The sequence below is a fragment of the Nesoenas mayeri genome, assembly GCF_963082525.1.
Source record: "Nesoenas mayeri genome assembly, chromosome: 5".
Taxonomy (NCBI): Eukaryota; Metazoa; Chordata; class Aves; order Columbiformes; family Columbidae; genus Nesoenas; species Nesoenas mayeri.
The window spans coordinates 52,755,575-52,827,323 of record NC_137548.1 but is presented as its reverse complement, the minus strand read 5'-3'; the positions used below and the strand labels follow the sequence as shown (position 1 = coordinate 52,827,323).

Below are 71,749 nucleotides of genomic sequence, written 5' to 3'. Positions count from 1 at the left end.
ACCCAGGCGTTCCTGCTCCAGCAGGGGGATTGGACTAGGTGATCTTTTGAGGTCCCTTCCAATCCCAAACATACTGTGATACTGTGATACTGTGAAGTACATCCCATCAAAGAGACAAAAGAGACATTTCAAGCAGAGATGTTACAACTTTTGTTGTTTTGGTTTTTGTTTTGTTCTGTTGTATTTCTTTTATTATTATTATGCCCCTCCCAGGAATATATTTCCTGTGCTTTTTGCTGTTTGCATTGAGTCATATAGAGACCAGCGTGAGCACATATCACCTGTCACAGGGTGATGTGGAGGCTGTACCTCAGAGAAAGGACGGAGTAGTACTTAGTACTGGGAAGAAGCTCAGACCATGGAAAATAAGATGGCTAGCTGCTTTGGAGTACCCTAGTCTCACTTTTAAAATGATGGCAGAACTGCCTTTTTCCTGATGGGAGCAAGTAAGGAGGTGGCCCTGATGCCCTAGGCTTTTTGTTCAAGTAAGCGGCTGGCAGGGCAGCAGAGGACCCCTCTGCTTTGTATATCCACAGGGACCCTTGTTGCTGGGTGGAATGGGGGAAGCTTATCTGGAGCGGGTGGAAAGCAGAGCATCCCACAGCAGCGATGCTCATGCTAACCCATTTCTGTGCTGCAGAAAGAGGGCTCCCAGGGACTTAAAGGCAGCTACTCCCATGCCTGACAGAGATTTGGTGGAATTTACACCTCTCTCACCTTCCTTCTGCTCTCACCTTCCCCTTCTTTCTCTGCAAAGGGTCATCTCTGAAACAAGAGGCCTTGCTACATCTCCCTGTCAAAGTCACATACACTGACTGTCGCAGCAGTGACTTTTAATGCTCCTCAGCCTTGGGGAGGCTTTTGGTTTCAACCCATCACATGGATCAGCCAGTGGCTTACATTACGGTAAGCAGGGGCAGATGGTGAGGATGAGCATATTGCTCAGGTACAAACCGTGGCAGGACCTGATGAAGAAGATGGTGTACCAATGCTGCGGGAGACCTGCTACAGGTAATTGCTTGTAAAAAAATGCTTGTGAGATCCAGGATGAGTTTGCAGGTTTAGTAGTTAGATTAAAAATGTTCTCCCTCACAGGAGAGGAATTTGCCCCATGGCAGATCCCAGCCTCTTGCCCTGCAAGGTGCACATGCATCTGGCTATGTAAACTGTAGCTGGGTTGAGTCCTTCTTTGGAGCAGCAGCAGGGCTGGGACAAACACCTGGGCCCCTAAACTGGCACATGCTTCCCCACCGTGCCACATTGCTACAGCCTGTGCTGCCTTCCTGCTTCTATTAGTTGTGCTCCACATGCTTCTCTGCGGACCTGAATACTTTGCCTGCCCCTCTGACTCTAAAGTGAACAGGTCCTGTTTACTCTTCATTATAATAATTAATGCTATTACTTTTATTATAGGGCTACCTAGAATCTGCCTTTAAGGGATATATTAAAGGAGATGATGGCAAAACATATGGGATAGGACAGGCTCTGCTCTTTAAACTTGATAGCCAGGGCTGTACATCTTCCTGGTCTTGGGAATGTGCAGATCACGCTTCTAATTGACTGCAGGTGCCAATTTGGTAAAACACAGTTGTTGAACAAAGCTTTATGAATATGTTCCTCCTTTTGGATTCTGTTTTCCACTTCCCTGAATGAGACATAGATAAGAAGACTTTGACAATGCTTGCCTGAGATCTGTTTATTCTGGTCTCAGTGTGGTCATATGAAGAAAGCACTGCTTGGATGGAGATACTCTTATATGCAAACACATATAGCAAAAGCAGAGTGAGGGCAATGGCTATTTTTGGACCCCAGCCTTTTCTACAGCAGAACAAAGCTTCCACATCCAATAAGAGTATTTTTAGTGAGCCCTGAGTTGTGCTGGTGTTTTCTTTTTCTTTGCTCCATTGCTGGAGCCCGATTGCAGCATCTGAGCTCTTTGCTCTCCCATCAAGAAGGTAAAAGAAAGGAGCATGTGCTGGAGGCAGAGGGAGTGGAGGGTGATGATGTGGTGGGGACCTCAGGCCACCCCTCCCTGAGGAGCCGCATGTTCATCAGCTGGAGCCAATGCTATGGGGTGACCATACGTCCCCTCTCCTGGCTGTGTGACAAGGGAGCTGCATACCTCCCAGCAGGTTCTCTGCTTGTCAGAAAAGACCGTCACACTGTCTCATTCACAGCAAACTTGAAATAGTTTTCCTGTTCCTGCTTCTCCTCCTTCCCTCCCACCTGACCTCCCTGCAAGTCATGTCTCATGAAATGGGCTGTGCTTCCCCCCGTAGCTCCAACAGAAGAAATGCAAAGGGATGCAGAGAAGCAGACTGTGTCTGCCACAGCCTGGCGAGCCTGTCTATCTGCCAAAAATGACAGTGGGGTTTCCTACGATCCTTCAAGCACTTAGACTGAGACTGGGAAACACTGCTACCAGCAAGGAACAGATGTGTGTGGTGCCACAGCAGGGGCTGAGAAATGAATCTGTATCTGAGAAGAGCTCAAATGCTGCAGTGGTGACAATGGTGTGGGACAGACCGGGTACATGGTTAGAACTGACTGCTGAGATTGAAATCTAAACCCTTAATATAGCCTTGAAAACTTTGAAGCATCTTTGAAAAAAACTCCAAACTTTGAAGCCAACAGCAGCCCTGGTGGCTCTGCCAGCATCCTGGCAGAAAACGTACCTTCTTGGGTGGATGTGTCTGCCCAGCATGTTTATAAAGCACTGGCCAGTCCCACTGTGTGGACAGAGATAGCTGCTGTGGCCACATAGCCCCAGAGACAGCAGAAACCAGTAATATCCATGTTCTAGGCAAAGGTTGCTTTTTCTTGGGATCCAGAGTGTAGAAGAGTCGATTGTGAAAGTCCAGGAGCATCAACAGAGGAGAGGTAGCACTGTGCACGGCTCATAGCCATGACTGAAGTGTCCTCCAGAGTTATGCCCAGCTTGGCACTGCTCTCCTGCAGCTGGCCAAGGATAAGGTGACTGGCTTAATTGGAACAGCACTAACCAGTGTCAAACCAGCAGTGACAGCCTTACTCGGGCAGCACTTTGCTGTAACAGCCAATGGGAAGGGACTAAGTGGTGTCTGAGATGTAGACATGGGTGCCAACCTTCTAAGACCCTGAACTGTTGACTGCTGTGGCTCGGTATCTTGAAGCCACCTACCCCAAGGGAGGGGAGGAAGCCAGGTTGCCGTGGTGGGATCCATGGAGTGCTAAGAACTCCATCTTGCCTTTCAGGGTGAATGGAGGAGTCACCAGGCATCCAAGGGAGGGACTACTGTAAATCATCACCTCATAACCTTCTTGAACAACTTGTCACCTGTAAATCATCCCCTCATAACCTTCTTGAACAACTTGTCACCTGTAAATCATCCATCTTTCTGGAGGTACCATTGATCAGAAACAAAGGGAACCCAACAATGGCATGGAGTGGCCAGGGATGGAGGAGAGCAGTGGGTGAAGACCTGACTGAATTTTGTAGGAATTTTCGTTAAACTGAACTCAGGATAAAATTCCTTAGAGACTTTAAGGCAAATTATCACAAACAGAAGGTCACTGTCAACATCAGGAGACTACCATAGGATTACCAATACTTTGCATTATGTTTTAGAAGTCTGTCATTCTTGAAGTGAGAAACTCATTCACTGAGTTATTTCCCCCCCAAAAAAAATCCATTCTATAAGTGCAAGCTGTGCCCTAGGGCATTTGCAGCATCTAAATTCAAAGGAAAAAAGCATTGTCTTTATACCTTGTGGTAAACCATGAAATGCTTTGGGTGCAGGCTGATGTAGGCCTGGAGAGGGGCTTTGCAGCTGTACCCTTACACTGACAGCAAGAACACCTGCAGCCTCCAGACAGGGAGAGCAAGACCTGTCCCTAACACTGCACCGCACGTTGCTCTTTTAGCAGAGAGGTTTCTCCTTCGTTTGTTATTAGCAAGGCTGTGTGCTGCTGCTCAGGAGGGGTCTTGCCTGTGCCCTCCCTCCTCCCCAAACCTGCCTGCAGCTCCCTCCGGCCCGGGGAAGCGGCGGGGGTGTGCGGAGAGGAGGATGCCGCGGAGCCGCAGCGCCGCCCGCTGTGCTGCCGCCGAACTGCGGCCGGATGCGCCGCTCTGCCCGCCCGGCCCGGCCGGGGAGCACCGCCGAGGGACCCGCTCAGCAGGGAAAGCCTCGGGACTGCGAGTCCCGAAACGCCGGTCCGTCCCGCCCAGCTCCCCACACCTTCGCCTTCCCCAGGTGGAACAGCCTGAGCAGCAGAGCAGCAGAATCCTCTCTGCCGTGTCTGCCGTGGGGATGCCGAGGCACACGGGACACAGTTCATCAGCCGTGAGGCATACAACTGAGACGTCCCAACAGTCAGTGCCACATGGAGGCCACAAGACGATGACATCTCCCCTGTGTGCACCAGTATTTCCCTCCTGCCCGTGCCTAGTCTGTCACAAATGGTCCCCTGCCCTTGTCCAACTCTACCTGGGCAAAGCATGTGAGGTCCAGGTGCTGGCGGTGGAGCCCCAAAGCAGAGCACAGACCAATCACACAGCAACCTCAGCCTCAGAACAAGCTGGGGGTACCCTCAAAGGGAAGCAGCCCATAGGAGCAGGAAGATTTTAACAAAGGTGTCCCAACCGCTGCAATGGCACCTTCCAGCCCCTGCTCCCTCGCCTGCACCTTGCAGCCCCTCATGGTACACCGTGTTAGGAACACACTTGTTCATCACAGCCAGCTCCCTCCTGATAGTCTCAGACATGCAGAGCTTGTCCCTATCTTGCAAGGATCACATAATCTGTTTTCCATCTTAAAACACACTATACAGAAAACTACAGATCTCTCAGTATTCACCATCAGTTTATTCCCTGTCTGCAAAGTTTTAGCAGCTGCCATAGTTTTCTTTCAGAGTAGTGGTTAAAATATCAAACAGCACTGGCCAGGAAGGATGCTGTCCTCCTTTTTACTAAGTGTGCTTTGCTTTGGGCTAGTTCTTGACAGTTTTTATACTACACTACTAACTCTCCTTTCAATTTCAGCTCCTCATCTCCCTAAACAGAAAAGCTTTCAGCCTGTCATTTGGGGTACCTTAAATTAAGACTACATTATTTGAAAGGGGTTTGCCATGGGACTGCCCCAGACCAGCTCTGACGCACTGCTCCCCACAAGGTGACTGTGCAATGAAGACCTGCCCAGAGCAGCAACCTTTTCACATCTTCCTATTTTCCTGCACCACACAATTCCAGCTGCCTCTGGTGTCACTGCAAAGTGCAACCAAAAATCTATACTTCTTTAATACCATCTGCATCACCCAGGAAAGGGCTAATAGGAGAGACAGACCACTTGAAAAATTGATCGATAGACCCGCCTGATTTTGATGGTAGGTGTCTCACAAAGAGAAGCACTGTCTAAACCCCCAATTACCTTTCCTGTGCCTCTCCCTGCCTCCTGACAACCACGGTGGTTAAGCCCTCTTCAGCATCTGTAAGTGGACCACTGCCTAATAAAAGACTGCAAAATGCCAGCACATCCCTGAGCTACCTCAGGAGGTCAATATTTAATGCTGAAAAGAAATGCAGTGAAGGGAAACTGCCCCATGCCTCCAGTTACAAGGAAAATAAGGACAACAGGGAAGAAAGGAAAAATCAGGTTTAAAAAAATATGTTAAGAACAAGTGGTTTAAGACCTTTTAGAAACAGTTTCAGGTGAAGCCTGTGACCCCATTTTCACAACAGCCAGATAGTTTTTCAAAAGTTACCTAAGTGTGCATCTTTTCCATAAATCAGGTACAGATTAGTTACTTCAATACAGGTGTCTGAACTGAAGCCTTTTGAGTGGCTTGGGTTTTGACTGTGAAAAAGGGGAGTAGACAGGCTGCAAGTGCTGCCCTGCCATGGCGCACACTTGGCTTTGGAGCTGCTCCCTGCCTGCTGACATGACATGGTGCTCCAGGTGGGGCTGATGGGGAGGGAGAGATTATTCACAGTCACCCTGAAGTAAAGCAGGATCCAAATGAAAGAGTCAAAGCAAGGGAGAAAGAGAGTGAGCGAACATGCTGTCATGAGCAGATGAAGGACAGGAGGCTTCTGTGGGCTGGGACTGCACGTCCAGCTGGAATAAGCATGCTTGGCTTCCTGGAAATTCAGCAGGGGAATGAGATTTCAGGCTCCCTCATTCCCATCTCCACCCATTAAACAAATGAGTGTTTACTGGAAGAAGGAGACCTGTTCCAAGTCCCTCTTGTTTCAGGAAGACACTTCTTCCTTGCAGCCACCTCCTGGTAGAAGCGGCCATCAGTGGACAGGAGGAGAGGAGCAGACATGAGAGCTGCTGAGGTTTTGCAATCATCCTTTGGCATGTGTGTCCCCCAGGCAGAGCTCCCCTGGCATGAGGACCCACGGGAGCAGCTCTGGGTTTCTGCCTCCTGGCTCATCCCCTGGCTGACCACCAGCAGTCTGTGTTGGGGCAGAGGGAGGGCTTCAGAGGAAGGGTAGAAGACTTGAACACCAGGAATGTTTGTGACCAATTCCTTTAGTGGGTGGTGAGTCACAGTGGAGAAGGGAGCTGAGAGGATGGCTTGGAGTTCTCTTCTTCCTGAGTGCATCTCTAATTACAGTTCTTTGAGACCTAACAGAGTTTTGATATCACTGACCAAAAGGCAGGATGCTGATGGCTATGGGGCTTTATATCTGCTTTGCATACAGAATAGGCACAGTAGGTTTCTAGACAGGCTTTAGCTTCTATTTTAGGGCAAGCTGGCCCTCAGAAAGAGATTTCAGCTTCAGAACTGTCTCAAAGAATTCTCCAGGCCCCTTCTCTTCTCAAGAAAGCACAAAAATGGAATTTCTTTCAGCCATGCACATGGAGAAGGGGACAGAAATAAAACATTTCTACTGTCCTGCACAGCTGTGTGTTCTGGAGGAAAGGGATCCACTTTTCAGGTCTTGCTAACAAGAAAAGAATCCCAGAGACTGCCCTACCCATGGTCAATCTGACAGTGAGACAGGAAAATAACTGAGATATTATGAGAGCTGGTGAGGTACCTGTGGGAAACACAACCTGCTTTGTTTACTGTGTGTCGGAGGTCTGATGAGGCAACCATTATGGGAAACAAGGATGGGAGCAGCACATGGTGTCATAATTACAGAAGAGCCTTAGAAAGGATGTGAATATGACTTTTCCTACTACTATTGAACATAAATGCAGCATCTTCCTTTTCTAGGATCTCCAAAGCACCTTGCAGAGATGGACATATATCAGCCATCTTCTGAAGAGGCTCTGAAAAGAGGAGGAGACCCTTCCCTGGTGATAACATCAGCCATGTGAGCCACTGTTTCTCATCATCCACCTGTGCCAGTGACGGCTGGAGGATGGGGAGGGGAGCCTCCCATGTCATGACTCAGCATGGGGCCCAGCCTGGAGCGCTGAGTCACGCTGCGACACTGCCAGCAGAGACAACAGGACACCAGGCATGTCACAAGCAGCCGGTCACCCCTGCCCATGCTTGCTTGGCCCCACCATTGCTCTGTCTCCATGGCTCACAGGCATCGGGGACCTGATGGCACTGAGCAAGGAGCCCTGCGGGTGATCCGGTAGCAACTCTGACATGCCATGGCAATTAGAAGAGGTGCCATATTATTAGCAAGAGCACAAAGTGGACCTTACATGAAGATTTTCCCATTAAACTGAAAAGTGCATCAATCAGTTAAAAGTTCGAGGGAGAGTCTTTTTTATTTTTTATTTTTTTTTCATTTTAAAGGTTTTACAGGTGGGCTTTTCAAGAGGATCTTTTTCAAGAGCTACTATTTTTTTTTTTTTTAAATTTTTATTTCCTATTCTCTCAATTTATGATGGAGGTGCTTTGGTGGAGCAGCTTCAACGGGGCTGGATCCAGCTGGGTCTACCAGGACACCCAGAGCCTTCCATGCAAAACTGCTTTCCAGGCACTTGGCCACCAGAATGTGCTGCTCCATAGGATTATTCCCCAACAGGGGCAGAACTTGGCATTTTCACTTGCTGAGGTTTCCTTCTGACCACTTCTCCAGCCTACCAAGGTCTCCCTAAAGGACACCATGATCATCTGGCCATCAAGTGTATCACAGATTGTCTGGGGAATGGAGGCTAGTCTCAATTCAGGTCTAACTTTTAAGCTCTTCCTGGGCATGAGGGGGCTCCATGGCCCTTTTTGGGGCTATAGAAGTGACTAAGGCCAAAAGACTATTGGGAATTAAAAGCAAGGTGTTTTCCATTTTGGGGCATAGACTTCTCTGATTTAGAATATCAAAACACATTCTCACCTGACCAGACTGAAACATGCTGTGAGACCTGCTTGCACAGAAGGCCTTTCAAACAGATCTGGATCAAGGGGAGATGATAATTTGGAAAAAAGAAGAAGGTAGGAAGGATGGTCTAAAAATAACTGGTCTCACTCTGGCACCCAAGCCGCCATTGTTGCTCTGTGCCTAAATTGCACTGCTTTCACCATGCTTTGGTGACTACCTGCTGCTCTCTAGGAGAGAGAATAGCACCAGGAGAGTAGATCTTGCACACAGCCAGTGCACAAACATATGCTGCTGCTGGCTCCCCAGGTTGTACTGGAAGAGAAGAGCATGCTCTTTTTCTGGAGTTTTATTCTCAAAGAGCAAAATGGTGAGCAGTGTTGGATTTCAGCCTTGGGACTCCACTGCCAGGGAGCTGCAATTGCCATGGGGACATCCCAGGGGTGGAAACCGGTGCCCTGAGTCATAGAGGACCAGGAGATGGAGATGAAGACCAGCTTTTCTGCCCATTCGATGTCTGGCATCATCTGTATTGCTCCTGCCCTGGATGATTTCCACGAGCCTACGGGCTGCCACATGAAGAAAGTCTGGCACTGGGTCGGGGGGGTGATGAGAGTGGGATGATGACCTAAAACAGACAACAGGGCCACACCAGCTCTGCACCATTTTCTCATTTAAGATGCCTGAATGTGCTGGCCTTCCCCAGCAAGGATGTAGTCCAAACAGCACTGTCTCTGATCAAACAGGGGATTAACAGCGGCCTTCTCCAGGCTGAAAAGCAGCCCTGCGTCACAGGGAACAACAGGCAGCTGCCTCCTCCACGCCCGCCTTGTGCTGCTTATCGTCCGGGCAGCGGGAGCATCTCCATTTAGGGATGTGTTTGCTTTGCCTGACTGCGGCAGTGTGATAGGGGCTGTGGTGAGACATGGGGACTCCCGCTGCCAGTGTCAGTTCTACAGACGACTGTGCACACAGGTAGACCCTCACTCCCACCCCAAACCTCCACCAGGTCCAGCTCATAGCCATTTGCCCACCTTCTCCCTGCTTTCAAACATGTCTGCAGTCCTTAAATTTATCCAGTCCACCCCACCCTAACCTTCACCACAAGGCATGAGAGAGCCCCCTTACAACCCCCTAACCCTCCCATCTCTTTGAAAAGCACAGAAAAATGCTCAGATTTTGGTCAGTCATTTGCAACACCTTGGTGCCAGGGTGAGAAGCTGGTCCTGCATGCAGGGCTGGGATTGCATCGCCTCCTTGGCTGCCTCTCACCTCATCCTCAGCAATTTCTGAGCCAATTTCAGCGATAAATGTCTGGCTAATGGCAGGGCACTGGAAGGGCTGATCTGGCTCAGTGCGTGCCATAATGACAGGTTATCAGGCACATCGATTCCACTCCAATTTCTGAGCACTGGTGAGGGGGCTGCAGCATCTCACAGCCCTCAGGGACTGAGCCCCACGGCAGCCTCCTAGAGCCTGTGTGCCCCGGGGCTGCCCTGGTGCATCCTTCAGGGCATGGAGGGCTTGCTCAGGATGACCCAAGGCTTGGGGCTGGATGTCTGGTGTTCTCATGAGGGGGACTGACTGTATTTTGGGTGCTCTTTTGCAGCACTGTGATGGGGGTCTGACAAGGCATTACTTACTTGTAGTGCTGTCCCTCCACTCTCAGATATTAATAGTTTCAGAACTGATGGCAAGCTGTGATTAGTGCATGTTCCCCTCCCAGAGATGCCACACTTGTGTTTCTTGGGGATCAAAAAGTGCCCTGAGCATTCTTTAGGTTTCCTTTGTGGAGATGCATCCCTACTAAATAAAATCTATTTTTGTATACAGAAAACTACTCTGAGACAGAATGTGTGAGGACCTGGAGGGATAAGTCAGCTACAGATGTACTGAAGCCCATAGGATAAGTCCTTTTACACCCAAAGAAGTAAAGCTCCTGCTGAAGCAATATTTGGAAAAGATGACAATCCAGGGAAAGATTTTAATTTTTTTTAAGTATCATGGGACCCTTTGTTCATTTCAGACATGTCAAACGACTGACTTGGGAAGAGGAGATTTGGCCACAGTCCTGAAGACCAGTGCATCTGTAACAGCCAAGCAAACTGTAGGAAAGTGTTAAACTAACCTTCTGTCATCCCATTATCAGAAAGAAAATAATAAAAAAGGAGATAATCCTTGTTTAAATATCACAAGCGGCAGCTGAGTCAGTGGGAGCTTTAGACTGGAAATGTCAGGGAGGAATTTAGATTTTCAGAGCAGTTGCCGCTCTGCAATTATCATAAGTCACTTACAAGGACCCCTTGTCTCCCATTGCCCTCAACCACGCATCTCCGGGGGGGTTAGGGGGGGGGGGGGTGGGGAGCAGAGACAGAACACATGGCCCTACCGGGGACAGATAAGGGAAACCAAACACCATCCCACTAAAGGCACAAGGCAAATCCCTTCAGGCTACGGCCAGGCTCCTGCCACTGTCTGTGTAGGTGGAGAGGAAGAGGGCAGTGAGCTGGGGGAAGGCAAAGCCGCGGGAGAGGCAGGGAATCAATATGAGAAAGAGGAGATCACTGAAGAAAATTGTACGCTGGCTCCCCCCAGAAAGGCAGTTATTTGCTTCTGGTGATGTTCTGGGGGTAGGAATGAGAAGAACAATGAAGATCTGGGGGGTTTTTAGTCTCTTGTCTTCTGTGGTGCTTTGCCTCCTGTACCAGCACGTCTCGTTGCCATATAGCACGTCCCTGATGTAAATTAAATAAGTGAAAGTACTATTAATTCTCCTGAGTCAGGCACTACATGCACCACCAGGGGAAGGGGGAAGGATGAGCACTCACAACACATAATTTCCACCATATGAACTGATGTATGTAGAGACACGCATTTTCCCAGCTGGTACACGTGAGAGGGCTAAAGACTTCCTGTGGAGGGATGGTGTTTTCTTACCTATGTTTTCTCACTAAAAATGTCAGGTTTCCTAGGCCAGTGCAAGGTAGAAGGACCTCAGCCGTGCTGTACTGGTGGGAATTGGTAGGGGTCTAACCTGTCTTCTTGGCTTGGGACAGCAGGTGCCCATGCTCCGGCTTGCACTTGGTGGCAATGGGTCATCACAACCATATCTCCTCCTGTGCAGCATGTGGGCTGTGCCATCCCCATTACTCTTAACCTGTCTTGTCTCTGTGTCTGGTAGACACAATCTTAAGGTAGCCATTCTGGTTAGGATGCTTCAAGCAAAGTGCAACATGGCTTTCCTGATGCCTACCGGGCTTGCTCATCATCACTATTAAAAATATATGTCCTACTGCCGACTTGAACTTTTCTTCTTTGCCTAACTTTCAGCTACTGATTTTTTTTTTTTCTCTTCTCCACCAGATTAAGGGGTCTGTATGTGTATCATATCACTGGGAGAATAGGAAATGTAATCTCGTAGACCCTGTTTTTCCATCATGTCATCTCAGTAGCTTAATGGGAGTATTACTCAAGTCAGTATAGATCTCAGACTTTGTTCTTTCTTTACTTTCCATAACTGTGGATCAATAAAACACTGTTGATACACCTTGAAGATCCAGAAGAGAAGCACAGAGCTTTGATGAGTCATCCTCTTAAGCCTGCTGGGTGGAATGAACCTTGCCATGGTTGATACACTTACATTCCTTTGATACACATCCTCTAAAAAGGAGAGGAAAATATTTTCTTGTGCACCTTCCTATGTATTTACTTGATAACTACCTGTTAGAAATAACAGATGAGACCCTGAGCAGATATGAATCAATAGGAAAACATTGACTTCACTGTGAAATGCTGGTGACAATTTCCAATACAAAAGTGGTTGTGTCTCCATAATAGATCTCATCCATTTGATGCTGAATGCAAAACGTCTTTCTGCCTATAAACAGGACAATGAATAAACATTTGTATGAAGTCAATATGGTGACATTTTCATAGGTCTGAGGCCCTTTGTGTGACTCCTAATGCTAAAATCACATCAGACCTTTTGTTTGACAGGCAGATGGTTTTTATCCTCAGGTGCCTGAGGAGAGAGGGAGCTGAATGGGTAAGAAGTCAGTGATTTTCTGTTCATGCAGAGGTAGCACTGAGCTGCATTTCCGTGGTCCACCTTGCTGACCTGGAGCTGCCATTAAGGAAGATGAAAAAGAGGGTAAGAGGAAGGGCAAAGAGATATATCCACGTCAAAGAACTGACATGTTCATGGAAAAGGAGAGTGTTGGGCAAACACTGACAAAGAACTACTGGAACATTCTTGGCTTCTTTAAGCATCATTTGCTTTTACAGCTAGAGCAGCGAGGGGCTGGGTGACAGGAAACTGAAGGAAAAACAACACTCAGGGGAATGGCCCAAGAGCAGATGTGGGGTCCAGACCCATCCCAGCCACACTGTGCAGCCTTGCAGTGCAGGTCCTAACAGTCACAGGGGACTGGTGTCAACGTCTCAAAGTCCCTTCTGGTCCCATGCCATCAGCTTCAATCACGCTAAACCACACCAATGCACAGTGAAGTGTTCCCAATCCTTCCGAAAGAGTGACAGGAACTCGTTTTGGATCCCTCACCACAGCTTGTCTTTCTCCATTCTGATGCTGTCATGGGTTAGATAAATCATGTCTTACTCCATGGTGTGGGTGGATGAGCAAGAGGGTTAAACACACCAGGCCAGGACACCATGGTCACTAGCGAAGTGTCCCCAAACCCACTTTCAAGAATGACTTAATACAGTAGAACTGGGACTTACTGAACTTGGCAATAAGATGGGAACATGCCCTCGACCTTCTCTTTTCATCCAGAGAAAGAACTGGAGGATCCAGGCCACAGCAAACCTCTAGTGCTGGGACTTCCAACGATATGGAGGAAAAATAGTCAGCATCATGAGCGCCTTTTCCACATATTTTGAGCAATGCAAATACCTAATGGGCAATCAGAGGACAGGCAAGAGGACTGAAGGGAGGTAAATGCCTAATATTTCCATCGAGTTCTCCATTGATTGCCCACTATTAACTGTTTATTTGCAGCTGAAGGTTACAGCTACTACCAGTTTCGAGGTAGAAGGTAGGAAAGGAAGGCAGCGAGTTAAATGACTTGCCCATGGCTATGTGCTGAGCGGTCAGAAAGGCAGCCCTGTGTTTTCTGCACTGGTTATCAGCAATAGGATTAGTGCTGGACATTTGGTTTTTCTCGCCCTAGTGTTTTTAGGCAGTTGTTTACCTGGACAACCTTTATTTTTTATTTATTTTCCCAGAAAGGTGAATTCACTGTAAAATTCAATGTTCAAAAATTCTCTGCCAGATTTCCATATGTTAATTACTATTTCTGGAGGGTTTTTCTCCCTTCTGTAGGAGTTCCAAGACTCCTTTTCAAACTTTCCTCTCAAAAGGGCCTTATTTATTTATTTATTTTAAAGAAAGCTGACTTCAGGAACTGGAACTAAATTATTGGGTAAGAAAGACATAAATTAAAATCACGAGGACTGATAGTGCAGGAGGAGACCTATTGCAATACATGTAGGCTACCTTTCTGCATGAAGGTGATGTTCCCTGATGACCTTGTTAAAGAAGTTGTCTACAAGGTGAAATACAGTGATTCATAGGTGTCAGCAATTAGTTTTACAACCCCACAAGATAGCACGCTCTGAGAGACGGTGCATTTCATTCCGCCACCCTCTTCTGACTGTCTGCTTGCTGCCTGCATTTCCAAAGAGAAAATTGCTCCTAAGTGCTTCCTCATTGATCCGAGACAAGATGGTTGTTTCGGATTCTGCAGTGGTGGGTGAATCATCAATACAATATTTCTGAATTTTCACTTGCCTGTTTCATGTCCATTTGGTGACAGAGAGAAGGATTGCCGCTGCATTCATTTGTGAAAACTCAGGGCTAAATTCTCAGTTCCTGGTGAGAGGCTGATTTTTTTATTCCATCCAAGCAGCTCCCTTTCCCTCTGAATACCCTTTCTCCAAACCATTCACTATTTTGCTAGAAATCAGGTTATTTAGCTCTGAAAAATTGATTGCTGTAAAAACTTCCCAGAATTGCCTTTTCATTGTTGACCAACAAGAGGAGATTTTATGGATTTTGAGGCAAAATTTGAGAAGCACAATAACTGAATGTGGAGACGAAAACAGAGTTGTGAGACCAACCAGCCCCCCGCTTCAAAATGTGGGGTTGGAGGTCATTTTTTGTGTGCAATTGATAGGAATATTCTCAGTTTTAGCTAAAAGCTGACCTGGCCTTCTGAAATGTGAAATCTCAGACACAGAGGTTTGCATTTAGTTGCTGAAGGTGTTGGCCTTGACCCTTAAGTCATTGGCTTCATCTGCGGAGCACACCTGTCAGGGTACGCTACACTGTGAAAATATACTGACACATACCAGGCAAAAAGCCACTGCTGGAGGTTGCACAGCTCTGGTCCATCTTCTCTAGGAAAGTGTATCTTCTGCCACCTTTTAATTTTTTTTTTTTTTTTTTTTTTTTTAACATAGCCACGTTTTTTGATTTTGCCTTGAGATTTACCCACTGGCTGGAAGAACAACCCCTGCACTGGAGATCTTCATGTCTCAATGGTCACCTCTGCAGCAGGGGAGTGGAGGGCCAGAACTCCATGTCTGACCTGTCCACCAGAACAGGTCTGAAGCTGCTAAACCTGATCTGATCTGGCAGAGCTTTTCTCCCAGGGTGGCAGGAAACGTGTCACAGCCCACCGTCTCCTAGGCTCATCAGTTGTGAGGGAGTGTGAGCATGGAAGCCAGTGGTTCTAGATAATAGGAAATAGGAGGTTGCAAATTTGAGAGGGAGATGTGAATTTTAATTTTTTTTTTTTCCTCCTGCTGCTGCCGCAGTCCTAGGGAGGCTGCAATGATGTGGAGGCCTGAGGTGTCATTATGGGTTATTAAACTTCTTTGTGGCACTTGGGGATGTTGAATGGAACTGCGAAGAGAGAAGAGAAAAATACATGTCTTGATGGAGCTGACTAGCCACCCCCTGTAATTGCTTCATTTGGCAGACTGTAATTATTCAGGCTGTGAAGGGGAAGAGGGAAAGAGAGCAGGTGGGTGGGAGAAAGAGCAACAAGGGGGCCTGAGCACTCCACACAGCCATCAGGATTGCTTTGGTTGTGATGGGAGATAGCAGCTTGCCATCACATTGCTGTACACTGTTCCTTTCTTTGGCCCTTGGTGGGGCACTCTCACAGCACAAACCCTGTCCTTTTGGCTCCCTGGGCCACTAGAGACACTCTCACTGGGCTGAGATTTAACTGCCTTTTGCCACTGATTGATTCACACTGGGACTTGTATCAAGACCACAGGCTGTTGCATGGAGATCTCTTCCTCTCCCACAATGAAGGATGTTATTTTGGCACATGGGGTTTTCCTCTTGATACCTGTACCCGAGGTTCTCAGGAATGGTGATTATTGCAAAAAATGCTTGAAGATGCACAATATGACCATATGAATTCAGCCAAAGACGACATCTTTTTTTTTTTTTTTTCTCTGCACTACCAATCCTGCAACCAGTGGCGGGTGAAATGAGTCTCCTGAGGACCAGCAACGCTCTGCACCTGAATGCCATTTCTGGATCCTTTTTTGGTCTGCTTTACCCTCGAGGTGGGCACAGTCAGAGCTGCGCAGTTTGTGGGCTTTTCTGTCAGGGGACTAGTGCACTAAGCAATATCCAATAGTGTTTGCTGCTTCTGCTTTATGTCAGATTAATCCCTTAAAACACACAGCTGGATACACATGGCACCTGCACGCATTCAAGGATGGTCATGTGTTTGGAGTGTGAGAAACAAAGCAGTGATGAAGACCTATCCATCTGTTATATTTCCTTCATAAGGCTTCCTAAAGGCTCCTCTTCCTCATTAGCAAATCTGGTGGTTAGTCAAACATGACAAAAGCTGATACAAGCCTGGCCTGGTTTAAACAAACTCTCTCCTAGAAGTCAAAGAATCATAGAATAATTTTGGTTGGAAAAGACTCTCAAGATCATCGAGTCCAATTGTTAACCTAACACTGTAACTAAACCATGTCCCTAAGAACCTTATCTACACATCTTTTAAACACCTCCAAGGACGGTGACTCAACCACTTCCCTGGGCAGCCTGTTCCAATACCCCACAGCCCTTTCCATGAAGAATTTTTTCCTAATATCCAACCTGAACCTTCCCTGGTGCAACTTGAGGCCATTTCCTCTCATCCTATCACTTGCTACTTGGGAGAAGAGACCAACACCCTCCATGCTACAACCTCCTTTCAGATAGTTGTAGACAGCAATAAGGACTCCCCTGAGTCTCCTTTTGTCCAGGCTAAACAGCCCCAGTTCCCTCAGCTGCTTCTTCTAAGACTTGTGCTCAAGACCCTTCACCAGCTTTCTTGCCCTTCTCTGAACTCCCTCCAGCACCTCTATGTCTCTTGTAGTGAGGGGCCCAAAACAGAACACTATTTGAGGTGCAGCCTCATCAGCACCAAGTACAGTGGAACAATTGCTTCTCTAGTTCTGCTGGCCACACTATTCCTGATACAAGCCAGGATGCTGTTGGCCATTTTGTCCACCTGGGCACACTGATGCCTCATGTTCAGCTGGCTGTTAACCAGCACCCCAAGGTCCTTTTCTGCTGGGCAGCTTTCCAGCCACTTTACAGCTCTTCCCTGAGCTTGTAGCATTGCAAGTTGTTGTGACTCAAATGCAGGACATGGCATATCATGCCCGATATCAGCAGAAATTAGGCATGGACCAAGACAGGTGGCTTATAGAAATGGAGAGACACAAAGAGATGGAAATGTCCACGCTGTCTCCAAAAAAGTTAGACTTTACCTGGAAAGTATACAGGTGAAAGATGTCTGGAGCTTTGCACCAGACCATCTTGGAAAAAGCAATGCCTTTCTTCTTGCATCTATGCTGATAACACTGCTCTGAACAATGTCTATCTGCTGCCCACCTTCCAGCCCAACAGGAAAACCTGCTGCCACATGCTTTCTCTCATATAACCCCTGTCAGCTCCTCCATGACAGGAGAACCAACCTGATTTTCCTACTCTTATCAGAGAAAGTCTTACAATCACTCATGGCAATCTGGAAGTTTTGCCCTTGGTTGCATGGAAAGCAGGACTTCACTTTGGGTACATGGACCCTCCATGCTAGAGAGTGTTTCCATACCATGCAGGACTCTCATCACCATGCAGGGATGGAGGGTGACATATTAGGAGGGAGACATATTAGGAGGGATTAAAGAAGAAAAGAGTTGTATGTCTAATTTATCATCCATATAAAGAAGAGGGATTAAAAATCAAGGGCTTTGGGATGAAATAACTAAGTAGAAAAACTGATGAGCTTAAATAAAGTGCTGGATTTCACAAGGAAAGACACAATACACAATGAGACAAAAGAAAACCAGAAAAGTATATTTTAAAAAATCCAATCTATTTGTACAATAGTCTCAAAAACTTGTTATCAGTGCTTTTTAAAGCCACTATTTGTCTGAAGAACCTTCACAAGTGATCTCTGAATATGCTACAGCCTGGAGGAAGGCCGAGTGACTTGCTCCGTTCCCATATTTATTAAATACCAATTTTCTCAATTCTTTACATGAACTGACATTTTAAGGCTATCCTTTCAGCAAATTGATTACAAATTTGGAAAACTAGAACTTGCTTTGATGGGTGATTTTAGGTTTATCATCCCTGGCAAATTCTATTCTAAAGAGACTTCTAAATTAAATCAGTTACCAAAAATAAAAGGTCTATCAAAATGTTTTCTCTTTCTGATTTTAAGGTGAGAAAACAGGATGAAGGAAAAGACACTAAATTAAGTATTTTGAAATTCAGTTTTGTCTTAAAAGTAAACTGAAAACATAAAAAAAAAGAGCTGAAATCCCATATTCTACGTGCTGTTTTAAAGGTAGTGCAATGCAGAAGAGTTCATCCAGAATTAAATGTTTATTTGATAAAAATATTCAAATCCTACCCAAGGCAGTTTTTCTTTCACAAATGGAATACCAATGAAGCTGGCCAAGTCTTGGTAAGGCTTTTCATTGAAAACACTCCAATTGTAACACTGGTAAAGTCTCAGAATGGTTTTATTTAAACATTTCTTGAGTACTTAGCCTAACCATGGTTTTCTGCCCTTAACACCTTTGCAGCTTAATGCTAGACTATCTAACACCACATCCCAGCTTGTCCAGCTACCGTGGTCCACTTCAGCCAGTGGCACCAAATAATCAGCTGTAGGATTGTGCTAATTCGTGTCCCCCAACCAGGAGGTGACCGAGCCTGCAGTGCCGCTTCCTGCCCAGCTGCTGGGCAGTGGGGATGACTCAGGACCTGCCTCCAAAATATTTTCCAAGGAGATCCTACGACACCAGGCAGCATTCCCCTCCATCAGTTTGATGGGGTTTATTTTGTATTTCGAGCATCCATGGCTTAGCAGAGGCAAAACAGAAGGTTTAGGAGACTCAAAGGGGATTAGAGATGAGATTAAAGCAAAAGCAAGTGCTGTTCTCAGCATGAGAAGTGGTACCTTGCAGCCATATGCAATGGCTGGGGAGAGAGGAGATCCGATGGCTGGCTAGCTCCTTCCCCTGGTTTCCATTGAGCTGAAGAGCAGCGTATCCTTGACACCTGTAGTAAGAGAAGCTACTCCACCTGAGTTTAAGTTATTTTTGGCTCACTACTGGACCAAATCTTAAGCTGCTGCCAGCTGCTCACTCCAGCTACAACTTCTACAAATCTTTAGCCACTTAGGGCTTCCCAAGGTGCCTTGGTGGGACTGGAAGTGTTGATCATGCTGTCGGCTCCCTAGTATTCACAGGAGACGGTAAACATCAAGAAGCTTTGCAGCTTTGAGAAGGTCAATGTAATGTTGATCCCCCAGGGCTCTTGGCACTGCAAAAATCATCAGCACACTGACACAAGCTCAGCTGTCCCACCATGGGAAAGATGAGCACCCATGTTAATCAGGTGTCTTCAGCAGGCATCTTCCAGAGCAACGCTGCAGTTGGCAAGGTTGTGGGTGTGCTCTCTGGCAACAGACCATTGAAACGTCACTGGCCTCCTCACCACAGGGATTTGTGCCGGATGGTGGCCTGCTCCCAGCATGGTTGGTGGTGGCTCACACAAAGCAGGACCATGCATTCCCACAGCATTTATTTGTGGTGGCAAAGCTGCTGCAACTCCCCCAGGAGGTAAAGACCACTTTTGCTCGCAGCAAAACAGAGTCCCAGGATGGGTCCTGAGCTATCGCTGACTGTTATAGCCACAATGGTCCTTGGACATTTGATATCTATTAAGGAAGCTTCTTTTCCCTAGGTTTCCTGATGCAGCGACTCAAGCTTGGATTCCAGAAATTCTTCTTAAATAATTTATTTGCAAGATACAGCGTAGAGCAGCTTGAGCAGGTTGCCTCCAGAAGAGGGACTCCCAGCCAAAACCCCTTGGGCAATTATACCCTTACAATATAAGCTTCCTACCTCTTGTACATCAATTCAGGCCAGTGGTAAAGTTAGAGTCTGAGGTCTCTCTGTTCATCATTGGATCTCTTCATTTCTTATCTCTGTGGGTAGTGGTCTTCTTATTGACCAGACTAGACATCAAAGTCCTGACCTTCAGTTATTATTTTGCACTTGCAGCTGGGGAGAAAAATAAGTTATTGGCAATAAACAAAACATTCTTCTATTTGTCATCTTCTTTTGAGACACGTTGTTCTGCTCTTTTGCTTATCTCCAGGGACGCAGTTCTCACCAGTGATCAAAAGCTCCCCTTATCTAGTAGTTTGACCTGACTCTGAGGCCATTTTGCTTAACGAGGGAGAAAGATCAGAAGTTCACTGCTTGCACTCTAAGCAAACTTACTTGTGCTAAGTGAATTCTATATAAGCAGTTTCTAAACAAGTTCCATGAGAAGTAGCATACTAAGTAATTCAATACGCTGAGGCAGTGTCTTAGGAATTACTGTAAGAGGAGCGAAGCCATTGGGAAGGCAGGATTGAGAGGATTTTTGCCCATTCTTTTTCTCTAAAGTGTTTTTCATCTCTGAGGACTAAAGGGGCCCAATTCTGCTGTCAGGGTTACATGCTCAAGCCAAGACATCAGGCTGTGGGAGAGTGCCGAAATGCTCAGTGTCTGCAGGGGCCAGGCTTTGGGAGGTGAGCACATGAGAAAAGCATCCAGTTCTACAGCTGCCTTGGGGGAATCGGTGTTATTTTCCTATCCATTTACTGTCTCAATGACAAGGCAAACAAGGGGGGAAAAAAGGGCTAGAGAGGGCTCTTCCTTCCTTTTATTTGGTCCTTTCACAAATCAAAATCCTTTCTTATACCTCCCAAACTGGAAAAGCAAATGTATTGGACAGAAACATAGCACAAGAATGAATTCCACCAAGAAGAAGGGAGGGAAAAAAAATAGAGTAGAAATCTTTTGGGCGCAGGCAAACAGGTGGGGGGGAATGTCTGATTTGCAAAGGCAGGGTGTCTGCAATCTTTGTAGTGATTAGATTTAATGGGACAGAAACGTTTCTCTCCTTCACGTCCCCTCCTCCTCTCAGCCCGAGGGGGAGAAAGGAGGGAGGTGGTGATGAGGAGGTGGCGGGGGGAGAGAAGATTTGAAAGAGTCTTTGACGTCAGCCCTGCCCTATAAAAAGCTGGCAAGAAGCTGGAAAGCGGAGATCAGAGCTCGTGGAAGAGCAAAGATGCCAACCCCGAACATCTCCACCTCTGCAGCCAAAGGCTTCCGCAGGGCGGTGTCAGAGCTGGACTCCAAGCAAGCTGAGGCCATCATGGTAAGACAAAGCTACTCCGCTTCTTTCCCTTCTCTTCCAAAAACTGCAGCCTCTCCTGTAGCTATACGCAGAGACAGGGAGGGATAGATGGACCAACACTGCCTTTGTGGGAGATTCCCCAGATGGGCACCTCTAGGCTGGCAAAGAGAAATTACCTGAACAGTTCTCTCTACACAGTGGTACATGTGAAATGCAAACTTATAGGTAGATTAAAGCTTGAACTAATGCAACATCCCGCTGCTGGCAACAAAAAGCAAGGTAAATAACCTGTAGTATACCTAAGGCAGAACTAACAAGGAATCCCCAGTGTGAAAGGGAATTTGAAAACCTTAATGCTCTCCTGATTTCAAGGCAAAAAACTCCAGAGATTTCACCTGTTCCAGCATAATGAATAAGTGTATCTGTTATTTCAGACAACGTGCGAGGCACAGGCAGTTTAATCAGTTTGTTCACTGCTGCTGTGTCCGCAGTTTCACTCTCTCTCAGCACATCCCGCTCTCATTTCTGTTCCCAGCCTTGCCTGGTGTGTTCTCAGCCCTGGGTTTAGCTTGGGGAGTGCTTCTACGCACACCAGGTCTGTATGTGGCAGGGAAGGGCAAGGAAAACTTCCTGTTGAGCTGACAAGTGTCTTTAGAAAGCCAAGTTTGGCCAACCCATTGGACTGGCTGTAGGGACAGGGACATTTCACCTCCTAACCCAAATGCCAGGACAGGCAGGAGAAACCTGGAGACTCCTGGCATGGGACAGTCCTGTGGGTAAGGAATGTGGCCAGGCTGTGGATGGCCCTGCAGGATCCAGAGCAGCCCGTGGCAGTGAGTGCAGCAGGAGGGGACCCCTCAGGATGCTCAGCAGGTGGAAACCTGGGAATCAAGCTGGGTTAGGGAGCAGATGTGCTTGGCAGATGTCTGTAAGGTGACTCCAACAGGGCAGTTATACAGCTCCCTGTTTCCCTCCCCTACACACACTGCCTTTTTCACCCACTCTCCTCTTAACCCTGTGTGGTGCTCTGATTCAGTAAAATCAGCCACTACATAGGCAGCAAGAGGTGTTTTGTAGAGTGGAGTGTGCTGGAAGGGAACAGAAACATTTAGGAAACAAGGAAGTAAGCTTGCTTTCTCTCATAAATGCAGATGAAGAAAGGCTTCCCTCTCACACTCCTTTTTATTCTAACAAAAAAATGAACACTCAAGCGGTTCTTGAAAACCTAGTATATTCCAGGCTGCTCATCAAATTGATACTTGAGACGCTTGTTGCTGTCTGGAGAAGGGACGAGTGCTTGGTTATTACACATTCTGGAGTGCTGCTTTGTGTTTGATGGGAAATGGACCACTGAACAAAGGGACTAAATGATTTTGGGTTCACCAGGTGTGCTGGCAGCAGTGTGGCAGCCTGCTTGGGGTGAGCAGCTCATCCAGCCTGGGGCAGACATAAAACCTCAGCCTGTCTCTGCATCCCTTCTTTGAACGGAAGTTCTCATAAAAAAAATAATAATTTAAAAAAAGCCCTAGCCCTGTTAGGATCACTCTGAAAGCAGGCTCCACAAATTGCTTTGCCCTTTACTCTCACCTAGCACAGAAACTCTCCACAATCCCATCACTTATTTTACTGGCTTGTACGAGGCAAGAGGCATGACTCTGCATTTGTATGTGACAGTGCGTGTTCCTGGTATGACCACGAGCAATTGGCCACCCAGTCTCTGCCCACCACCACAGCAGTTCTGGCAGGTCTGAGGTGTTCTGAAGTGTTCTCTTGCCATTGACCCTGGGTACCAGCACCCCACTGCAGGGGAAACTGTCCAAACTGTGGGGAAAAAATGTCCTTTGTATTCTCAGAACTCATCTACACCAGCAGGTATTTTACAAGTCAGCTGGGCCAGCCAAACGCCAAACTCACACTGCAGAAAATTATTTTGTTATTCAGTTTTTCTGCTGCTAATAGTTTTTAAAAGGCACCCCGAGACTACGACTGGGGCAAGGTTTGGTTACAGAGCACACAAACAGAGCCAGGCAGGAGATGGCAGCTGGAGACAAACCAGCAGGAAGGAGCACCTAGGGAAGCAGGGGTGGGTCATTACTGTCCCCACACTGCAGGGAGGGAAATAGTCTTTATGGTCCTTCCTGCTTACTGCACATCATGAGCTAGGAAAAAAAAAGCCAAAATACTTTAACTCAGAACACAGTACTTTTAATGACACTACTCAGGCTGGGCACTCTGAGCTGCAGCAAATTCAAAAAAGGAAAAACAAACTAACACTTCTTAAGAGGTGAGTGACTGTATCAGAATCAGGCCCTGGTTAGGCAAATAAATACTTTGCAAAATTGAATTAAAGTTTACACTGTAACTAAATATACACTCAGGGAATTAGTCTTCAAGACAATTCGGAAATACCATGTAACGGCACCTTCCAAAGAAAGGAAGGCATCTGTCATGGGAGATCATTTTGGTTAGTTTATATCCCAGATTCCTAATTTCCAGCAAAAGGAGGTAAAACCCTGATGAGCGTAAATGTGAGGGGCAGAGGAGAGGACGATGAGATGGGGAGCGCATAGGCAGGCAGGCAGGCAGGCAGACCCCTCCCAGCTCCCTTCTCCCAAGCAAAATTCACCCTTTTATTTATCTATCTATCTATCTATCTATCTATCTATCTATTAGATTTACCCACCCAAAACATGCCAGCGTGGAACTAAACAGCTTCCAGGACCCCTTGACAGGGACCAAAATCCGCTTCTCCTGCCTGCCAGGGGTCACCCAGTCCTAGCTAACAGGTCTGACTTGTTGGAACTGATGCTCCCAGTGCAGCTTTCCAGTCATATCAGTCTACATCCTATTTAGACTCCCCTATTCAGATTTTAACCTGATTTGTAGCTTAAACACGGGTGTCTAATTTCCATCCTCTCCACCCTAGAAGTAAAATCCTGCTGCACCTCTGCGCCTTGGGACACACTGTGGTAAAACATCCTTGGCTAACACACTACCTGGCTTGGGACCATTGCAGAGCCCCGTTACCATGGCTAGCACAAGGCTGTTTGCCCTACTTATTGCAGGCACTTTAAAGTAAACACCAGCTTAGTTTCAAACACAGTAGCAATATAAAACACACGCTTAGAGCTGAGCAGATGCTCACAAGCTTGTAAAAGTTATGGCTGAGGATACTTATTAGATGTCTTCCTCTTAGGGCATGAATACTTTCAGTTTAGACAAGCAGCCATATGTGCTTATTTGTTAGAAGGAGTTTTTCTGTGCCACAAGGAATAAAGGGGTTGAGGATCAGCAAATACAATTTCAGAAGGGCGTCTTTATTAAAAAACAACTGTATAGAAATGTGTGGGCTGGCACCTAAACATGCAGTATTTCTCAGGCTGCATTTAAAATGTCAGCTTTACACCACTAAAGTGTCCGAGAGGATTTTCACAGGAAACATTAGTTACTGATGGTAGGCTTTCAAAATCAGAGAGAAAATGGGCTTAGTATTCAAGCAGGCTTTTTGAAAGGAAAACATTATCCAAATTTTCACAAGGTAGGGAAGATATTTTCCAAATATTTTCAGTGTAATCAGAGGGAAAACTTTGGCTTGTCTCCCTCTGTATGCAGATGCTAGATGGCTTTATATGCTGCTCCTTCCTTGGTAAAATGTTTCTTTTACCAAGTTCTGAGAGTTTGTCATGTAGTTTGGGCATTGAACACCAAAAATGGGAAACAGCTGAGCTACCTCTAAATGGAAACCTGGTTGTAAAAAGACCAGGAACAAATAAGTTAGTATATGAGCTATTTGTATAACAAAAGAAACAGTAGTGATGGAAATAGCTTGTAGCTCACTATAAATACAAACAAGTGACCTAACATGATCCCAGGCACAGTGTTGCAGCATTTTAGGTGCAATTCGAAGTAACAGAAACCTGCAGGAGTTTCTTGGGACAAAACAAACCCATAGATTGGTTGGAGGAGTTTATTTTTTGGTGTATATGGATGTGGTTCCAATTACACTTCAATGGGCAAGCATCAACTTAATGTCAGAAGAAAATGTCACGTTGGATACTGGAAGAAGTTTAGCTAAGCTGCCCTGCTAATATACCTGCAAACGGTTAATGTTTCTGGGCCTGACCACAGCTGTGGGCTTCAGCTGTCCCTCATAGTGTATCTTTTCTCAGATGTTAATCTAATGCCTCTTCTCTTGAGTTCAGCAGACATTGAAAACTGTGTAAGATTGTTCCTCATTTTTATTTTTTGAAGGATATTGAAAACTGTTGCTAGGGAAAGTGAGGGGTGAAGCCCACTCTCTTATCATGCTACAATAATATTTTACACAGATTTTTCCTAAACATGAACATTTCTAAAAGTTCAATTCTTAAGCCTCAGTACTCATTACCAGATGTTCCTCTACAAAGCCAGGCAAGTCAGACCAACCTTCCTTTCTCTGCTGAGGCACATTTGTCACACCTCACCCAGCTACCAGTGTTGCCTCTGATCTCCCCTACAGCTCTATCAGAAGTGTTATTTATTTCTGTTCTGCCTTCAGTCTCCGCGGTTCATTGGTAGACGCCAAAGCCTCATTGAAGATGCCAGGAAGGAAAGAGAGGCTGCAGCTGCAGCTGCAGCCTCTGATGCCACAGAGTCTACGGAGACCATTGTTTTTGAGGAGAAGGATGGGAGAGCCATGCTGAACCTCTTCTTCATGCTCAAAGGAACCAAGACTTCACCACTATCCCGTGCATTTAAAGTATTTGAGGTGAGTACCCAAACTGTTGTATTGCAATCAAGGAATACACTACACATTTCCTGGCTGTTCTGTAAGAAATATCACTTCAGTCAGCTAAAGAAGACCCAGACTAGGTCTGGCTACTGCCAATTATCGTTTAATTGTCTGATGTCCCCACAGTCATGCCTTACTTGTGCCCCGGTGTGGCCTCACTTTCCATCACTAGGAATGCATCATGTCTCTGTCTGGTAGGGCTGTTAAGCTCTGGGTTTAACTTCACTTAATTACTGGAGCCAACCACACAGTTTCACACCCACAATCCACATCCTTGTGGCTTGTACAATGCTCTGACAGTTCCTGCTACTGCTCAGCACTTCAACTTGATGTGCAGGGCTCTGATCCCATATTCAAAACATACCATGTGCCCTTTGTGGCTAAAGACCAAACCTGCCCTGCTTGTGGGTCAAGGCTTTGGCAGTCTCTGAATGGTATTGCCACAGTTATTTGCTCAAAGGGTTACAGGAACAACTTTCACTCTGGGTGTAAAACCTACATAATGATTTCAAAATTAGCTTCCTACTTAAGGGATGAGTTTGATTCACATGTTAACGGTTCTGTTGGTTCCCCCCCGAGATGCAACCTGTATATGGTTTTAGTATCAAGGAAAACTGGTAACTAATTGAGAATTTTCCCCTGAGCCAGCAATATAACGTTGCATTATCTAGGATCTCATTACCATGAATGGAAAGACTGAGATAAGCGCTGACTATTTAAACAGTAATCAAAATATGACAACTTGCATTTATGTAGTATATTTTCATCCAGAAGGATTCAAAAGTGCTTTGCAAACTGAGGTTCTGAGCCATGTTTTATCTACAGCAGTTTAATTTCATTGACTTCAGTGGGGAGAGGACAATTTGTTCCTGTTAATCAGTCACATGGATTGTGAGGGGCCCCTGGAGGTCTCTAGTCCAACCTCCTGTTCAGAGCAGATCCAGTCACAGCAGGTTGCTCGGGGACATGTCTGTTGCATGCTGAAAATCACCAAGCTTGAGATCCCACAGTCTCCTTGAACCCCTTGAGCAGTGTTTGACAGCATACGTTATAAAAAGATTTTATCTGTTTGGTTTTTGTTTGGTTGTTTGTTGTTTTTTTTTTTTTTTTTCTTTTCCCAATGTTCTTGCTTCCAGCTTGAGCCCATTGCCTCTTGTTTCCCACTGTATACTTTTGAGACAAATCTCTGTGTTGTTTACATCCTCCCACCAGTACTAGTAGACAGTGACTCAATCTTCCCTACCCCTTCACTTCTTAAGGCTGAAACAATCCAATTTCCTCAGTCTTTCATCATATAACATTATGCTCTGGCCCCATGAGCATCTTGGCAGCCATCCATTATAACTGCTACAACGCATCAATATCTTTCTTCTATGGGACATGGTACTCCAGATGTGGTCTCTGTCATCCCAGATAGAGAGGAGGATTCACTTCCCTTGACCTGTTGTCTGCAGTCTTGCTACTACAATTAAGTATGTGGTTGGCCTTTCTCATCACAAGGGCATGCTGCTAGCTCACATATTAATACACATGATAATTATAGAACACCTTCCCCATGAAATGCCACCACTTGTGGGGTGAAAACAGATCACCAGAAACACTGTACAGCAAACCCACTGCCTAACAGCTGTAAACACATAAAAAGTGTGTTTTGGTGATAAGTATTTACCTGAAAATGTAGGCATTCTAGCTATTCATCACCCAAGTAGTGCTATCTCTGCTAATCTTATGAAAAGTGTTCAAGACCTTCAGCAATTACAAAATCATAGAATCATAGAATGTCCTAAGTTGGAAGGGGCCCACAAGAATCATCGAGTCCAACTCCTGTCCCTGTATATGACAACTCCATAGTTCATACCATTTGTCTGAGGGTGTTGTCCAGTCTCTTCTTGAACATTGTCAGGCTTGGGGCTGTGACACCTCCCTGGGGAGCCTGTTTCAGTGCTCCACCACACTTTGGGTGAAATTACAAAATATCTTGCATCTTCTCTAGGAGGACTGTTGCAAGAAAAGCTGTTTTCTGGGAAACATATTGTTCTTGTATCAAAACTGAAAGAATCCCAAAGACAAGCTTGTCAGACAAAAGCCTTAGCATTGCCATGGTTGAGGTCTCCTTCCTAAAAGTGCACAGCTGCCAGATAAGGCATGAAAAATCCATCAGTGTAACATTTCAGATGCAATACACTGCTTAGCGGGTATGAAATATTGAAATGTAGGCTCTTGTACTTGGTATATTTTCTGTTACACTGCATTTAGAGTCTATAATCTAAACAATTTCTAAAACATCAAGCAAGAAACAAGGGCAGCTTATATTCAAATATTATTTTGTTCTTCCTGGAGCAATTTACTTACTTCATCAAGATCTCTTCTGGTAAAAAAAAAAAAAAAAAATAAAAAAAAAGGGCTCTTTGAGCTTGTCACAGAGAGGGCTCTAAATATAATAAAAAGACAAGCATGTCAAGCCACAGCAGAGGAAGATTCATTTCCCAGATCCCTCTGGCAATGCAGGTACAAGATATGAAAGCAGACGGGCATAATGACATTTGCCTCATCATGAACCAGGCTGCAGGGAAGCTGGTTTCCCTCTGCTATATGTGTTTCATGCAGCCAAAGCATAGGTAATGCAATCACAGCTGACAGATTAATGCAAAGGCATTGATTGTTGAGGCGACAATGTAATAGAGAAATTGGTAGGTACATTCAAAAACACAGGCCTAAATTTAATTTACCTGTGGCGTCGCATCTGTTCCTTCTTCTCTTTTTTGCCTCCAATTAACAAAAGAAATCATGTCCCTTCCTCTACCAAAGATCTCACAGATACATTGGGAAGGTTGGGTTGCCGCCCAGGGATTTGTGCTTGTACTGCCAGTTTTCACTGAGAAAATATCCACAAATCTACTAGGGCCCTTTGGAAGACTATAGACTCCATCTTGTCTCCTTCTTATTATTTGGGGATGGTCAATTCTAATAATGGTCCTGAATGATCCCAGCTCTGATAGCGATCCCCAAATTGCCGTCGAGCCCCGCCAGTTCAGCACCGCGGCCAGCGCCGCCTGCCCGTGCCCGCGCAGCGCCCACCCCTGCACGTTACCGCCCCGCCCCATAACCCCAAACCAGCCCCAAAACGCCTTCACCTCAACTGAGAGATGGATGGAAAGGGGGTCATGGGAGGTGGTGTTTTGCCACATCAGTTTCCCCGCTTGATACGATCTTCTTTGCCACTGTGGAAGTCTTCTGTTGATAGTTGTTGGCCAGTCTCACTGGTTGTCTGTGCAAGAAGGAAAAACAGTGAAATTAAGGAGAAGTGTGTTTATCCCAAGGGAGGGGAAGTAGAAGAAAAATACAAAGGGCTGTCCCTCCCAAATGTATCCATATGGGCACCTTTGGGAAGTACCGGCAGGTGTTTCAAGTATTGTTTAATGTTTTTGTTCTCCTTTTCCATGTCCTAAAAGACATTTGAAGCCAAAATTCACCACCTGGAGACCAGGCTTAGCCGAAAGCCCCGTGAAGGGACTGCTGAACTGGAGTACTTTGTGCGCTGTGAAGTACACAGCTCTGACCTCAATACTTTCATTAGCTCCATCAAGAGGGTAGCAGAAGATGTGAGGACCACTAAGGAAGACAAATGTAAGTAACTTAGAAGCTGTTACAGTTTTGTGGACAGGCTGAGCTGTAGAGACAGGGTGGAGATTTTGTTATTCCCAGAAAAGCGGAAGGGCTACCATGTACTGAATTTGAGCAAATCAGAAAAGAGTGCCTCTGGGACACCTGAATCCTGAAAGGCACTTCCCTCCTTGCCCATTTCTCAACTGACTGCAGAGTCCATAGACAGTTCTTCTGTCACCAGATTGAAAAAATAGAAATAGATGATGAAATTTCATGTTTTGTTCACACCTGTCCCAGAGTTTTCCATGCCTACTACTGTTTTTTATTATAAATGTAAAGTAGTTTCCTAACTATGTGTCAGGAACCCTGTACAGATCTACCACTAAATTACAAGACACCCCCCATGCCATCCTGTTCATAAGACAGGTGATTCTTACTGTAAAATATCCCTAGAGATCTGCAGCAACTACTCTATGATCAGCTGGACCTCTGGATTTGTTTTTAATGTGAAGTCTGGAATCTTCAAGTAAAATTCAATTTTCATCTTATTGTTTACATTTTTCGCAAAATACTCTGCTGACAGATAGGCAGGGAAGTAATGAAATGGAGATCATGGCATTAGACCTGACTCGAGGATAGGAGTGCTGAGAGTGTGGGACTACTTCCCAGAAGGAACAGCTGTGTCCTGTGATACTGTGTGTGTGCATTTGGTACACCAGGTCAGATGTATGTTATTCAAGCTCACTACTCAGCAGGGGATGCTCCATCTTCACTTCCGCAGCTAGTTTTTATCTTTCTCTTTCCCCACAGTTCACTGGTTTCCCAGAAAAATCTGTGAATTGGACAAGTGCCACCATTTGGTCACCAAGTTTGACCCTGACTTGGATCTGGATCACCCGGTGAGTTAGTCTGTGTGGCCACATACTCACGTGGGAGTCCTGAGCCTTCCCTCAGAAGCAGACACCTGGAGAACACCTATTATTTCAGCTGATCAGGGAACTATAGTGCAGTCACCACCAGGAAAGAAGTTCCTCCAGCCAGTGATGAACTTTGTTGGGTGACAAGTTTTAGTAACTGAATAAAAATCTTGTCTCTGTTCCTGTTTGTCATCACAGGGCTACTCTGACCAAGTATATCGCCAGAGAAGGAAATCAATAGCAGAAATTGCTTTTCACTATAAGCAGTAAGTCTCTTTCCTAACATCCATGTGGGGATAATGCCATGCCAATGCAACCTGTTGGGAACTCATTGTGCTACTTACATGAGACGTCTTTTACATTTTGTCTCCCCATTCAGCCTTGCCAGCTCTTTTTGTGTGCCTCTTCTCTCTATGTATTTGGGTTTCTTGTTAACTAAAAAATGTCTCTGGTCATTAATTCGTACATTGATAAAACCTGAATAAACTTCCTGCATAACAAAAGCCACACATAATTCCATGAGATGTCCAACTTCATTTTGAATTGTAACATCTTAGGATGACATCTAATCCCGACTTCAGTGTTTCAAGTACTGAAAAAGCTACCACATGCCCAGAAAACTTGTTCCAGTGGTTCATTATCCTGCCTGTGAAAAAATGTAGCATTTATTTCTAAACTGAACTTTGTTAGCTTTGGCTTTCACCCAATAGATCACACATGCCTTTCATCTATTAGATTGAATTCTGCTATCAGACTTTCATTTTTTGTTTTGTTTTGTTTATGAAGGTATTTATAGACTGAATTGTTCACCTCCTAACTCTCTCTGATAAATTAAATAGATTCCAGTAATGGTCTCATCATTGTCTTATATAGATTTAAGACTATCTCTTGTACTCCCACTTAATACTTCTGTTCTGATATATGCAGTAATAGCACTCAGCCTCTTCACTACAACATCAAATTGAACTCTAGTATTCAGTCTGGTTTGTAAAATATTTCCTAGATACTATTCAGTAATACTGCCTTTCACCATAGCATCTCTCTCTCCGAGCAGGACTTTAAATGTAGATTTTTGTAGTGAGACATATGAAAGCAGGCTATGGAAATTATATGGGTCACCTTCTTGAGCTACTCCTGGAACTAGGGTGATCCCAGAATGGCTTTCTGCTTTATTAGGTTCCATGTTCTTTGCAGATTTGAAGCCCAGGATATAGACATTGATGTTTTTATCCTGTACTAATACTAAATGCACAGAAAGTCACTATGTCAGCAGGGGAGTCCTGAGGGACACAGGAAAAAATACTCTCCTAAGATGATGCACCCATTTAAGATGTCTTCTCTCACATCTCATCTGCAAATTGGCATTTATGAGCCCCTGTGTAGCATCCCTTCAGGCTGTTAATGGAAAAAGAACTATGCTTTATTGCTGTAATATGTGAATATCTTATTTGTTCAAATACAGAACAGAAAGATTCAGGAAAAAGAATTGCTAATTATGATGCAGAAAAGGCAGAAGTGTCAGTCTTATTTAATTCCCACTTACAACAGCATTAAGATTTTCTGTCTTTGTGCCCTTAGTCTTACTGACAATATATTTTCCTGCAGTTCAAATGTATTTAGTTTTCCTTATTCGCTGCTTTTATTTCCCTGCCACTGATTCAGTCTTGAAGCCATCAGACCCTTGAAGTTCAGGCACATGAAATTACTTTTTTTTCACACAAAGTTTCTTTTCTTTTTCCAGTGAAAACTTTAATTTTTATTTTTTTTTTTTAGTGTTATGCCTACTAAGCATAACTCATCTAAGTTCATCCCTTATTCACTTATAACCTCTTGCTAGACTAATGCTTTTTTCTGTGTTTATGTGTTTGTTGCACCTGTACAACTGACCCAATACTAAAGATTTGTCTCTCCTCTCACCCCCCTGTTTGGTTTTAAGAAGAGCGACTGACATGCAGAGTTTCTCCAAAGTGCTTCCTTCTCAAAGGGAAGAGGAGCCTGGCTTGTGCTCTGCTGCTGTCAGTAATGGTGCCTTTGCCTTGCAGTGGGGACCCAATCCCTCATGTGGAGTACACGGCAGAGGAGCTTGCTACCTGGTGAGCACTGATTTAATCTGTGACACGTATTTGCTTCACCACTAGAAGCTGGTAATCAAAACCTAAACAGTTAGGATGTGACCTCTTGAAAAATGTATCAGCAGTGCAAACATCCCACTTAATGTCTTGTTACAAAAAGCAGTAACTCAATGCATGGTGTTTTCTGGTAGCAACTGCATTCAGGAGATAAGTTCAAACACAAGGTGAGAATTTTGGGGTTGTCTTATGCAGGGACAGGAGTTGGACTTGTTGATTCTTGTGGGTCCTTTCCAACTCAGGACATTTCTAGTCTAGTCTAGTCTAGTCTAGTCTACATCCAAAACAGTGATGCTCTGTCTCTTCCACTCTTGGGGTTGCACCAAGAGCACTTTCACGCTGCATCCCCCAGGAGTTTCCTGCAAAGGATCCTCCCCAGAGAGTGAGGTAGATAAATTGGAGTCCTGCCTCTCCAAGAGCACCTGGCTTAGTAGCAGCCTCCAAAGGGCAGTTATCATAGCTGCAGAAAGAAGTATGAGGCCCATGGTGAATATCTGGAGGGTACCTTGCTGTCCCCACTCATGAAAACACTTACTTTGAACATGTTTATTTCCAGCAGTATTGCTGCAGGAGTGTCTCTGAAAACAAGGCCGGCCAGCTTATATGAGCTGAGTGCACAGGCTCCTAAACAAGGCCATCTCCTGGTTATGTTGACTGTCTTCATAGTACAACTTCAGGAGGTAACCTACAGGGAATATTTTAATACCAGTTAATACATTTTATACAACCTTCTGACCTTCAAGGTCAAAAATAGTTCTGTGCAGATACAGCTGCTGACTTTGCAGGCTCATTTTAATGTGTGTCTGTATGTTTACATATCAACACACACAGACATAGACTTAGTGGTGGAGAAAGGACAAGAAATCTAGAGGTTTGATAGTGTATAACCAGAGGACAGGAGAGGACTAAACACAACAAACCACTGAGTGTCTGCCATCTCTTGTCCTGAAGGAAGGAGGTGTATAGCACCCTGAAGACTCTATACCCCACCCACGCCTGCAAGGAGTACCTCGAAGCTTTCAGCCTACTGGAGAAATTCTGTGGCTACAATGAGAACAACATCCCTCAGCTGGAAGAGGTCTCCCGCTTCCTAAAAGGTGGGTACAAGCCTGAAGCACCCCGGCCCACGTTCTCCCAGGGCTCCAGCATGGTGGTGGCAGCTAGAGCCAAGAAAACTGAACCTGAAGGAAGAGTGTGTGGGCAGACACCTGGGAGGAGAGCTGCTGGAGGCTTGTGTATTGCCCACAGAGGACAGGAGTAGACCCTAGGCAGTGGAGACTGCAGCTAAACACAGTGGGCTGCAACTGAAGGTCAAAGCCACAGTCAAATGATCCCACTGGGCATCTAAAGAACAGATACTGCTCCCTAGCAGGAGCAGAAAGACTAGGCCTGACACACCAGAAACCTTTTAGTTTCTAGCACTGATGTTTTTGCTCTCTGTGCGGGGAACACGGGGCACCAGCATAGCCCCTGCAGAGATGATCTGTGCTGTTTCAGAGAGGACTGGCTTCCAGCTCCGGCCAGTGGCTGGTTTGCTGTCAGCGCGGGACTTCCTCGCCAGCCTGGCCTTCCGTGTCTTCCAGTGCACGCAGTACATCCGCCATGCGTCCTCACCCATGCACTCTCCCGAGCCGTGAGTATCACCCAGCCCCAGTCACCTCCGCTGCCTGGGCATCTCACCTGGCCAGCAACTAACCTTCTCCCTAATGGGCAAACTCTGTCTGCTGCTGACTGCGTTCTCCACCTTTCCCCTGGGCATTGGCAGGGACTGCTGTCACGAGCTGCTGGGGCACATCCCAATGCTGGCTGACAAGACGTTTGCCCAGTTCTCTCAGGTAAGGGCGAAGAGCATGAGGTGGGAACCCAAGCCAACCACAGTCTCACCACCTAAGCATTTATTGTTCTAGGATGTATTTATATTAAAAACAATATTGAGGAGACCTAGTGATTGACTGAGAATATAGAGTAAAAATATCAGGCTCTGCAGCAAAACAGTTTTAGTCTAAGCACGATGAATCCTCAGCAGATGCATGGCAGTGCAGGGCAACAATATGTGTTGTCTCAAGGCAGTAAGACAGAGGCCCTCAGACCAAATCTATCCTGACATTCACTCCTTCCCTTCTCTTCCCAGGACATTGGGCTGGCATCTCTGGGAGCAACTGATGAAGAAATCGAGAAACTTGCAACTGTAAGTTTTCCTCTCTGTTGGGTGGGGTCTTCAACCCCTCCAGCAGCATCTCTGTGGTATCGGGGGGACTAATCCAGCCTAGTCTCCCCAGATCCGCAGGCTCAGAGCACCTACCTGAGCAGCCCCAGCCCTGCTTTCATGGTGATTGTGCAGAGCATAGTTAAACAGAGGAGCTCACTTGCACATAAACCTAATTTTCTCAGGCACTAGAGTATCATGAAGTATCGTATTTCTAGCAACAGCACTGCTGGGACTCTTTGGGAAGGGATTAAATGACATCCACTTCCTTTGGCTCTCCCTTTGCAAGGTGACCCATCCTGCTCCAAGGGCACTGAATGGCAGCCTATGCAATGGCCAGGTGTGCAGGGGACCAGCCTGGGGACTCAGTTTCTGTCTCTTCCTGGCATGGCAGCAATTTAGTTTAGCACTTTGCTGTGGCAGTGATGGGTACAGGGTAAGGCAAGAGAACAATGTGCCAGGCACCCGCTCATTTAAACAAGCCTAGACCCTGGCTGCTATGCAAGTGCTCAGAAGTGACAGGGAGATGAAGAGGTGAAGCTGTGTTCCCTATGCATTTTTTTTTTCTCCTTTCACAGCTTTACTGGTTTACAGTGGAGTTTGGACTCTGCAGACAGAATGGGATAATCAAAGCCTATGGAGCTGGGCTTCTGTCTTCATATGGGGAGCTAATAGTAAGTCCCAGCATAATTTGCCTTTCTCTCTGCTCTAGATCCTGTGTAGCAAACACCTTCCTCCTCCGCAAAGATCCAATGACTTTACCTGATCTGTTCTTCATCTCTGTCTATCACATACATGCTCTATGATCCTCTTAATTTTATTCTGGCATTTTTCTGCTGTGTCCATAGCACTCCCTGTCAGATGAACCAGAGGTGAGGGACTTCGACCCTGATGCTGCTGCTGTTCAGCCCTACCAGGACCAGAACTACCAGTCTGTGTATTTTGTGTCTGAGAGCTTCAGTGATGCAAAAAATAAACTGAGGTAGGACTGGGTTGTGAGGGAGATCCAAAGAAAAGGAAATGAAGCTATAATATATTGAAGTGGGGCTTGGCACCATGGCTGCTTTCAGTTCAAGGTCTCAGAAGTACTCTGAAAACTGTTGTCAGGTCTGTCCAAGTAAAGTGATTCTCCAGCTCCCACAGGGTCCAGCCTCCGCCCCTCGGATTTGCCCCAGAATCCCCCAAAATATCCTAGACTCAAGGGCTTGGGTGTGGAGGAGTGGGATGGAGGCACTTGTGGAGAAAAGACTGAGGGAGAAAGATAAATCTAGCTTGTCTCCTTAGTTCTCATAGGAAGGAGTTACAGATTATCTTCAGTTCCCTGGTGATGTCAAGCAACAAACTTGAGGGCTGGTGGTCCAGAAATTGGAGACCCAAAGCACTCACCAGGATCCTCTCTATTTCCTTGATGCGGAAGGGCCAAATGATTCAGGTCAGGTACTGGCTGTCCCTCACAAGAACACCGACCAGCATGTGTCCTAAAACACAAACTTCTGCATCATGTGAAAGTTGGCTCTGTGGGTGAAAGTTTTAGGACAGGGTTGAAGAGCTGCTCGAAATGGTGGCATTTAGGGTGCAGAGAGACATTTGACTTTATGAGCAGCTGCTGGGCAACTTACCCATTTATCATTCAACTAGCAAAAAAATCCATAGCATCATTAGTAGCTCATACACAAACAAAAAAATATTTGCTTGGTGTGAATAGTTTTAACCATGGGGAAAAAAAAAAAAAAGGAACATTTGTTTCCTAGGCTGGTTAACTTGGACTAGCAGAACTCAGACAGCATCCCACCACGGTAACTGAGTTTCCCTATCCCATGGGACTGCAAATAGAATGGAGAGAGGCAATTCTACCCATGGACATCTATTCAGAAGAGAATTGTCTTGGACAATATTCAGAATTGCCCAAAGAAGGAAAGCTCAGTCCTTTAACATTTGACCAACAGAGGAAAACTTTGCCTATACCATTTTGTCTTAGCATAGGAAAGGGGTAGGATGAAACGAAGTATTACACAATGTATATGACTTTGCATTTCCTGCAAATGGGGTAATTCATATAAATAATGTGGTGAGGACTGCTATATTTCAATTTCTGCTTTTATTACCCCACTTGCACCATTCGTACAACTCAGAGTCCAGCTGCTCAAAAGCAAGCACCTGGAGAGCCTGTCCTCTCACACACACTAGGCTGCTTTAAAAAAACCCACAACTGTTGCCTCATGAGTCATTTCCTTGCATTTAAAAAGGAAAAAAATATACCACACACACATCCAAGATTAGGCTAGAGGGTTTTGACAGTGACAAGCACTGGAAATGATCCTCTTTAAAGAGCTCAGAGACCACACAGATGTTACTTAGTAGTGAAAACATTAAAACATCTATATTTTTTTCATTACTGGCAGCTGCCACCATAGACCTGTTTGTCAGTGTTACCTCTCAAGAAAAGCCTCTTTTCCCAGAAATAAAACTTTGAGCACACTCTCAGTGCCCTTTCAGGCACTCATGTCATACTTAAATGCTTCAAAAAGGTGTCAGGTGAAGACACCCGTGTTGGAGGGCAGGTTTCTAACCATTAGAAGATGTGCTGTGAGTCATCACTGTGGCTGATGGCATTAAATAAGCGAGGTGTGCTGGACCTTGCCTGGTAGAACTGAGATAAGCCACGTATTTTAGGAGGTGGACAGAAAACCCCTCTGTTTGCAGGTTTGATTTTTTGTTTGTTTGTTTTTGTTTTTGTTTTGTTGTGTTTTGTTTGTTTCCCCTGCAAGCATGGCAGCTCCCTGCAAGCACAAGCCTGCGGCTTTGGCCATGTTGCCTCTAGGCCCTGTCTGGTATTTTCCTCCAAATCCTGGCGATCCAGGACTAGGCTTCTCCGCGGCTTTCAGTAGCAGCCAGAGGAGCATCTCCCCGAGAATGGGATGCTCTTCCGCGAGCCCTGCACCCGAGCAGACCCGCGGTAGCCACAAGAGGGTACCCTAAGCTAAGCAATTCAGGAGTGAAGGGGTGAAGCCTCAGCAGAGGTGAGAAGAATGCCTGTTGCTAGTGCTGTTTGTCTGTTTATTTGCCCAGGCCTTTCCAGCAAAACACTATAGCCATGAGCACCTACATCTAGATTCCCAGGTTCATATTTACATAGCCACTAAACCCTACTTTGTCGAGTGTACAAATCTTAGTGTTGGAGGTGAACATGAGCAGCTTTGGAGAAATCTTACCCTTGATTTATTTTTACTTGACCATGCACTTCTCCATTAGAAAGACAGCAGCAAGGTCTTGCTTTTGAGAGGTCTCAGGTAAAGTCAGGTTCATCACTGAGATCTAGACTCTAGTCGACTTTGGGTCCAGTAGTGCAACTTTGCTCAAGCACATAGCTCTGGTGATGTTATTTCCATCCTTTTTCCCAGGCCTGAGCTGCAGTCTGTCAAATCTATTCTTAATATGGCTTGCAGCTAGTTCTCCCCTCCCCAAGCAGAGATTAGTCAATAAATGAATGTCAGAAAGGATTTAGGAATATAATGCTATAATACCATGGGCTTTCCCTGCAATTAGCTTCTAAATCTCCTTGGCATTTTCAAAAAAGCAAAACATAAATTAAAGTAGAGGATGCCTGGTGATGGCCACAGAGGTGACCAGTACAGTGCATCCTCCAATTCGATGCAAGCCCATGTGTTCAGCTCACAGAAACCTGCAATCAGACACATGGTCTTCCTTGCTGAACAGGAGAGATCTCAACTACTGCTATAGGTCTGGAAAGGTGGGAAAGCAGAGCTTTTGTGCTAACCTAGAAACTGCCTAGAGAAGGCATTAACTCATTGTGACCTGGGTAAGTAGTGATGGGCAGGAGGGAGACTCAGGACTCCTCTCTTGTACCAAGCCCTCTCACCCCTCTCCTTGCAGGAACTACGCGGCACACATCAAGCGGCCCTTCTCGGTGAAATACGAGCCCTACACCCACAGCATTGAGCTCCTGGACAGCCCTCAGACGATCTGTCACTCCCTGGAGAGTGTAAGGGATGAGCTTCACTCGCTGATTAACGCGCTCAATGTTATCAGTTAATAGGAGAACTGGGGTCTTTCTTTCCTCTCTTCCCTCACAGCCCCCAAACCACCTGCTCTGCCCTCACCTAGTTCCAAGCTGATAACTCCTACCTGTCTTCTCCAAACATTTACACTGCTGCCTGTCACCCCGTGACCCCAGCAGCTTCCCAGTTTTGTAAGTACGGCCAGCTCAGAGGAGAGCAGAGTGATGGACCCAACGCCTGATGACTTTTTGGGTAGCTTTTCTACTGACTGCTGGAAGAGGCTTAGCACAGACCAAAAGCATGGCCAGGCTACAAATTTGAAGTCAAGAGCTTTCATCTAACAAAAAAAAAAAACCTAAAAAAACCCCCAAAACAACAACAAACAAACAAACCAAACAAACAAAAAAAAAAAAAGAAAAGAGAAAAATCTCTATTTTGCCATTCAAGAGCATATATTCACCTGTATTTATAGCCCCAAAGCAACTCCTATAGCAACTTAATGAGGGACCGTCAGAACCCACTATCTCCTGCGTCTTGCAGCCTTGTATATTTTGGAAATGCAGAGCTGCTCCAGAAGCCTGCACCAACCCTATGAGGTTTAAAATTTAATCTCCCAGCCTCCCCTCGGGTCTCACACAAGGGGATGCTTAGGCATGAACCCCTGAGCTGCACCACCCTACCAGGCTGTAATAAGCATTGTAGCTTCCCTGAACCTCTAAATTAACCTAAGCCAGGAGTTGCCTGTCTGGCTTAGAGCAGCCCTGATCTACTTGTATCCTCCCCAGTACAAGCACCACAGAGCCAGCCCTGGCCACCCTGAACCAGAGCATGGGCACTGCCTTCAACCCCTTGTTTAAAAGCTCCCACAGCAGGGAGTGCTCAAGAGCCCCGCTGCCATCCTTCACAGCAGATACCAGTCATAGCTGTCGATGTTCCTGCATGCTGGTGGCCCTGGGCAGCTTCGGCAGCCTCTTGGTGTCCTGAGTTTATTGGTTATTGCAGAATGAGTGGGGCCCTTGGTGTCTCTGCCAGTTTTTAGGGAGGGATTCACGTGCTTTCACTTTTTCAGTCTATTATACAGGTACAGCATTGTCTTGCTCTTAGATATCTCTGTATCACTGTCACCTGATGTAGCTCAGGTGTGTGACTAATGCTGTTGCTGGCCGTTTCTGAGGAAGGTAAGATATGGTTAGGATGCTCAAACCCAGTTTCATCCAGCTTTCACTGTAGATATTAATGGCTCAATCTGATGCAAAGTTCTCAGTTTTCCTCCCCCTGCTTTTGCCCTTCTTATCTTCTTGTAGGCTGTCTCATAACTTAGCGGTTTGCTAAGAAGTTTGGCCCAAGGTTATGCAGCTGTGCAGTATCAGAGCTGGGCTTAGGATGAGTGGAGGCAGCTAAACAGCTGTGGGGGACTGCAAAGGGGAGAATTAAACATAGTTGTTTGCATGATCAGTTATAACATTTCTGTGTAGACTTTTACCATCCTTATCCATTATATATGATTTTTATAATTTCCTCTTTAAAGAAATGCAAGGCTTAGCTGTTAAGTTTTGGCTATTAGGTGTAAGTACCTTCCAATACTTATGTATACCATCGCTCTCCAATGTTACTTCTACTGTAGTTGAGTCATAATAGTGTACAATCCATTATGCTTTATCCCTTTTCAGACCTTTACACACATATGCTTAACCCCTAGTTCTCTCAAATTTTAACTACTTAGCTACTGACAGCACTTAGTCTCCCCCCCTGCTTTAATCCCTCCTTTCCGTTTCCTTTCTTACTTGATCCCCCTCCAAAATTCCTCCTAAATTGCTTAAAAGACCATTACGGAAATCAGCAGTTCAACACTAGGGCTAACTGCTTCTCCTCAAGTTGTTCCTCCTCAGAGGACTGTCCTGTAAGTGAATAAAAATACTAAGTTCATTCAGTTATTGTAATTTTAGAGCACTTTTTCCAAAGCTCCAGCTATGATTTCCCAATCTGGGTGGATCCAGATCTTGACAGTAACTCTCAAAGCTCCCTTAAGAGCTGTAACAATTTTTAATTCGGGGTCTTAAATTATTACAATTAGATTAGGCAGCTGGGGTAAGCTATGCAAGATTAAAGCAGGTTAGGTCATAGGTTAGGTATCCAGCCCTGAAAATCTGATTGGTGACTCCAGTAGAACAGGCTACAATAAAGAAAATAAACAGGTAAGATGTAGCAATGAAGCCTGTGTAGTTAATGCACAGCTTATGGCCTTGTTAGCAATGACAATGCCATGTTACTGGCTTGCGCATGGCTGTTTGTCCTCTCCTTTGGTATTCTCCAGCTCCTGTGTTACAACCCATGAGCGCAGCAAGAATGCTGCAAAGCCTGCAGTGACACCAGGCTCCTCATCAGGACCGAGCAGGGAGTCTGTGTGGAGGCCTTTGCTTTCTGGTCTGGCTCCAAACCCATAAAGGTCTGAAGGTGGTCACCTCTAGTTCTCCAAAGCACTTCACAGTCATTATCTGTCTTGTTAAATGTCTAAAATTGATGCAATTTAGAAAAAGACCAAAGTCATCAATATGGGGCGAAAAGCCAAGTTAAAAATCCTTGCAACTGCAGGAGCCCTTAGCTCCTCCGCCTTGCCTCAGAATTTGCATTGCTGCTCTGTGACTCTGTCAGCTGTTGCTTGTTCGAGGAGCTGTAGTGAAATCTGTTGCCCTACAAAAATAGTAAATAAGCAAAACTCAAAGCCTAAACCAGCCCTGTTGGTATGCAAGCATATAAACAGATCTACTGCAGCCAGGCAGGAGGTGAGCAGCACACAGGCTGCATCCCCTTGCTTCCCAGTGACGAGGTGGTGCTGGGCATGCTGGGGGTGCAGGGGCTCAGGCTGAACAGGCACCCAAGGTTTCTCTTTGGGATATTTTTTGTGTCCGTGATGGTGGCCAGAATTTTTAGGCCCATTAGGGGGACATCCAAGAAACATGAACCCGTTTGTATTTACTGCTCCCGCATCCATTTAATATCTTAGAAGATTTATCCCATTAGTAACATAATAGTTCCCCTTCCATTTTATCTCCAAGGCTTGCTCCTTTCTATCTAGTTTCAAATACGGTACTTGGCCGCTTATATCATAAGCCATATATGAATTGAATTCTTCCTATCTCATTTTACTTACTTTTCCTCATTTTGCTGCTTCTACCTAAACTTTGTTTTCTTCTTTATCCTGACATAAAATTGTAGGGTCTTGGACACAGGGCCACCAATAAATGAGCTATCAAAAAAAGTGTGGTAGGATTGTAAGCCAATCCTTATTCTGTCACTGCTTCTTGAAGCTACTAATATCAAGGTTAACTTTTCAGCCCATCACTTTGGGTATTTTCCTACAATTGTCTTTAGTCTATTTTTAATAGTCTGACTCATTTCTTTCTATCAGTCTGGAGGATTGCAGGTGATGGTGTATCTGCAGCCCTTGTTTAATCCCCAGGTTACTCATTAAGTTTCGAGCTACTTCACTTACAAGCCTCCTGCTCTTCATCTCATCCTATCTCAGCTGCTGTTCCATACCTATGGCCAGTTTTCTTTAACAGAGTTTTTACAGTTTCAGGGGCTGTATTCCTACCAGAATGATCCCTTTGCAGTATTTGCTGAGGTCCTTGATTTAGCCAATGCACTAGAGTTGGCAGCTTTCTTTTACTAGTACACTTTTGCATCATTGCACATCTTATGAAGTTTTTATTCATGTTCTCTATTTCTTGCTTCATTTGGGGCCAAATAGAAATTCTTTGCACTCTTTTCAATGTGCCCTGTACTCCTTTATGTAACTTATTATGACAGTCTGAAATAATTTGTTCTCATTCAGCTGGCCAAAATATCCATCCCATCTTCTCTTTTAGCTGATTCCTGGTTGAAGCTGCAGTAAACAAACTCTTAGTCAATTAATCTACTTGCTCACTACACTGTTTCTCAGTATTACTTTCAGTCTTCCCATGTACTTTAACATCTTTTACATATATTTTATTCTCACTGTCCCTCTAAGCTTGTAAAATAAACCTTTTTTCTTCATGGGAATCCCTTTATGTGCTTGGCATTGCCTTTCTCCATATCACACATCCAGTATTTTATTCTATTATCAGCATAGTAGCTATCTGCAGAGAGATACTGTGTAGAGGGGTCTGTCTTTTACTGACAGCCTGTAAACTGCTTGGCATGATCCATTCTCTGGTTTTCTTACTATTTGTTCTGTCATTCCACTAATAGCAGTATCTTGGATTATTTTTCCTCCTTGTTCAAATCTAGCACTCCCATAAATGCACAATGTCTTTGGTTTATTACTGGTTTCATTTAAAAGGATATCCACATTAATATCCATTTCTTCTTTTTGTGCTCAAGAGCAGAGTATGAGTAGACTGCGGTGTAAGTGGACTATCCAGGGGCAAAGCCTTGAAGACCATCACTGCCTCTAACCAGCCTGTCTCATGACCAGGGAAATTTTGGTCTAGCCCCCTGAGAGGGGAGGACTCATATCCTATTGGTATTCATTTTCCTTCACTGTTTTTCTGTAACAGTACTGCTTCTACAGAATCAGCTCATGTTGAAATTCTTACTACAAATAATTTTCCTTTGACAGGGAATTTTAGTGCAGGAGCTCTTCAAGCAGCTTCTTTCACATTAGATAAAGCATTGTCTTGCTCTTTGCTCCAGCTCCCTTCCTGATTCTTTTTCTGTCATTTCCATAATGCTCTGCTGGTACTAGCAAAGATGAATACACTGCCATAAGATACTAGCATGGTTATAGATATACCGCCATAAGAAATTAAATCCTCCCAGCACTCTTCAGAGGTGGGACTGATTAGCTGGAGTATTTATTTCACAGAAAGCTTAACCTTCCAACATCTATCCATCTTCTTTTTTTCAGCAGTTCCAATTCCCAAGCAGTTAACCTGGGATTGTGTTAATTGTACCATATTCAAATTGACTTTAAATCCCATTTGGTCTATTAATTTTAAAACTCAGATACTTCTTACTTGTACCTCTTCTTCTGTAGCTGTCCCTCAAATACCATCCACATAAGATAATTTCTTTTCTTTGTCACCTGGATATCATAATTCAAACACTTTCCTACTTCAAGCATGTGCAGCAGGGCAGGTGCTCGACCCTGTGGGATGCAAGTAAAAGTATATTGTTTGTCTCTTAATGTGAAAGCGACTCTGTAGATTGCTTCTTCTCCTGCATTTTGCCATATGTGAGTTTGCTGTGAATCGTGGGGGTGCATTGTGTCGCTAGCTCTCCTAATTCACCCACTGTCCAAGGAGCCTGACTCGGCCTTGGGGCTGCCAGGACAATGGAGATGCCTGTGGTTCCTTGGCAGTGGGTGTGTTGGTACACGGTGTCATGTCCTGCTGACATTCAAGAAGCTCCCCATCAGTTCATTAAAGAGTGTCCATCTTCCTCAAGCTTATGGAGTGATGTTAGTGCTGCCAATTTCATCCTTGTCTTACTGTTCTCCTGGGCAATTTGATTAAATGCCCATGATAGCATGATTAAATGTTCATTAAGGAGGTGCCCAACATGCAGTGAATAAAAGCTGGTGGTGCACACGCTCTAATCAATTTATGGCTTAATTCCCATTTAATTAAAAATTTGGAGCAGTTTCTCTAAGTCTTACACTCCACTGTACTGCTGTACTTTCTTTCGGTGGCTTCATATCTGCAGCTACCTGACTTGGGGTAATTTTTTTTTCTCTTTAACAGCTATAGCAGGTTGATCTGTCATACCTCTCTGCCCTGGGATGGCACTTGTAGACTTTGTGGGATAAGCTGCTATTCTCAACTTCTCTTCCGATTTGCCCATATCATCCTTGAAATCATCTTCCTCTGGTGGCTCCCAATCCAGTTCTCTGCACCACTTCCTGCAGCTACAGACATTATTTTTAATTTTTGCATCCCAATCTGCTTTCACAAGTGTCTAATTTTAGCTATGCATTTATTATGATCAGGTCCCTTTTGAGCTCTCCCTTTCTCCAGGGTGAACCATTGCACTATATGTGTTAATCCCTCTCCTTACTTCTGCAGTTTTTCATTCTCTTTTTCTAAATTCATCTGATTCTCTAACTGCCATTGCTCCTCCTTATTGCCTTTTTGGGCCACTAGATGGTATTCCTTTTCTAAAGACAAACTTATTTTGAGTCACTCTTAAAACACAATTTTCCCATTGAAGCAGTTGATATTCTGATGTTGCATTGGTTCTATTGGCATGGGTTATTGCTGCATCTCATACCAGTCCCACTAATAGAGGTGATGTATTCTCAAGTCTCCTTTCATCTGCTCTCCCATATTGAGGAACACTAGGTCTCTATCACCCGTCGGCTTCCTGTGGGCTGGCAAGGCGCCAGCCCCTGCTGTAATCTACAATATAGTTGGGATTTCCCGTAGCCCTCCAGTATTCCTGTTTTTAGACTTTTTCCTGAGTATTTTTAGATTTTTACATGCTTTAAATTTAATCTTAAGGTATCCCTTAAGTAATTGTGCACAAGGCTGGCCAGATTTGTAGAGCTGCCTTGAACAAGATTGTTCAGAGGAAAAGACTTAGAGAATCTACCCAGTCACACCTTCCACCAAAAGATGTTATAAATTCCCTTTTCCTGACCATGGAGAAGATTTGTAGGATTATGTGCCTAGCTAGACCTAAGCACAAGCTCATGTCTTTTGAGTGGGTCATAGGAGCCTTTTCATCAGACCTCACCAAACGTGGCTGCAAGATGTATAAAAAGTGACCTGGAGAAAGCCAAAGTGATGGGTCAGCCCAGGTTAAACCCTCCTGTAGATGGAGCATGGGCTGGTGAGGGAGAAGGAAAGGAGAAAAGCCTTCCTTGGAGCTAGGCCCTGCCATACCCTCTGGTATCTGCGTGTCCCGGTGCCTCGCTGAGTCGTCTCTTGTTGTCGCTGCTGCTGCCGTGGGTGGATCTGTCTGTGTGTCTCTCTGTGTAAAGAAAAATGAAACAGAATTATTTTTCATTTTGAAATTGTGCTGCTGCTGACACTATATTAAGAATAAAAAATATATATTTCTGGTCTAGCATCCTGAGTTTGGCTCTTGCATCCTTCTGCTGTCCAGATTCAAGCTGACCGTCTTGCCTTCAGGCAGCACACAAAATGCAACCCTGGGCCCATTATGGCAGGAGATCTGTAACTTGGGCTCATGCAAATTGTTGACTTGGAGGTGTAGAACTGTCCCTTGTTTGCAGATGAGCTGATCTAAGCCTTTCTTTCCCAGGATATTACCAATTGCACAATTAGGCATGGAGCAGTAGTTGGGAGGTCTCTTCTAAATAGTAACACACCAGGGGGCCTGCCTTTGCTACGTGCTTTCTCTCCCAGCATTTCACACTACTTCTGTTCAGTTCCAGTAATGCTGGCTGTGTAGGAATGCCAGCATATGCACTGGTGCCTGCTAATGTAGTCTGGTTTGCATGTAACCAGGCTATGCAACCCCAATCCTAAATGTGTTGAAGACCCTTCTAAGAGTAATTAAGGGTGGGTCCTGCTTGCTTAAGCATAGAGACTACTTTAGATGACCTAAGGCATCTGCTGCAACCATGTGGGAGTGAGATACAGGATGCCCAGGAACTGGAATGCATCCCTGGAGATCAGAAGAGATGCCCAAGGCCACATAAGTGTTTCCTGCTCTAGAGTTTTCCTTATGTTTACGGAAACTAAATCCAGTAATTCTGAAAGCTTGGCTTTTACGTGAAAGCCAGACTCTTTCTGTGGTTAAATCCCTTCCCGAATCATGGACAGAGGTGGATTAATTTATTGCTGGCACAGGTCTGGACCATGCATCCAGGCACCCCAGCACTGTCTGAGAGGAAGTTTCCTAATTTAGGACTTGTAAGGATACCCTGTATCTTCACAGTGCTCGTTAAAGTGTTACAGCTGTAATGAATTCATCTTCATTACACACTTGGGAGGTAGAGGAGTACTCTTGTCCCTGTAAAAGGCTGACGGATAAAAGGAGGCACAGAATAAGAGAGACTCAGACCAGACACAGAGCCTGAAAAGTAATTACATGCCTAAACAGCTTTGGGAAGAAGTGTCTAAGTGGCAGATCTGGGGCTTGAACCTCTGTCAGCCCCCTCAGGACCAAATCTTTCTGTATTGTGATGGTATGGATCAGAAGAACTCAATTATTTACAAATCCTATAGCCACAGGTATCTGCGCACACACGCACTGCGCCCCCCAGAGACGGGAATTGATTCAGATACGGCTGCAGCTGACCTGAGCTGTCATTTGTGCTGCCAATCTAGCTCAAATCAGACTTTTTTTTCTTTTCCGCCAGGGACCAGAAAAGGTACTCCACTTTCCACTGCAAAGAATTTGTTTTCAGTTTTCCTACACTTGCTCATTACGATGTTTGGGAAAATGCTACATTTTCTAGGGGAAAGATGATCTTTTGACACTTTCCTGGCACAGCTGCAAGCAGAAAGTATCTGAAGTATCTTGAGAAGTGATCATTTTTTTTTTATTTTTTTTTTTACTGAATAGAGAGGTTTGCAAAGATTAGGTAAATTATTTAAAACCCTATGTGACTGCACCACAGATGTGCTATCATAGCCTTGCAGCACTCCCATTGTGCAGCTGGTACTGTTGGCAGTGGGAGGTCAATAAAATGATCACTTGGGGATTAGATATTTTTCAGACTTGCAAGTACTGTGGTTCAAATGAACAGGGATTTCTTCGTGTCTCTGTTAACAAATTCACTTTGCCCATCTTGTACCTGGTGTATATCACCCAGGAGCAGCTGGAGCACATGCGTATGTTCACATTTGCACTGCAAGCTTCCCAAACCCACATATGTCCCAACAGCAATGGGACCCACCCAGACTCCTCAGGCATCCCCCACATCCCATCCTCCAGAAGAGGAGACCTAAATTTCCCCAAATACAAATTGCTCTCCAGCTCCAAACAGCCACTATCACATGTTTCTATATGTGATGTTCAGAGGTTCAGCTCGGGATGGAGCAACTGTTTTTGAAACTCATGTGAAACACAGGTTTGAATTAGACCTGAAACACAGTGATGCAAGACTGGACAGGCTCAGTGGTGAGCTCCAGCGCCTGATGGGGTCAAGGCCCATCCTCATTCATTTTCCTGGAGAGATAATGATGCAAAATCCTTTTTTCTCTCCTGACATTAGTTCTACTTGGTCTCTTTGCGATTATTTTCTCTGGGCACAGCAGGGTGAATTGATCCAGAAAATATTTGCAGGGATGGTGGAGGATTAAGTATCTCACACAGATAGTTAGATGCAACAGTTGTTACCCAGGACAGTGGACAGAAAAACAGGGTGGGTTAAGGGAGTTGTTCATTTTCTTTGCACTAAGGTCAGCCTTAAATAACTCTCTCACCTCCCTCAGAGGCTGAGACAAGATAATAAGGACAAAAATGTCAAAGCAAAGCACGGGGCCCCTCTATTTACAGCAAAGGCCAAATCGCTAACGAACAGATTGGAGCTTGCTTTCTAAACACCGATAAGCGGCAACTTTGAATTAGGAGCCCCAGTTCCTCTGTTGCTGTAAATCAGCCTGACCCCAACTGCCCGCGGCACCCCAGTGCCTCCCCCTGGCCCGGGGCTCCCCAGCAGGAGGAGGGGGCTGCAGTGGCGGGCTTACCCCTCCCAACCCCTGGAGATCCCTGTGCCTGGCTCCAAACACACCCCTGCCTCCCGCTTCCCAGCCCCCTAACACTAACAAGCCTTATCGGTAGGATTTACACCTCCTTGTCTAGAAACCCATAGGCAAGTTTGCAGACCAGTTACCGGTGTGCATCCAAATCCTTAAAGTAGCTTTAAGTGCTCAAAATAATCCACTTACCTGGTGACAATTAATGATATCAGACCCGGGAATCCCCATGCCCTGGCAGGGGAGATCAGAGCACTCTACAGTGGGGTCCGTCTGACTGCGAGCAGGGAGGGAGTCAGCCCTTCTGCAAATCCTTGGCACCTCCTGGCCCTAGCAGAGCATCTCGGGAGTAAGGAATAGCTGGTGCAGCTGGTGATAACCCCAGAGAGGTGGATGCCTGGGGGCAGCCACTGCTCATGAGAGCAATGGTGAGTTTGGTCTTATTTGCTGCCGGATGCTGTGTTAGGAAAGGTCCATTGGTGCAGACCTGTGCCGGTCAGCAAAAAACAGTTCCCATGTGGATCGTGTTGTGGGAGTGAGGGGAAAGGGGGAAGAAATCACAGCTTCTGTTTTGAGCCCCAACTCAGATGGACGCATCTGAAGTGCTAAAGCATCCTGCAAAGGCAAAGGAGTGAGTGGCACCTCCAGATGGCAAGCCACATCTCCCAGATAAAAGTGGAGCCTTAGGGCAGCAGCATCAGGGCAACTTTACCCAAAAATTCCAAGAGCACCTGAATAGCAAAATGTGCTTTTAAAGTAAAGATTATTCAAGAAAATGGGGTCTCAAAGCTTTGTATTTAAACTTGGCAGAAGGTGTCGTGTGAGAATGAGTACGTTGTTCTTCAATGTGCTCTCACAGTATTACTTGCAGCCCCTGATTTTATCATCAGGGAAACTGTGGCAGATGTTCATGGTGCACCCACAGGTACAGAAATGAGCAGTAGCAGAAAACACAGAAGCATGTGACATGATCATTTATTTTAAATCCATAAGACCACATTACAGCAGGGGACAAATCCAGTCTGAGCCAGCTGATTATAGCACCCATCACTTTCTGCTGTGTTTGCTGCTCTCTCGTGGCCTGCCCATGCTTTCCAGCATCATGGTCAAGGACCAGGTCTTCTTCTTCTCTATTTTCCCAAAGGCTTCTCCAGGTCATCCATGCCTTTGCTTTCCAAGTGGTGCCTGTGATGCCACCTGCTGTGGAATACATGCTGATGGAATCATGAAACTTTAGTGCCTACAGTTGTGGACACTGGAGAAAACTTGCTTGTGGACTCCATGGCCCCTCTCATGGTTGTTTCCTGATGACCAGGTCAAGATCCTCTTTGGTTCTTATAATGGACTTCCATGACCTGAAGAAGGATAGGTGTGGTATCAGTGCTGAAAATGTGTATTTTTGGATTGGTGCTGACCAGGCTATTTTTCCAGCACTTCTCCACTCTGTGAAAGCTATTTGTTACTTCTGTTGTTCGTTACTTGTCCTCTAGCAGGGCATCATCACCTCTTCTAATGTTTCTCTATCTATGACAAGGATTACTTTTGGGCCATTAATAGCCACAGATTTAATCTTCTTCTCATTGATAAACAAACTAATTGTTCTGCTGCATCTGCTAATAGCTGTGTCTAGGAACTATTAGTAGCTCTTAGGTGCTATTTTCTCCTCTACCTTCTCAAAAAAAAATGTGGCCAGTAATATTTAAATGGGGTTAAAAGAAGCATACCTGTTTTTTCCATCTATATTTATAACCTTGCATATGCTTTTCCCAAGGTGGATGGGAAAGGTTTTGAGAGCTTTAATCTAGAGATCATTCCATTTGGTCTGTTTTGCTCGGGTAGCTGTACTTGTGTAGATGATTGAGCCTGCAGAGACCAGGGGGGGTTGAGCAAGGTGCAGCCAAACCAATTTGCAGGTACCATGGTCCCTGGTGATCTGGGCTGGCCAAAGGTCAGCATTTCCCTGCCAAGAGGCCTGATGTGCTCAGGAGGGGCGGCCAAGGGGTCTGAGTCTCAGTAGGTCATTTTCAGAGCCCCAGCACACCTGGGAAACTCCCTTTTCCTCTAATGAAAGCTGCTGGAGTTGTTCCCTGGAGCATCTTCTACCAGTGAGCTGCATCTTCAGAGGTGCAAATGTACTCATAACCCTCTCCACTCTTAGCAGCTAACCCAAAGGTAACAGAAACAAATGGTTCAGATCTTGTTGGTTACAATGGGCTTTGGGTTACACCGGGCTTTAGGTTACACCGGGCTTTGGGTTACATTTTATGAATGTCCCTGGCTTGGAAGAGCCTGGAAAATTGTGAAATCTGTGGTCTGTCAGAAACATCTCCCTTGAGCCTGGTGTCCAGTGGGCCAATGGAGGTGTCTCACATGCTCTGCACCCAGACGGCCACCTGGATTAGTTTATGGAAGCACCTGAGATTACTTGTATCCCAGTGAGTGGCCCCCTTCTCTGCTTGCACAATGTCCCTTTTGAAGCAAGGGCATCTCTCACTGTGTGCTCCAGATAACCTGCAGAGCCTCGCCCTTTGCTATAGCAGCTCCCTCTCCACCCCCTCTTGAGCACACGGGGCTGCCCCACCTGCCCTATGTATCTCTGCAGGTATCGCAGGATTTGGTTGCAAGCGTGCATATGATTAAGCACCCTCCTCTGTGCCGAGTCCACCTTCCCATCCTTCATCTCATGCTGCTGGCAGGATGGTCGCACACTGCCACTCCAGGGATGCTTGGACACATCAGCAGGAGCACAGCTGCTGGAAACCACATGGAGACAAGAAGCACAGAGGATGCCGGCTTCCCCACTCTGCACCACACAACCAGCTGCTGCAGCACTCCGCACAGGGAGCAGAGCAAAGACTGCAGTGGGCAACCGCTGTGCCCCAGAGGGTCCCTTTGTCCCGTGCCAAGTGAAAAGCTACACCTCTGTAGCTCAAACAGCCCATGTATTTGAATGCATTACCTCCACTGCACATCTCCAGCTACCAGTGGCCACACTGGGGCAGGTCCCAGGGGCTGGCCACCCCCAAAAGCTGCTCTTTGGGGTGTAGACGCCTCTGGGTGCTTCAAGGCTGTGTTTTGGCAGGCTGCTGGCACAGCACAGGGGTGCATTGGCAGGCAGCACCTCCTCAGGAGCTATTTGTTTCACAGGCTCCTGGACTTGCCCTCGAGGGAAATGGAGGCGTACCGTCCCTGCTGTGGTGCTCTCTGCTCTGCTTTATGGGCAACACACACCTGGGGACGGGCAGAGCAGCCCCAGCAGTGGCTGCCGAGTGTAAGAACAGCAGCGAAGATGCGGGTGGCATTTCAGGGTCCCCAGGTGCTCTCCAAGAACTCACTCACCTCCAGATCTGACCTTTGCTGTCAGTAAAACTTGCACAAACTTGTAATTGTTAACTAGTTCTCCCATAGCAGGCTTGTTATTTTTTCAGGACAGGTTTGAAAATGCTAGACATCTATGGTAGTAAAGACTTTATTGTGCTGGCGATGGACTGTAAAACTTGATTACATGACACTAGGGATTGCCTAAACCTTGTTCCTACTTACGCAACTGCTCGGAGTTAAGGGGATGTGATCAAGGGAGGTGGCTTCGGGTCACATCCAGAGGTAGTTTAGCACCAACAGCAGGAGCCAGAAGCAGCCCACTCCCACTCAGACACTCTCACCCTTTGGCCAAGGGACCAATGTGGACCTGAGGAGTTGTGGGGTTCACGAGAGGCACGCGTAACTGAAACGATGGATGAGTGTTTAGCCCATCACTGCCTAGTCACATGAAAATCATGGGGAAGCACAACCTGGAAAGAGTGAGCTGAGATTTTTCTGTAGAAAAAGCTTTAGTGTCGAGAAACAGGCTCCCCTGTTGTCCCCCTCTCTCAGTTCACTGCTGACATGGGAGTTTTCCCTCTAAGACAAAACTTTCCATAGTTTATATCCATTTTATATCACTGCTAGCATTTTTCATATTCCAAAGGACCATTTATGGTAAGAAAATACAGTTTCCAATAAATAATCAAAGGGATCATATTTTGGAAGGGGGAAAAAAAATCATAGTGGGAAACTTTTGCAAAAAAAAAAATGGTCTGTGCTTAACTTTGAGCCAACATGATATCTTTTTTCCTTCCAATAAATCTTCTGGCTTATTTCTGCACCCAAACTATGGCGAGCCAAGAGGTATTCCTAAAAGCTCGGGTACAGTTAGCCCTTCCCCTCTGGGGCTGCAGAAATACTATGAGCTGTTTTCAGGATTTGGTTAGCCAAGAATAAGAGAAGAAACAGACTAATAACATGGCACTTCCAATGCAAAATAAAATATATGTTTTTTTCTACATCACTGGGGTAAGCCCCAGGAAAGGAGAAAGCCCACCAGGGAAGCTACACAAAAGGAAGAAGACAATGGATAGAGGAAGCCTCTTCACGAAGTCCCCCATCAACAAAACGTGAATTCAGGTGAGCTTCGGTACCATTCAAAAGTGCAAGAAATAAACTCCTAAATGGCAAATCTTAGTGTGTGCGATTAACCTGCGGAACACCCTGCTCTGGATGTTCTGGAGCCTTTCCCAGGTGACCACTGAACTGAGGTCCATCAGGCCACATGCAGTGTGGTAATTGCAGGAAAATGACGACTAAGGAGATCTGTAGGGTAATTTGGCAAGTTGTCCCCTCCATGTGAGATGCTGGGTGGGAGATTCCTGCTCTGGAGGAAGTGTGAGTAGCACAAGGCTTCTGCACCTGGTTTTGACAGCCTGCCAGGTTTTATCCTGTGTAGCTGCTAATTTCCTATTTTCTAATGGTAGAAAGAAGGTCTGAGTAAGTGAATTCCCTCTACTCATATCTTGCTGAAACCTGAGAGCTTTTAATGAGTATACCACTAGGTCATTCAAGTACATCCCATATCTTTTTTGAGGGGAAGTGAGGCAGAGATAGTGTTACACATTGTGCAGAGATGCTATTAACTGTAGTTGAGCATCACAACTTGGATTTGTTAGCAGGAGGCCAAAAGAACCACATGGCAGGGGATGTAACTGATAACCTTGTCTCACATCTATTTGAGCAAATGAGTCCCATCCCCATACACTCATCAGAGATTTAGCGCTTTTCACGAGCCTTTTTGCAGTCGCATTCATTTAGCAAACATATGATACTTCACATTTTAAGCCATGACAGGGGCATGTGAGATTTCCTAACTCCTGGATGCTGATGGATGAAATTGCTTTGGCTACTTAAGGAATCGAGGGTCTGGTTTGAGTCTCAAGGTATTCTGAAGATTTTGGTGAACTTTTTCTGATATACTATGTATGGACAACCAGGCTTATTCTAAGTTAAACAAGCAGCAGAGTTCAAACAGATGAAAATGCCTTCCTTTCTGTGGTGCAGAGAACTTGTAGAGAACTTGTAGTCTCAAAGTTTAGAGCAATGGGAACCTTGAAGACCATCCCACCCCCAGCATTTAAAATGGGCCTTTCCAGGGAGGAAAAAAAAAAAGTATACTTTAACCAGAAAAGAAGGTATATGTGTGCTATTGGTGACAGAAATGTTGAGCACAGAGGTATCAAAAAATGTGGTAATGTTGTGAGAGAGCGTTAGACCAGTTGCCAAAATCAGACCCATGAAAGCCAGTGGATCACTCCTGCCCATTGACTCCTATTAAGAGCAAATTTACCAGCCAGAATGGAGATAATCAACTATCTCCTGGTTTTCACTGGGATTTACCAGAAACATTTCTTGGTGTTGAAGACAAAATTTTGGGCAGAGCCCCAAAGAGAAGAGGTGCACAGAGCTCTCACCTGCAAACTGCAGAGACGGAGTCTCTGCTTTTTTTTAATCCCAAACAAGAATTTGAAAGGGCACCTGGAAGATGAAGGAAGGGGCCTGCCTTTCAGTGGGCAAAAGCAGAAAGGCTCATTTTTTCCTATACAAAATTTCAAATGCTCTAAGTCTGGCCCCATGCTGAGCTAAAACAACAACCCAAGGTCTCCTGCAAAATGCAGATGTTATTCCTCCCCCCGGCTCAAGCTGAGAACACATGTTTCTCTTGCCATGTACCGCATGGCCAGGGAGTGGGGCAGCAGGTAGCCTCAGCACAATAATGTGTTTTCCTTCCTCGAACACCTGACAGTAGCATGGTCTCACCGACAACTTGGTCCCATCACTGCATACTTTCCAAGGTGATATTAATCAAGCAGATCAACATGTTTGCCTTGCCTTTAATTTTACTTTTTAGAAACAGCTGTTGAGCTACCTCAATGCCAGCACTGCCTATTGCCAGCATTAGTGTAATTAGTAATCATTGCAGCTGTAATAGCACCATTATCTCCTGCTAAAAGGGTCACTGATGGCTTAGGACAGAGCTTCAGGGAAGCAAAAACAGATTGGATGAAATGAGATGGAAACTGCAAACTGTTGCTTCTATCTTAACTTGCATAAAGACCTGTGGATGCTATGTAGAGGGAAATTAATGTGCACAAACAGCAAAATTTTGGCTAGAGCATCATTGAGGAGGTGGGACTTGTGCTAGCTCTTATGTCACTTGGGCTAATGTAGACCATATAAATACGGGAAAGAGAGAATGGGGATATTACTACCAACCAAACAGCCTTCATCACTCAGAGCACACTTCTCTCCATCTCTTGCTGCCACTTCTTTGGGTAAGTCTAATTGCCACCATTCAGCTTCTACCTGTTTTGCAGAGCTGTTTTCTTAAGTTGATGTAGTTGGTGGTGATAAGTGCTGGCTTGCTGGTTCAAGAAAATAAGGTCTCTTCAGGTCTTTGAGCATATTGTGCTGGGTTTTGGGTCATCATCACAAATAACAGGCCCTTCTGATGTGGAAGAGAGGGCTTTTCCTCTGAAGGTGTCTGCTGATCTCAGCTCTCCTCGGCACGTATGCTACAAGGCTCAGTGGGATGGTGCTTCCAGTCTAGTTTAGCCTTTTGGGGGAAGACAGCAGGGGATGTGAACATGTGGATGGAGATGAGCTTCTGGTTATCATTATTAGTCATTTACTGTGACTTGTAAAGCCTGATACAGAAAGATGCCCTTCAGTCTCAAGCTAGGGCATCTTTGGCAGGTCTATCTGCTACTTTGGTATCATCTTCATGCCAAAGGAGCTGAAGGATGTAAGATGCTTGATGACAACCTATTTCTCCCTCCTAGTCTTCCTTGTGTCTTCTCTGTCTCTTAACCCTAGGCCTCACCCTGCTCAGCATGGCTCTCTGGATCCGATCGCTGCCTCTCATGGCCCTGCTCGCTCTTTCTGGCCCTGGGACCAGCCATGCAGCTGCCAACCAGCACCTCTGTGGCTCCCACTTGGTGGAGGCTCTCTACTTGGTGTGTGGAGATCGGGGCTTCTTCTACTCCCCCAAAGCACGACGGGACATTGAGCAGCCTCTAGGTAAGTCAGGCTGACTGTGAACGCAGTTGTATGCCATGTGATGAAAAATGCAGCAACCACCTATCTTTGACAGTGACACCACAAATGCCCTTGCTGGGGGATGCCAGGGATACCTTTAACTTAACAACAGCATCACATTGCTGATGAAAAGCTCTGCAAGTTAAAAAGGCAGATGTAAGGGCAGGCAGGGAAAGAGGATTGGTGAGGCAAAAGGAATTGTCCCTGAAAGCTCAAACTTGTCTATTTCTTTGTGTGGCCATTATGCTGCCCTGGGAGCTTTTGGAGAAAATAGAGGTAGAAGGAACCCAGGAAGCCTCCTGGCCCAAGACAGGATGGGTTGTCCCAATCCTATTCCTGACCCACCCTTGTCTAGTATGTTCAGTAAAACCTTCTGTGAGAAAGCTGCTTCTGCCTTCTGAAACTGCTTGTTCCCATGCTTAACTGACCTTCTTCTTGAGTGTTTCCTCTTGATACCTAACCTGAACATTTCTTGCTGTAAATTATTTCTTTTCTACTCCATAGTGGACATTGGGAAGTGTCTACTCCTTTCTTCTTTATGGCCACTTTTCAAAATATTTGAAAACTGCTCCCGTGTCTAGTTTTAGCCTTTTCTCAGCCAAATTCCCTCTACAACCCCACACTAACTTCTTAGGTCAAGTTTTCTAGATGTCTGTCTATTCAAATTGCATTTGGTCCACATCCTTATGGACTGGTGATGCCTGGACAATTGCACAGGACCCCAGCTGAGGTCTTGCCAGTGCTGAGTGAACAAACTGGAAGAATGATATTGCATGTTTTGTAAACCATGTTTCCGTTTACACAGGTGGTTTGCCTGTTTCAAAGCAGCACTGAAATGTTGATTGATAGTGGTCACTGCCTCCCTTGGACACTTTGGCCATCTCTCAGGTGGATCAGCAGTCCCTGAAGGACCTCTGTCACAGTCAAACCCTGATTCTGGATGTGCAGCACAGTCTCCCTGACTACCTTTAGCACCTTTCTAATTTCTTACTGAACAGTCTCCCATCTTTTCAGTGTTTCTATAGTTTCAAAGGTAATTTTTAGTGCTAATCTTGCCCTTCAAGAAGCTTGCAGCACCCACAGCTTTGTATTATCTCTTATTTCATGGTGGTGAAATGCTGTTTGAGCTGCTTTCATTCCCCTTCTTAGGACTTCTGGACTGCTGACAAGTGCAAGAGCCAGGAGGCAGGAGGAGATGACAGCCCTGCCTACACACGCTGTGGTGCTGGTTCACTGCCCCTGGTCCAGCACTTTCTGTCTGCATGGCAATGCAGGTGGCATAAGGCAGTCCAGAGAGCTGCCCTTCAACATGGTGTTTGCATCTAGATGGGGACAGGACCTGTAATGCTCCAGCTATAATGTGAGGAGATGGGTACCTGCAGCTCCTCTCAGCTTTGGCCCCTCTAAGAACCCAGGAAGCACATTCTCTCTTCTGTCTTCCAAGCTAGAATAGATGTAGAAGAGATCTCTGCTGAATTCCAGCCTTTTCAATCCTCTTGTTTTAAGAAGGACCATTGCTTATCTTCTCCTGACTACAATACACCTCTCCCACCATTTCTTTCCCCATCACACACTGGTTTAATTTGTATCTGATTCCTGCTCTTGCATATGTAACCATCCTGTGAAATAGTCTTAGAGGTCTTTGGAAGGTGAAGCAAGGTAATGTCATAGCAGAGGGTTTGCCATGATTTGTTTCGAATAGCCAGTTGGGCTGTTAGTTGCTCCTTTCTCTGATTATTTGTTTCTGAAGACCACCACAAATGGTTTGGAAGTTTCATTAGTCAAATTCTCTAAATACTATGTGGAGAATTTTGTTGGGGCCAAACAGTTCAAAAGTGTCTGAGGGTCTTCTGCTTCATTTTCCACTTCATTTTCCAGGATTTTTGCCTGAGCCAACCACCTCTTGGTCACACAAGCAGGTTGTGTTTACAGTCTGCTCACAGTTGGCTTGAAGGATGAAGGAAAGTAAATCACAAAATATTGACTAGCTATTTCCTCTTCTACTTAATGTTGGACTAAATATTTCCTAAATTTTCCTCCTAGCACACTAGCATAATTTCTTGTTACTCTTGTGCCTCATTCATTGTGTCATGCTTTGGGGGCTTGGGGATTTTGCATCTTGTGCTGTACTTTTGTATTGCCCTAGAAACCACATCTCATTCGCCCTTTCCAAGCATTTTCTTTTTGTTGTTAGGAGCTCTTTCCTTCTTCCAGGAAAAATCACCAGTTTATTTGCTATTTTCTATGTCTTAATTGGGCAACTAAAACCCAAACAGTTCTGTCCTCAAGTTTCCAAGTTCCAAGCAGCAAATGAGACACTCTGAGTTTTGTCTGTGTCTGAATACCCCAATTCACTGTTCCTTCTAAAAACTTGTCCCCAGCTATGAACAGGAGCAGGCTGTTCAGGACCAGCTGGGAAATGCATCTAGCCCCAGGACTGGACCTTCCTTGCAGTTCCATGAGTGCTCCAGTTGTTTGCCCAGGCTTTTAGAAGAGGAGTAACTGTCTGAGGGTGGCTGCAGTCCCAAGTAACTCATCTCTGGAGCAGATCAGCCTGTTTTATCTCTTACTTGCCAGCTGCTCAACCCTGGGGAGGGTGTAGGGTTTCTCTTCTTCTCCATACCTTCCTCAATAAAGCGCCTGTATCTCTTTGACCCTCACACTGCTAATATCCACTCAGTTTTGCTCCTTCTGTGCACCACAGCATTGTTTTGGGAGAGAAAACAGAGTATGAAAGTGCTACAGACAGCATCAACCTGGGGAAACATTTGAAACTTCCTCCCCATTTTCCAGCCAACTCTGGCTTAAAATTCCGGTGTCTGCAAAGGGGGTGTCTGCAGGGCTCAACAGCCAGGGCTGATACTGTGTGATGTCCCACAGCTTATCTTTTTCTTCCTTGGCAGTGAGTGGTCCCTTGCACGGTGAGATAGGAGAGCTGCCCTTCCAGCAGGAGGAGTTCGAGAAAGTGAAGCGAGGGATCGTTGAGCAATGCTGCCACAACACCTGCTCCCTCTACCAACTGGAAAACTACTGTAACTAGTGGCCAGGCCACCAGCGGGGAGTTCATCAGCCATGGGTAGAAACATGCACTTAATGCTAATGCACCTTCAAAGAAACTGAATAAATGTCGTAGATCTGTTTGAAGGACTGTGCTGGTTCATGTGTCCATGGATTGAGGAGGGGGCACTGGTATTTGCTTTAGGCTGTTGCCATCCATGCTCAGGTAAGGCAGTTTTAAAAGGTCCTGGAGCCACCCATCACTTCACACTATTCTTCTGCCATCCAAATGAGCTCCCTGGGAGGGAGGAGGGGGATTAAGCAGCACTGAAGTGGGTACACAGAGCACCCAGTACCCCCAGGGGACAAGGAGGAGAGGGCAGAGAGGTTTGAATGGGAGTTCCCTTTCTAGGGAAATGTTACAGGGGAACATCTGTGGCAATGTCATGCTGATCAGCTTCTTGCAGTTCACAGTCCAAATATAGCATCTGGGAGATGAAAATTCCTCAGCTGCATAATGGAAACTGTTCAGATTAAGCAAAGAATTAAGTCACCTATTAATTGTACCTAGAAAAATCAGGGATGACCGCCATGGCCAATTTAGAAAGGGTGTCCAGTTCCCCCTTCGGCTTGTGGGTGGCCCAGGCAGAGTCCCTGCTGTGGGACATGCTTGTTATTCACAAGTATTTGACAAGTCACATGCAGAAAGCAGATTTAATCCAAAATGAGTTTTGAGTCTATTGGCCAAGAACTGGGCATTTCAGGGCATCATAGCTGTTCCTGCTGCTGCAAATCTCTTTCAAGTATCTGGCCCCCAAATTGCTGCCTTCTGGGTGGAAAAACTGACATGCCAATGCCAGCTGGCTGGGGTGGCAAAGAGTGTGGGGAAGAGTCATGTCCCCTCGGCCAAGGTCCTCCTGTGCCAGTGCAGGAGGTCCCCATGGGATGGGCACAGCGTGGCAGATGTGGCAGCAGTGGCTGGGGCCGCATTTTGCTGGTGGCACATTTGGAAAGCAGCCTGAGAGGAGGCTGTGGTTTTAACAGCTTCCTTTCCCAAATCAGACCTGACTGCCTCTGTCGGAGCCATGCAGATGGAAGCTGCCATCTCATCCCTGCCAGGATGCATTGCTCCCGCTCCTATCGTGAGCACAAAACTGGCAAAACCACTGCAAACTGAAAGGCTGGAAGAGCAGCCAGAGGAGCTGCTGAGAAGACACAGCCATAAAACAGAAAATCAGAAAGCACCAGTGATTCCCTGGGGTGACCCCCACACAGGCTTCCCTTGATACATCCAAGAACCCATTGCAGGGCCCCCTCCTGCAGCTGTGGCTGACTAGATCTGCTATGCTGGTGCTGCTCCTCTCGACCACCCTCCATTCCTCTCTGTTGTCCTTTCTTCTGGGCCCCACTGAATATTCCCAACAGCAGTGCTCACAGCTGTGACAGGCAGGCTTGGGCCCAAATATTGTGGCTGTGGAAGCATGGCAAGACATTTGCTGTTTCTGAGTTACTTGGCTCCCACCAGACCTCCCACCAGATGCAGTCGTTTCTGAAGGGGACTCCCTAGAAACAATTCTCCTAGTTTTCCTGGTGCCCATGAGATCAGGGCTGATGTTACTGCAGTAAAAGCAGCAGAGTTATTCCTCATGGTAAGGCCACCATCATATTCAGGCACACAACCGAGTTCTGGCAATCCCATAAATCCATTCAACCCAAGGAGATGGCACTCTGTTTCCAAAGGCAGAGTTTCGTGTCTGCTTCCATGGTCTGGAGGGAAAGCTCATCAAAGAGAAGTGATCCCCTTCACAGCTTAAAACCAAAGATTTGTTGGAGTCACCTGGACTTGTCCTGCATCACCTAGGACTGAGATCCTACACTTAGCATCAGGGATCCATGGAAAGCAAGTTAGCAGAGAGGTTCTCCTGAGACAAGACTCAGATTTTCTAGTGCAAATGTGAGACTTCCATCTGTACCTATCCGACAAAATTGTACAGATCTGTTGATGGGAAAAGTTGGAAGTGTGAATACTGGAAGAGAAGGAGGTGGTATAGGAGGAGCCTTGAGTTCCTGATTGCAAGACTGGTACTAGCACTTCTCCAAGTGCTGAAGAGTGGTGGTGGAGAGAGCTAGAAGAAAAGAGATGTAGCCAAGTCTGTGGAGATACCTCTGGCTTCTCTAGGAACGGGGCACACAGGTCATGCCAAGGACAAGTGCAGACCGGAGTGGTCTAGAGTCCTCATTTGTAGTATCAGAGCTGCATCTTTCATTATAGGGATAGCCTACACATGTTCAGCATCAACCGGATAAGCAGTCACTGCAATGTCAAGTGTCTGGAACAGAGCATGGTGGTTCCTGTGTCCACCCCAGAGCTGTTTATCTGCTGGCACTCCTGCTCTAGCAGCAATGCTCGGGTGAGGACAGCTCTTTGGAGATGCCCAGCTCATTTCCTGCTCTCTGCCATTGTTTGGTTTGCTTGTTTGTTTGTTTGCTTTTTCTGAATGCTCTCAATTAGGACTGGTTGGGAAACTGCAAATGCCACGTTTTTGCTGGAAAATGTTGATTCATCAAAATCAGCACTTCCCACAGGACCAGACTGGTTTTAGCAAGGCAACATGAAGGGACATGGGTGGTTCAGGTGCTCCTTCTGTAGGCATCAGGGCAGGGATTTCATCCTCTGTGCCCAGTTGCCCAAGACCGCATGCTAACCACCAAGCTCTGGGCTACCCTGAGGTGGACTCATCTCCTTCTGCTGAAAAATTCCAGGAGGTTTCAGCAAACACAAAGTGGGAATTGTTTTGAAATCTTAAGATGCGGCAGGACAATCCTCTCCTATCCAGCTCAAGATGCAGCGCGATATTTTCTTGCCAGCTTTGGTTGCCAGGTGGGACAGGGGTCTGGACACACCAGGGGCACAGCTGGTGATTAGTTTGGGCTGGAGCAGAAGACGGAAGGGTGAGGGGCAGAAAGGGGCCATGATGGACATTCCTCACTATTCCCCTGACTTTGTGCTTCCTGGGAAAAGGAGTCAGCAGGTCCCTTGTTGGGGAAGGGAAAAGAAGGGAGTGGGGATGACATGGGGTCAGGGAGGAAGGGATGGCCACATGTCTGCTTTAGGGACCCAGGCAGTCTGAGCTCTCTGCAGAGCACATGCAGCTGCCCTTGCTCCCTTCCTCCCCAAAGCAAGAGCTGTCCCAGAGGTGTACGGTATATCGGCATATGGTGATCTACTCCACTCTGCGGGAGGTGCAGGAGAAAATACTGCATCAATTTAAAAGCTGTAGAAAACCAAAAAAAAAAGACCCTTATGAATACACTTTGCTTTCCAGGACTGAAAATAACACAAAGGGCCAGCTCTTCACTTATAAAAGCTGCAGCAAGGTGAAGGCCAAAGGAGAACAAAGGTACTTTTTACCCTTTTTCCTGAGACTCCAGGGAAGAAAGCCTGAAGGTAACCCTGTGTGGAACACACAGCTCCTTGGCTTGCAAAAGTGATGCTGCCAGCTCACTGACCCTGTGCTGTGACAGGTCACGAAGCTTTAGCCACTTACCCCACTCAAGCCTGATGATGGGCAAGAGCCCGAAGTGTCCTTAACTGTAGTCCAGGATGAAATTTCTTTATAAAGCCTCCCTCAAGACCCTGTGCCCTTGCCTAAGCCATTCCCTGCTCTCAGATGTTCTTAGGAGATGCCGGATTTTATGAATTCCTGCAGGAGAAGTGACTCAGGTCCAGAGAATGCTACATCCATTGACCTCCCTTCTTGCTCCTTCTCCTGTTGGGCTTTGCATTGTGGTCATTGGGAAGTAAATGCATCCAGCCCCCTTTATTCTGACTCAGCAGTTGCTTTGAAGTGATTTCTGTGGTAGCGGTGGGGCATAACGCCCAACTAAAATATCTTGGCTCTGCTACTCTTGCAACAAACTTCCAAAGGTCTTATGCTAGCGGTGGAGGGCAATTTGAAGAGAATGCAAATAAAGGCTTCAGTTCATTCATGCTGCTTGAATAGAGAATTGAAACTGAGCCACAGAGGGGATTGCAAGACAAACTCTTTGGGCTGCTGAGTTGTTAACACTGCCTAGAAAAGAAAGGACCAAAGTTGCCCGTTTCCCAAGTGCGTGAAGCCTTCCTCAAAAGGGCTCCACTCCAGTTTTGAGGAAAGGGGAGTGACGCACACCGAAATGGGAATGGAGAGGAGCCGCTGCCGGGCACTGACCAGTGGGGACCCCGGTGGCCGGGTGACAGACCACATCCTCCGGGTTGCTGGATGGGCTGCACTGCGCCAGCTTATCTGGAGAGGAAGGGAAGCTGCCACTTTCCCAGAGCTAATCCAACTGTATTATTTCCTTTTCCAGGAAGCCACAGATATAAGAACTCTGCCTATTATCCTGTGCACTCACAGATTCACTTTATATAAGGAATAGCCAGACTATACTCTGGGATTTTCTTTAACCATCTTATCAGTTTTTTAGGAAATTTTAAACCTGCTTTAGCCTCTCTCATCTGCAGCATAATTTCTTAATTAACTGACTTGCAGAGGTGACTGGAGTTGGAAAGCATGAACATAGTACATTCAGTGTTAACATCCCAAATTCCCTCTGATTTAGAGTGACCTCATCAAAGACACCTATTTTGAACAAAAAATAGACTTTCTTCCTTCTCCTTTCACCCTGGGCAGGAAGAAAGGTTTAAGTCAGGCTATAAATTGATCTGGAAAGTCATTGCCAGTACATTGTCTCTGAGTGAATTATTCCTGTGTGCCACAGGGAGGGAGGAGGTTGTTTTTTTCCAAGCCCAATGGCAGGCTGGCTCTTGCATCCCCACAGTCCTGTTGGGCAGAGCAGGCAGGAGCAGATCTGGGACAATCACAGGAAGAGAAGCAAGCCCGTAGGAGTGCACAAGGAAATGATCTGAGCCTAAATCCTTTCCCTATATCCCCAACTGGCTTCAGAAATGGCAGTGGGAGGTAGACAAACCATTTGAGTTCCTCCAACCTCCTTTCTTTTGCTGAAAGAGCTGGCCAAAATATGGCTTTTTTCCCTCCCTGGTAAATGCCAGGATTTCAAGGACACATGTCTGCTTTAGGGACCCAGGCAGTCTGAGCTCTCTGCAGAGCACATGCAGCTGCCCTTGCTCCCTTCCTCCCCAAAGGTTGCTCACACTGAAACTTCCCGTACAATGTTTTCAGATTTTGGAAGAAAATGGATAACAGAAATAAATTTGGTTTTTGATTTCCTTGATTTTGTTGTTGTTTGGGCATCATAATGCTGCATTTTGCTGGTGGAGGTGTTTTACAGAAGTGCCAACTTCTGAAATGTAACTTTTTGTCAGAAAATAATGCTGCTTCCTCTTTTCTAATCAGAAAACGGAAAATCAAATATAAATGACACCACCCACCCTACATTGACAATAAACCATTCTGTGGAAGTTTCAGTGGAAAAAATTTCTAGCCTTTTTTCCTCTTATCAGAAACCTCCTCCACTTTGGAGCCTGGGATCCAGCAGGGTCCACAAACTGCAGACATGACTGCAGACTCCTGACTGCAGACATGCCTGCTGGCAGATCTTGCACACCCGAGTTTCCAGCTTTTCCTACCCGGTATGGGAATGTTTGGGGCGATTTTTAAAACTTATCCCCAATTATTGCTGTCTTTGCTCCTGAGCTTCCACTGATTTCAGTGGTAAGAGAAAAAATCACATTGAAACAACTCAAGACCTGACCCATGACTAGTAAAAACAGCTCCTTTGCTCCTGCAAGATCATTGACCTCACTTCGGGGACACCGAGTGGCACCAAGCACTGACATCATGCCCATTTTTCCTTTATGGTTTTGACTACAGAGCCCTGATTTCATTCTTGAGATGCTTGTCCTTACTCTTCACCCTGCAGAGCTGTTGCTTTAACTGCCCCATTTCACCGTGCATCCCATTTAAGAACATAGTACTGGGAGTGACTTTCAAGCTATTTGCCTTGGCCCTTGCTAACCTTGCATCACTGTGCCTTCTTCTTCTCCAAAAAGGCTTTTTGCATCACCATCTCTTCCAGGTGCAGTATTAGTTTCTGGAACCTTTCCTGAGGGATTCGTTCTCTCCTGGTGGGTTTCACAGTCCTCACAACCTGGAAAAGATCCTGAGGTTTCACATATCTATTTGAAACAAAGCAATTATCCATGGCTGTGTCATTGAAATAGGGCACCACAAAAATGTTGGGAATCTGTTAAAGCCAGATTCCTGTGACAGCTTTCCCTCCTCCTGCAGTCCCAGCTTCTGCCAGGGGATGGAGTGCAGGGCAGCCCACAGCTGGATAGGGTGCCCCTGCCTGCAGCTGCCTGGCAGCACTGTCTAGGGCAGGGCAAGGTGGCATGGGCACCAGGGGCCCCCAAACACAGGGAGGAAAGGTTAATAAATACAGTCCAGGTAAGGTGTTGGAGAAAAATTCGCTGGAGATGTGATTCTAGAGTAAGACTTTGCACCAAGGCCATGGGACCAATGGAGCTGGGCCAGTAAGGACGTGTCTGAAACAATGCGAGGAAACTGCCCATCTACCCATGGGTGGCTCCTGATGATGATGACAGCCCTTGCTGGTGTGGCTGGTGACCTGGAGGGATGATGAGCTGGGTTGCTGCTGCTCTAGTCTTTGTTTAAAGATGGTATTCCTCCAAGGAGGATTTTAGTTGCCTTTCTGAACCTCTGGGCTTTTGAAACAAGGACTGTCAGCCTGGCTCTCACACCCTGGGGCACCCTCACCACTGGTTCACTTGCCGCCCTGCAGCACACCTCTCTGGCATATGCTCTTGGGAAACTTTACCTGCCCAACATTTCCTCCAATGCAGCATGTACCTATGGAGTGTTTTGGGTCAGATAGACATGTGTTTCTGAACACATTTTTGAACACATTTTGAGTCAGAAATCCCCTTTCGAGCAGACCTAGGTTTAGGTCTGCAATAACCTTCAGCCCCAAAGAGCCTGTGCTGTGCAACAAAACCCTGGGCTCTTCTGGCTCACCCTGGCACTGAAGGACTGCCAGAGCATAAATATATATCCTGAATACAAATATTAACATTTCAAACAAAGCTAGGACATTCCCCCACCCAGAATCACCACCAGGCTGCTGCTGAAATCCTCGCTCTCGCCCGGTTCACGAGGCATTTCATGGCATCACGATCCTCCTCCTCCGCTGTGACACAGCTTTCACCAGCTATTCTGCTGTTGGGGGTGTCCATTGCCCCGGCCGGCATCTCCTCCCGGCGGGTTCAGGCCATCCCGGGGGGTTACGAAGTGAGGCTGTAGCCAGCAGAGGGAGCGCTCAGAGCTCCAGCGGGCACCGGGATGGCTTGGGAAGCGCCGGGAAAATGCGTTGTACTGAACCCTGGCCCGAGTGATGGGGCACCCTGGCTCAGACACCAGCATGGTGATGCTCAGCTGTGAGAGGACGGGGGAAAAGGATCTGCCACGAATCGTCCCGGAGACTTCGGGTACCGGGTGTGCCAGAGATGAGGATTCCCAAGGGAGAGACATGTTTGAGCCTCTCAGACTTGGGTTATTTTGCAATGCCCGCTCCAAGTCGTCAAATGAAATCCCCTGTTAATTCAATTCTGGGTCTGACCTCTTAAAATTGCTTTCCAAATCAAGTCATTGCTGCAACTCAATTATTAAGTAATCACTCCTATAGCATTTTATTTCCAAAGCAATTCATACCTCCATCCCACTACCAGCCTAGTCCTTGTGCCCCACATTAGTGTCAGAGCCCTTGGTGGCCTGGAACCTGCAGGAAGCTTGGGTGTTTTGGGCAGAGCTTCATTTGAATTTAGGCCAAGCAGAGCAATACAGAGCTAATTTGTATTACTATGGTGAATTCAAGACATAACATCTGGCAATATCTGTAACGGCCTCTTATCATAGGAAAGGGTCTAAATTATTCTCCATTAAATGCCTCAGTGGTGGGGGTACGTCTCCACTCACATACAATAATAAAATATGATTAGTTAGCCAAATGCACATCAGCAAAGACTCATGCCCTGTCCCCTCCTAACTGTGTGGATCCCCCAGGTTTTTAAACAAAGGGTCTTCAAGAACCTATGGGCAACTTTACAACTTGTGTCTATATAGATAGTAACTAGAGAGTAATGTAACTAAGTCAGGTGTCTCTGGGATTGAGTTAGGACAAGCCCGTGAGGAGATTCTGAGGTGGATGAGATAAATATGTCATTAAATGACTTGCAGAGTGAGGTTATGTAGCGAAAGCAGAGTGCTGAGTGTTAGGAAGATGCTGTGAAGGGTGAGCACAACTACTGATTAACATCCCTTGCAAAGCCTATTGCAAGCCTGATAAAAGACAATGGGCCACATTTTCACCACTAAATACATCAGGGATGAAAGAGAGCTGGGAGAAGAGGCAGAAAAGAGCACCAGGAGTGACCCAACCTGCCTGAAATCTGCCTTTCTACCAGAGAGCAAGGAAGCTCGCTGTACTTACCCAAAAAAAGGTTGAAAGACACTTGATCACAACAAAGACAGTAGATGTGAGAAGAGCCTTTATGGTGCACAGTAGCCAAACGCCTTACAACATTTAATGTCTGTAAGGTGAAGTTAAGCCTGTGTAGACTGGAGTGGTGTTTGGTGGGCAAGAGGCAACTACTCAGTGGGACAGATCAGAGTGATGCTGTTGCTGTGAGGGGCTCCTCTGCTGGACAAAGCAATACATGGGTGACAGCAGAGCCATGGGCAGTAAAGATCTCTGCTGCAAAACAACCACTTTTTGCAGTCCATAAGCCCTCACAGCCGAGATATTTCAGTGAACTCTGCCATCAGGTCAGGCAATCTGCTGGTGTTACTGTTCCATTCCCAAAGCCAAGGATCAAACAAGCAGATTAAATCTCCAGGAAGGAAAAGATAGATCCTTGTTCCCTTGACCCCACATTTTTTCTCAAATTAGTCTTCCTCCCAGGTCAGGAGAAATCTCATGCAGCTCTGTAGCAGAAGACACTCTCTGCCTCACCGACTATGTCGTGTACTGTTGGCTGGTTCCAGCTTTTACGTGGCAATTCCTTGACCAAAGGCAGCCTGGTATTTCCAGTTTGTAGCTACTCAAAGTAAAATCTGAGAGGAGAGCCAGCACTTGCTTGTGATGTGGGTGACTCCTTCAAAACCTGAACCTGTCTAGCACACAGCAAACCAGGACTGGCAGGCCTTCAAAAAGACGGGGTCACAAAAGCTGTGATAGGTTCAGTCAAGGAATAAGGGGAAAAAAATCAGTGCAAAATAGCTCAAGCAGTGATTTGTTTGGGCTTTTGTTATGGCTAGCTCCAAATCAACAAGCACAACCGAGCTGTCAGCAAGTCCATTTTAGCTATGAGCAGCCCTCTAAAATTTCCATCAATCTTAATCTATAATACCCTCCATACGTGCTAATCCAAATCCCCTTTTTGACAACCAAGTACAGAAGTGAGAGAAGACTTCATCTCCAGGGCAGTGAGAGCTCTGGGGCGATGCCTTTCCCCTTGGCTACCAACCACACTGTGACTGTAACAAAACTGGCAAAGCAAACCACTTTATCTGACTATTTCTGATTGTCAAAGTGCTGGGGCAGCCCAGCAGAGACACAGGCACTAACACACGCGCCCTGCTTGGGCAGTTGCTGAGGCATGGTGAGGTTCAACACACCAGTGAAGGTCCTGCAGAGAATTTCTCACCAGGGCTGCTTTATTGCAGATCTCCATTCATGATCCTAGCTTGCATGCTTTGCTTTCCTTCCCCAACAAAGTTGTGAACAGCAGCAGGGCAGCTGCAGGGCCCAGGAACAGCCCCTGGGAGGAAACCCTGGGGAGAAGCAGTTGTCTGTGGGAGAGTCCTGGAGCAGCTTGTATTATTAAAAAAGCGGCTGTGTTTGGGAGGCTGGCTCCCCATAGCCTGCATGGTGTCAAAGCCAGAGAAGAGACAGGTGAGAAAGTAGACGCTGTTCGGGTGCATGTGTGGCAGCGGTGCCTTCCCAGCCAGGCACTGAACGCCAAAGCCAGCTGGAGCACAGCCAGGTTAAACTGAGTGAAGTGCTCACACCCCCTGGCCCGTTGTGTCTGGTCTGTGTGGCTCTTGCAGCCTCATGTTGCTCTCCTCCACCTCCTGCTCCACAGCTGTGGGAGTCGCCATGCCCAGGGAAACTGGTTTTGGGATAAAGGGATGCTCCATCCTCTGTCTGGGCTTAAGAGCTCGCAACACTCTCATCCCTAGCAGGTGGTCTTTTAAAAGCATCACAGGATCAATTCTGGTGCTAGAAACTGGTGGGCAGAGAGAGAGGTAGGTCACAGGGGCTGGCATGTTTGGTAACTAGAGGCCACATGCCAGCAGCAGGGAGAAGAGCAGCCCAGAAGGTGGGAACCACTGCCAAAACCCTCCAAGCATGGTGGAAATCGTTTCCTCTTCCCCAGCCTTCTGCATCAGCCTTGAGCAAATTGTGCAGCCTGCTTGCAAACAAGCACTGTTCCCTGGCTCTCACCTCCCCAGGAATTACCCATTGGCCAGGGCAGACTCTCTAAAGTGAAGCTCAAGGGCCAGTTTCCCATTATCTTGCAGGAGTCTGGGGCTGTTTTTACTTCTGAGACCAGAACCTGGCTCCAGCCATTGCTATCCTAGTAGAATCGTGCCCAGAAAAGCATGCTTAATTTAAAAGCCCAATGTCAACATCCCAAGCCAATTGTTTAGACTAAATGAAAGGTTTTTAGAAAAAAATCAGTCTAACTTAAATTCCACTCTCCTTCCTCAGGAGATTGTGCCCTATCTGGTTGCCTCCCAAAGGTGGGAGCAAAGGCTTCGCAGTGAGTCACCTTTTACTTTGTATACCCCAACAGTGCTATTAATGCTTTCATGTGGGTCACCAAGAATGGCGAGGGTGGTGGTGGGTGGGAGAAAATGGTCATGAAACAGGCATCAGCCACTGGAGGGGTTTGTACCCCCATTGCATTCCTGCATGTGGGGGTACCAGTGAGGCATCCCCAGAAATACTGCCCTCTCCAAGATAGTTCTGGTTTGGGGCAGGACCTGCTGTCCTACACAAGTGGTGTCTCAACAAGGGATTGGGATGCGAGCTCTTAAAACACCCTGGTAACTCCAGCAAATATGAGAAGATACTCAAGTTAATTAGGGAGCGAGGGCAGCACTCAGCCTACCCAAATGAGCCTAAAGCCCCTGGGCTGACTCATTGGAAACAGTGGGGTTCACCCAGAAGTGAATATCAAAGCACCTTGTAAGAAAGAGCAGTTGCAGGCACTTATTGCCTTCAAAGATGTGATTCCTGGAGTGGGACCCAGCAGGTCTGGATTGAAATCATTCCCCAGCTCCGACACTAAGGCTTCTTGGATGGAAAGCAACTTTCCTCTAAAAGTCCCTTTTAGGGGATGCCTGCTATCCATTTCTAGATTTTTCTCTCTATCACATACAGAGACAAAGGAATTCATTTTACCTCTGGGAAACATCTTTTTCATTTTTTTCCCTTTGCATTAGGTCAGTGGAGAAGAGGTTGTTCCAGTCTGGCACCTCTTGTGGTTACTGTGCTTGTTTTGACTAAGAAACATCCGTGTGATCTGTACATATTTGAAATGGTTGCCTTTAATGCAAAAAAAAAAAACAAAAAAAAGAACCCAAAAAAAACCCCCCAAAAAACCCCAACAGTCTAAACCAAAATCTACACAATTCACTTCCAGGCAAAAATAAAAAATCTTCGCCTCTATGAAGATCTACTTGGTGGACTGAGGTGGCTCAGCAAGAAACCCACCTGGAAAAATAAAGGGAGGAGTGGCAGGCGGATTTGAACTAGAGATGCAGTTTGCATTGTTATAATCACACTTGCTAATCATTAATCATATCCATGTATTTGGATAACCGCAGCCCCCTCTCATAACTAGGGATGCACTAAGCTGGGGCCTGCTGTAGTTGAGAGCATTATTTCCACTAATTTTGGTGTTGTCTCACCAAACATTTGTTCATGCAGGTGTTCTAACTACTCTCTGGCTACTGAGCTGTGAGCAGTGTGTCCTTGCACTCAACTCAGATAAAGGCAGAAGGACCACTGCAGGGTGAGGGAGGGCCATGCGTTGCACACAAGCAATGTCACAAGGATGGAGAGGCCACCTTCAGCTTGAATTTGTCAACACATAAGGGGGATGACTGTAGGGGCATCCCACGAGCTTCACGGGGAGCAAACTCACCGAGGGTAAGAAGTCCGGCACCACAGGAGGTGGCTGACGGTGTGTATATCCACATATGGATTATGCAGGGAAAGGTTCGTGGGGGGTCTCCCTTGCCCATAGTGATATCTTGAGCTGCAGTTTTCTTTAAACTGTGGGGAAGTTGGATTAGGTGAGGAATTCCACAATTTCTCAGCTTTTCAAATAACATGTCTGTGATATCGCCCAGTCTGACTCGCACTCCCACCTGTCTTGGGAATTCAGTTAACCCTTTGCTTGTGGACTTCAGGGTTTGCACTGGGGCTTCATGGAGGGTCTTTTTGGAGTCTGTTATCTTCAGCTGTTGAGACAGGGATTTAAGTGGCACTGCCAAAGTGGTGCCAGAAATAGGGGGTAGAATCAGGATTACCTGCCATTTGGCTCTACCTACTTAGCCAATCACTCGCTTCCCCCTCAGCACAAAAATACATGTGTGCACACACATGCCTGCACATGCTATGCAAGCATACCACCTGCTGTTTTGAAAAGCTACATGTATTGTTTTTGATGGGGGCTACCTTCCAAGTAATCAGTAATTAGCTTAGCAGTCCTGAGGGTCTTACCCTGTGAGGTCTCCTGCTTCAGGAGCACTGGGATCTCTACAAACCCTTGCTTCTCCCACCAGAGGCTTTCTGGAGCACGAGCAGCACAATAAAAAAAGCTTTCCCCCCATCACACAGCATTGCATTCCACCTATTTGCCCTGATACACTACTTGGAGATGCCAACCCCATCTATACTTCTGTCCTTGAAGGTTAAATAGCCCCAATGGCCAACAGGAGACAGCAGAGATGAGGCTTTTGAGGGCATGTGGTCCCAGGTGGAGCTATGCGAAGGA

General features: G+C 46.0%; 2 protein-coding genes across 2 annotated transcripts; both read left to right on the top strand.

Annotated features, from left to right (window-relative positions):
• Window positions 1-20,930: 20,930 nt before the first annotated feature.
• TH (tyrosine hydroxylase) lies at window positions 20,931-38,682 on the top strand (the record flags this gene model as incomplete). Its single annotated transcript, XM_080345851.1, has 13 exons — window positions 20,931-21,020; window positions 25,537-25,746; window positions 29,223-29,397; window positions 30,187-30,275; window positions 30,492-30,559; window positions 32,336-32,386; window positions 33,374-33,519; window positions 33,920-34,055; window positions 34,188-34,257; window positions 34,554-34,610; window positions 35,207-35,302; window positions 35,477-35,610; window positions 38,523-38,682. The coding sequence occupies 13 exons, from the start codon at window positions 20,931-20,933 to the stop codon at window positions 38,680-38,682; spliced, it is 1,482 nt and encodes a 493-aa protein (XP_080201977.1).
• Window positions 38,683-54,862: 16,180 nt separating this feature from the next.
• On the top strand, window positions 54,863-58,744 carry INS (insulin; the record flags this gene model as incomplete). Its single annotated transcript, XM_080345922.1, has 3 exons — window positions 54,863-54,941; window positions 55,483-55,686; window positions 58,608-58,744. The coding sequence occupies 3 exons, from the start codon at window positions 54,863-54,865 to the stop codon at window positions 58,742-58,744; spliced, it is 420 nt and encodes a 139-aa protein (XP_080202048.1).
• Window positions 58,745-71,749: the final 13,005 nt, after the last annotated feature.